The 62490-nt window shown below is 44.2% G+C and overlaps 2 protein-coding genes and 2 non-coding genes across 12 annotated transcripts; 1 reads left to right on the plus strand and 3 right to left on the minus strand.

Moving 5' to 3' along the window:
- Window positions 1-392: 392 nt before the first annotated feature.
- On the minus strand, window positions 393-498 carry LOC113593709 (U6 spliceosomal RNA). The gene has a single exon (XR_003414017.1). It is a non-coding gene; the product is annotated as a U6 spliceosomal RNA (small nuclear RNA).
- An 11555-nt stretch (window positions 499-12053) lies between these two features.
- On the minus strand, window positions 12054-27985 carry DNAJB5 (DnaJ heat shock protein family (Hsp40) member B5). 7 transcript variants are annotated; one of them, XM_053204970.1, is made up of 5 exons: window positions 27835-27985; window positions 22122-22333; window positions 17052-17296; window positions 13596-14197; window positions 12054-13457 (listed from the first exon to the last, which is right to left on the minus strand). In XM_053204970.1, exons 2-5 carry the CDS (start codon window positions 22136-22138, stop codon window positions 13224-13226), a joined length of 1098 nt encoding a protein of 365 aa, XP_053060945.1. In that variant the 5' UTR covers window positions 22139-22333; window positions 27835-27985; the 3' UTR covers window positions 12054-13223. The 7 variants fall into 7 exon arrangements, with proteins under 7 accessions (XP_053060945.1, XP_026895142.2, XP_026895145.2 ...); XM_027039341.2 differs by lacking the exons at window positions 22122-22333; window positions 27835-27985 and adding exons at window positions 19655-19796; window positions 20662-20804; XM_027039344.2 differs by lacking the exons at window positions 22122-22333; window positions 27835-27985 and adding exons at window positions 19856-20110; window positions 20662-20781.
- LOC113593720 (U6 spliceosomal RNA) lies at window positions 25755-25864 on the plus strand. The gene has a single exon (XR_003414028.1). It is a non-coding gene; the product is annotated as a U6 spliceosomal RNA (small nuclear RNA).
- Window positions 27986-32129: 4144 nt separating the features above from the next.
- Window positions 32130-53194, minus strand: PHF24 (PHD finger protein 24). 3 transcript variants are annotated; one of them, XM_015079474.3, is made up of 8 exons: window positions 53042-53194; window positions 38806-39187; window positions 37978-38163; window positions 34535-34613; window positions 34015-34220; window positions 33508-33668; window positions 32902-32997; window positions 32130-32594 (listed from the first exon to the last, which is right to left on the minus strand). In XM_015079474.3, the coding sequence occupies exons 2-8, from the start codon at window positions 39181-39183 to the stop codon at window positions 32498-32500; spliced, it is 1203 nt and encodes a 400-aa protein (XP_014934960.1). In that variant the 5' UTR covers window positions 39184-39187; window positions 53042-53194; the 3' UTR covers window positions 32130-32497. The 3 variants fall into 3 exon arrangements, with proteins under 3 accessions (XP_014934960.1, XP_026895146.1, XP_053060946.1); XM_027039345.2 differs by lacking the exon at window positions 53042-53194 and adding an exon at window positions 52355-52494; XM_053204971.1 differs by lacking the exon at window positions 53042-53194 and having other exon boundaries at window positions 37978-38098; window positions 38806-38933.
- Window positions 53195-62490: the final 9296 nt, after the last annotated feature.

Below are 62490 nucleotides of genomic sequence, written 5' to 3' on the forward strand. Positions count from 1 at the left end.
GTATTTGTGTTTGTTTTGTTTTGTTTCCTGTGCTTTTGGTGTCATATCTGTGAAGTTGTTCCCAAATCCAATGTCATGAAATTTTTCCCCACTGTTTTCTCCCCAGAGCTTTATAGTTTTAACTCTTAAATTTAGGTCTTTGATCCATTTTGAGTTAATTTTTGTATATGGTATGATATAAAGGTCCATTTCTCAGTACCATTTGTTGAAAAGATTGCCTCCACTGAATGGTTTGGAACCCTTTTCTTTTTTATTATTTTTATTTTGCACAGTTTATTTCATTTTACACTTTTCAAGTTCACTTTGGACCCAGCACATCTTGGGGTTTTATACACCAAACAAAATGCTCTGCTAGAGACAGTCAAGTTCAGGAACAGTTTCCTTTCACATTCAGAAATATGGAAGCTTCACAAACTTGCATGTCATCCTTGCTCAGGAGCCATGCTAGTCTTCTCTGTATTGTTCCAGTTTTAGTATATGTGCTGCCAAAGTGAGCATGGAACCCTTTTCAAAAATCAGTTAACCATCGCAACAACGTGGATGGATCTAGAGGGTATAATCCTAAGTGAAAAAAGCCAGAGAAAGACAAATACCATATGATTTCATTCATATGTGGAATTTCAGAAACAAAACAAATAAAAAAAGAAAAAAAGAGACAAAAAATCAGACTCTCAAATATAGAGAACAAGCTAGTGGTTGCCAAAAGGGAGATGGGTGGGAAGATGGGTGAAATAGGTGAAAAGGATTAAGAGTACACTTAATCTTGATGAAGACCGAGCAATGTATAGAATTGTTGAATCATATTCTACAATTGTTGAATCAATTGTTGAATCATATCATACATTCACCTGAAACTAATGTAACACTGTGTGTTAATTATACTTGAATAAAAAGATCAATTTACCATATGTGAAGGTTTATTTCTAGGCTCTTTGTTTTATTCCATTGCTCTATGTGTCTGTTCTTATGCTAGTACCATACTGTTTTAATTGTTGCAGTTTTGTGGTAAGTTTTGAAGCCAAGGAAGTGTGAGTCCTCCAACTTTATTCTTCTTTTACAAGATTGTTTGGCTATTCAGGGTTCCTTGAAATTCCATATGATTTTGAGGATGGCTTTTACATTTCTGCAAAAAAGGCTGTTGGACTTTTGATAGGGATTTGTTGAATATAGATCACTTTGGGTAATGTTGACTTCTTGACAATGTTAGGTCTTCCTGTCCATGAACATGCAGTGTCTTTCCATTTATTTAGCTCTTCTTTAATTTCTTACAGCAATGTTCTGTAGTTTTCAGCCTACAAGTTCTTCAGCTCCTTGGTTAGATATATTCTTATGTATTGGTATTTATATGCTATTGTAAATGGAAGTTCTTTCTTAATTTCCTTTTTGGGTTATTTGCTTGTGGTGCATAGAGAAACACAAATGATTTAGTGTGTTGATCTTGTACCTTGTAACTTTGTTGAATTCATTTATTAGCTCTACTAGCTCTCTTGTCAATTCTTTGGGATTTTCTATATATATAGGATTGTGTGCATGTCATCTGTGAATAGAGATAATTTCACCTTTTTTCTCTCCAGTATGGATGCTTTCTGCTTCTTTTTATTATCTAATAACTCTGGCTAGAACTTCCAGTACAATGTTGAAGAGCAGTGGTTAAAGTGGGCACCCTTGTCTTGTTCCCTATCTTAGGGGAATATTTTCAGTCTTTTGCTGTGGAGTATGACACTAGCTGTAGGTTTTTCATAAGTACCCATTATCATGTTGAGGAAACTTCCCTCTATTCCTTGTTTTCTGGGTTTTTATCATGACAAGGTTGGATTTTGTTAGTTTTTTCTGTATCAATTGAGATTATCATGTGTTTTTCCTTTTTATTCTACTAATATGAAGTATTGCATTGATTGTTTTTCTTATGTTGAACTACGCTTACATTCCTGGAACAAATCCCACTTAGTTTTGAGGAATAATAACGCTTTTAATGTGCAGTTGATTCAATTTGCTACTGTTCTCTTGAGGATTTTTGCATCTATATTCATAAGGGATGTTGGCCTATAATTTTCTTTTCTAATCTAATTTTATTATTTTTTAAAGTTTATTTATTAATTTTGAGAGAGAGGGAGAGGGGGAGAGAGAGAGAGAGTGCACACAAACAGAGGAGGGGCAGAGAGAGAGAGAGAATCTCAAGCAGGCTCCATGCTGTCAGCCCAGAGCCTGATTTGGGGCTTGAACTCATGAATCATGAGATCATGACCTGAGCCAAAATCAAGTCAGACATTTAACCAACAGAGCCACCCAGGCGCCCCTAATTTTATTATTTAAATTTATTTAGAATAAATATACTTAGAATCTCTAATTTTGTTATTTCTTATCTAATTTTTCTTTATCTGGCTTTAGTATCAGGGTAATTTTGACTTCATAGAATGAGTTAGAAAGTATTCCTTTTCAGTTTTGAGGAAGAGTTTGAGAAGGGTTGGTATTACTATTTCTTTAAATGTTTGGTAGAAAAAAAATGGTTAGTAGAATTTACTGGTGAAGCCATCAAGTCCAGGACTTTTCTTTGTTGGAAGGTTTTTGTTTGTTTGTTGATTTTATTTATTTATTTATTGAAGTATAATTAACATACGGTGTTATATTAGTTTCAGGTGTACAATATAATGATTCAACAATTCTATATATTTCTCAGTGCTCATCAAGTAAGTGTATTCTTAATCTCCATCACCTATTTCACCCCCCCCCACCTCCCCACTGGCAACCACCAGTTTGTTGTCCATATTTAAGAGCCTGTTTTTTTGTTTATCTCCCTTTTTTCTTTGTTTCTTCATTTGTTTTGTTTTTAAATTTCACATATAAGTGAAATCATATGGCATTTGTCTTTCTCTGACTGATTTATTTCACTTAGAATTATACCTTTTAGGTTCATCCAGGTTGTTGCATATGTTCTTTGAGTAATATTCCATTATATATATATATATATATATATATATATATATATATAATATATAATATATATATTATTATATATATACACATCTACATTTATACATACATACATACATACATACATACATACATACATACATACATACTGGGTGACTCGGTTAAGTGTCTGACTTAGGCTCAGGTCACTATCTCACAGTTCATGAGTTTGAGCCCTGCAAGGAGCTCTCTTCTGTCAGCACAGAGCCCTCTTTGGACCCTCTGTCCCCCTGTCTCTCTGCCCCTCCCCTGCTCACACTTTTTCTCTCTAAAAGATAAACGTTTAAAAAAATACCCAGTAGTGGAATTATTGGGTCATATGGTATTTCTGGTTTTAGTTTTTTGAGGAACATCCATATTGTTTTCTGCCGTGGCTGCACCAGGGTTTCTTTTTCTCCACATCTTTACCAACACTTGTTTTTTCTTGTGTTTTTAATTTCAGCCATCTGACAGGTGTTAAGTGATATTCCATTGTGGTTTTATTTGCAGTTCTCTCATGATTTAGTGATGTTGAGCATCTTTTAATGTGTCTGTTGACCATCCCTATGTCTTCTTTTTTGGAAGTTTTTGATTACTGATTCAATTTCTTGTTATATGTTTGTTGAGATTTCTGGTTTTTGTTTGTTTGTTTTTTAGACAGTTTAGGTAACGTCTGTGTATTAGGGTTCTCCAGAAAAAACAACCAATAGGATAAATATACATATAAAACAAAACAAAAAATATGTATATATACATACACACATAAATACACACACACACACACACATACACACACTCAGTATACACACACATACATATATATGATTTATTATAAGAAATTGGCTCACACAATTATGGAGGTTGGCAAATGCCAAGATGTACAGAGGGGGTTGGCAAGCTAGAGACCCAGGAGACCTGATTTTTTTTTAGTTCCAATTTAAGTCCAAAGAACCAGGAATGCCGATGATGTAGTTTCAGTCCCAAGGCTGGCAGATTTGAGACCCAGGAATAGCTGATGTTTCACTTCAAGTCTGAAGGCTGGGAAAAAAGCCAGTTCAAAGGCTGTTAGGCAGAAAGCTCTCTCTCACTCTGGGCAAGGTCAGCCTTATAATTCTATTCAGGCCTTCAACTGATTGGATGAGGCTCACCCACATTAGGGAGGGAAATCTATTTTACTTAGTCTACTGATAAAATGTTAATCTCATCCCCAAAAAATCCTCAAAAAAACCACAAAACACCTCCCAGAATAATGTTTGACCAAATATCTGGGCACCCCGTGGCTTAGTAACACTGGCACATGAAATTAACTATCATAATATGTTTCAAGGAATTTGTCCCTTTCTTCTGGGTTATCTAATTGGTTGGTATGCAGTTGTTCATCGTATTCTATTATAATAGTTTTTATTGCTGTAAGGTTGATACTACTGTCCCCACATTCACTTCTGACTTTAGTAATTTGAGTCTTCTCTGGTTTTTTTTTAGTCAATCTTACTAAAGATTTGGGGTTTTTTTCATCTTTTCAAACAACCAACTTTTGATTTCATTGATTTTTTTATACTCTATTTTATTTATTTGTGATCTATTCTTTATTATTTTCTTCCTTCTGCTTGCTTGGGGTTTCTTTCCTCTTCTTCTTTTTTTTAAGTTTATTTATTTACTTATTTTGAGAGAGAGAGAGAGAGCATATATGTGAGCTGGGGAGGGGCTGAGAGAGAGGGAGAGAGAGAACCCCAAGCAGACCCTGTGTTAATAATGCAGATCAACTTGGGGCTCCATCCCATGAGCCGTGAGATCATGACCTGAATGGAAATCAAGAGTCAGATGGTCAACTTACTGAGCCACCCAGGTGGCCCTCCACTTCTTTTTTTTTTTTAAGTTTATTTATTTATTTTGAGAGACAGAGAGACAGAGAGAGGCAGAGAGAGAGGGAGAGAGAGAGGGAGAATCCCAAGCAAGCTCTGCTTTGTCAGTGCAGAGCCTGATGTGGGGCTTGAACTCATAAACTCAGGTCATGTGAGATCATGACCTGAGCTGAAATCAAGAGTCAGACACTTCACTGACTGAGCCACCCAGGTGCCCTCCTCCTCTTCTTTATCTAGCTTAGTTCTAAGATATAAAGTTAGGTTGTTGATTTGAAAATTTTTAAAAATGTATTTACAGATATAAATTTCCCTCCGAGCACTGCTTTCATTCCATCCCATAAGTTTTGATATTTTTTTATTTGCCTCTAAGTATTTTCTAATTTACCTTGTGATTTTTTTCTTCAATACATTGGTTATTTCAATGGGTGTTGTTTAATTTCTATCTATTTATAATTTTCCCAGATTCCCTTCTCATAGTGATTTCTTTCATTCTATTGTGATCACAGAAAATACTTGGTATGATTTCATTCCTTTTAAGCTTATCAATTCTTGTTTTAAGGCTTAGCCTATGGTCTAACTTGGAGAATGTTTCATGCATACTTGAAAAGAATGTGTATTTTGCTATCATTGGATAGAATGCTCTATAGATGTCTCTTAGGTCTAGGTGATTTATACTATTTTTTAAGTCTTCTATTTCCTTGTTAATCTTTGACATGGTTGTTTTTACACATTGTTGAAAGTGGAGTATTGAAAAAAAGTGGAGTATTGAAATTTCCAATTATTTTTTTTATGAATTGTCTATTTCTCTCTTCAGTTATGTCATTTTTTGCTTTATGTTTTGGAAGTTCTTTGTTAGATGCATATATATTTATAATTGTTTTATCTTCAGGGTGCCTGGGTGACTCAGTTGGTTAAGCGTCCACTTTCTGCTCAGGTCATGATCTCCCAATTTGTGGGTTGGAGCCCTGGAGCGTGGAGCCTGCTTCGGATTCTGTGTCTCCTCCTCTCTGCCCCTCCCACGCTCATGCTCTGTCTCTCTCTGTCTCTCAATAATAAATAAACATTAAAAAATTTATAATTGTTTTATCTTCTTAATGGATTTTTTATCATTATAAAATACCCCTTTTTTGTCTCTTGTAAAAATTTTTCTTTCAAAGTCTATTTTTTCTGATATTAATATTGCCTCATAGCTTTCTTTTGGTTATGGTCTGCACAATATATCTTTTTCAATATGTTTACTTTTTTTTTTTTTTTTTTTTAGTGAGAAAGAGGGAGAGAGAGAGGGCATGAGCAGGGGGAGAAGGGCATAAGGAGAGAGGGAGAATCCCAAGCAAGCTCCACACTCAGTGCAGAGTCTGATTTGGGGCTTAATCCCACTACCCTAAGATCATGACCTCAGCCAAAATCAGGAGTTGGATGCTAAACTGAGTGAGTCCTCCAGGCATCCCTTAGCTTGTGTTTTTAAATGCAAAACTTTGCCTCTTGTAGATAGCATATACAGTTGGGTCATGTATTTTTAATCTATGTTTCCAGTGTTTGCCTTTTAATTGGAGAGTTTAATACACTCATACTTAATATAATTAGTGGTACTAGGATTTATGTCTACAATTTTGCTGTTAGCATTTCATATTTCTTATGGTTTTTTGTTTCTCAGTTACTCCATTACTGCTTCCTTTTTTTGTTAAATTGATACTTCTGGTATGCCATTTTAATGACCTTGTTGTTTCTTTTACTATGTTTTTTAATTATTTTCTTAGTGGTTGCCCTGGGTGTAAAAATTATCATAATTTATATTTATTAATTTATCCTAATAAATCTTATCTTTCATCTTATTTTCTTATCTTTATCTTAATAAATCTTAATTTATGACAATCTAGTTTGCTCCTACATAGTTTGCTTCTATAAGCTTTGCTCCTAGTTTCATTTTCTTTTCCCTCCTTTGTGCTCTCATTCATCAACACAGATTTATTATTATTGCTTTATGCAGGCATCTTTTAAATCCAAAGAAGAAAAGAGTTATAAATATGCATTTATAGTATCTTTCATATATTCCTTTGTTACTTTTACCAATGCTTTTTATTTCTTTATGTGGATTTGAGTTACTGTCTAGTTTCCTTTATTTTAGCCTGACAGACTCCCATTACTATTTTTTGTAGGTAAGATTTTCTAGCAATGGATTCTCAGTTTTTGTTTATCTGGTCTTGATTTCTCCTTCGTTTTTGTTGGATAGTTTAGGTGAGTATGGAACTTTTCTTCCAGAACTTGAGTATGTCAACAAATTCCTTCTGGCTTTCATGGCTTTTGATGAGAAATCAGCTGTTAAACCTTACTGAGGATTCCTTGTGCATGATGAGTCACTTTTCTCTTGCCTCTTTCAAGATTCTCTTTTTGTTTTGTCTTTTGACAGTTTGATTATGATGTGTGTAAGTGTGGATCTCTTTGTGTTCATCCTGTTTGGAATTTGTTGAGCTTCTTGGATATGTAGACTAGTCTTTCAGTCAAAGTGGGTGATTTCAGGCCATTGTTTCTCCAGATATTATTTCTGCCTCCGCCCATGCCCCACCTCTTTTTGTGATTCCTATTATTTGTATATTGTTATTCTTGATGGTGTCCCACAGGTCTCCTAGGCTCTTTTCATTTTTATTCTTTTTTTGTCCCTGCTCCTCACATTGCATAATCCCAATCAATTTATCTTTAAATTCATTAGTTTTTCTTCCACCTTCTCAGATCTGCTCTTGAACTTTTATTGAAATTTTCATCTCAGTTATTGTACTTTTCAACTCCAGAATTTCTATTTGGTTATATTTTTAAAAGTAATTTCTATCTCTTTCTTAACAATATCTATTTGGTGAGGCATTGTTTTCATACTTTCCATTCATTTTTTTAAGACATAGTTTTCTTTGAACTTATTTTAAACAGCTGATTTAGTGTTTGTCTAGTAAGTTTGATGTCTGGGCTTCCTCAGGGTTACTTTTTTTTTTCCTTAGAGAGAGAGAGAGACAAGTATGTGCACATGCAATGGAGGTGGGGCAGAGAAAGAATCCGAAGCAGGTTCCAGGTTCTGAGCTGTCAGCACAGAGCCCGACACATGGCTTGAACTCATGAGCTGTGAGATCATGACCTGATCTGAAGTCAGATGCTCAACCGACTGAGTGCCCCTTTTTGTTTTATGTGTGATCACTCAAGTCTCTGCTTGGTTAACTTAGTGGTCAGTCAATGATTGGACAGGGGTTTCATTAAATCACTGGAACCAATGAGTCTCCTAGTTTTTGCTAAGGGGATATATGTTTATATTTTTCTGAGATTATTTTTGAGTCACTTGCTGACATGCAGGACACCGTAGGCTACCAACTATTGTGGATCACTGAAGATAAACAAGAGCAACTGCACAGTCTTCAGCAGCTCCCACATTCTCAAATCTGGTGGGGAATCATTGCAGCATAAATGGAGGCAGCTATCTTAGGCTTTCTCCTCTCTGCACAGTTAGTCCCTTGTGGCTACTGTCCTGGTCTCTGGTGGTTGTTCCCCACTGGAGTCTCCCTTTGTTTTATGCAGTATAGTTTCTAATGCCCATTCCTCTGCCCCTCAGTTCAAATTCAGGCAAAAGATTCCCTACTGCTTCCCAGTCCTGAATCCTGCTTCATTACCAGCCCTACCTCAGGCCAAACTTTAATCCTTATTCCCACTCCTACTACTTTCTTCTCCACCCCAGATTAGGGTATCTGGAGTATCCTTTCCTAGGACCCAGTATGAGGGACAATATCTCACCCCAACTAAAATAGAATACCTATTACAGAAGTAGTTTGAAAATGTGTGAGTTTTAACCTTCTTCACTACAGTCTGGCCTCCCAGTCCTATGTGCCAGTTTCCATTCTTCCTAGAGAATGTCCTGTAAGTAATAATACTTGGAACCAGCTAAAGCACCACCTTTGAAAGAGCCCCATGGGTGTACTGGTGGGTCTTGGCTTGCAAGATCCAAGAGTCTCTGGTATTGATGCAGTCTTGTGGCAACCAATGGACAAATCTCAGCTAAGGAACAATATAAGGCTTTCACAGCCCTCTGTGTTTATGAGCCAAAGCAGCAAGGATCTAAGAAAGATTGGATTGTGACACCCAGGAAGTTTTTATGGGAGGGGCCCAGTAAAGTTCCAGTTATGGAATGATCAAAGGAAGAGTCTGAGGCATAGTTTGAAGAAAGGCCCCAATTGTTACCTATCAAGGAATTCAGAAAGCTACCCCATGAAGGCTTTGGGAGCTGATTCTGCAGAGGAGATAAAGAGTGACTTGATGAGTCATTCAGAGAAATGGTCAGAAAATGACTTATCAATGTGTTCAAAAGAGAACCTAGATTGGAAACAACTGGAAAATGCCTTAGTTTACTTGGACAGAAAGCTGGGGCAGGTCTATCACAGTGGTTTCATTGTGTGTCTAGGTATGTATTGCTCATGGCTTGCTGCCAATTATACACTGTCCCCTCCTGGGAAGTCTTTAAAGTCACTTGGGAACTGGAAATTTAGTACCCTCAATGAATCAGGAACACTGCCTGAATACCTCTTGGAAGCTTCCCTTCCTTGATCTAGGCATTAGATAAGCACTAGGGAGCCCAGGTTTTATAGTTTTGGGTGTGCTTACCTCACCAGGTCCTTGAATCCATATAACTGTTAAGTTAATAAAGACCCAATTATGGTTTCTTCTCTGATCCACTTTTCTCTCTCAGCCACCCGTGTTTTGGGGATAGCTAAGTCAAGTTTGCATATCAATTTGAAAGAAGCCATTGTGCAAGTCAGAGGACAGGCTGATCACAAAAAATTCAGTTTCTACCTTGGATAGTCCTTTTCCTGCCCCCTCAGCTGAGAGCAAGGAAACCAGAGGGCCCTGAGATGTTGGTCATGGTTCACACAGGACCCCAGTCCAAGAAGAAGAGCAGACAAACTTTTGCCCATCATCATGGGCAAATCGTGGCACAATGTAACTGTATGGGGAACAAGAGAGGCAGTCCCGAGTCACTTCCAAATGATGGCAGGACATGACCCAAGGGATCCGAGCGGAGTTGTACACCAACAGACTCCAGCCATGGAGGAGCAGTGCCCCAGAGGTAGAGAACAGAGAGAAGAGTGTCTGGAAGGGATCATCGCTAAAGAGAGCATCTTGTTGGAGTTTCTATTTTAGGGAAAGGATATTGGATACTAATTTAGGGATTCCTTCAAGGGCCAGATAGTCCAGGAAGATAGTGAAGTCCAATAAGATGCCAGCTGCTAAGTCACAATCTGAAGATGTTCTGAGAGTCAATGAGCTGGGAGATGCCCAGAAGCTAAATGTCTGAGTGGTCAAAGAGCTCCAGTGACCAAGGAATGGCCCCTACCACCAAGAGTACTGGTTGCTCAAAATTCAGGATAGCCAAACCTTAAAGAATACATTGTTGTCATACAAATGAGCAAAGTAAGGTCACAGTACTGTCATTACAAAATTACACACACACACACCCCACACTACTTTAAAAGGATTCAGAAGCTTCTCAAAGTGAGAAGACCCAGTAAAGACCCACCTCCCCAGGACCTGGCTGACTAATTTTTCTCCTACTTTCTTTACTACCTTGACTTTTATATAGGTGTCTGTGTCTGTGTGTGTGTGTGTGAGTAGAGGATTATACAGGCATTAAAGTACCACAAATACCTCATGCAGCCTCCAAGAAGGGAAAGGTGCAACCGCAAGTAGAGTTGCAGAGCCAGCTTCAGGGGTTTCTCATTGAAATGACCCTGGCCTCACATAGCCTGGCTTCTAAGGACTCATAGGCCCATCCCAGAGAGGGCTCAGTGGAGATATGACAGCTTCCCAGGTCTTCTATGAACACACTGAGGCCAGAGGAAGGAAGCAGTCTGGCTGAGAACACCTGGATCCCAAAACTTGAGGCCTGAGGAAAGGGCCAGGATAATAATTTAGCCCCAAGTGAAGAGAAAGACAACCTATGGGACCCAAAACAAGAAAGCAAGGAATAGCAGATGCAGGATTGGGGATCTCCCACCCGGGGCCAGGAAATTAGCAGACACTCTTGTGAGCAAGAACCCTTGATTTCTTCACTGGAAGGAATAGGCTCCTCACCAAAGTACTTTCGGTAAAATGATGAGGAGCTTTTTTCCCTCACTGGTATTGTCCCAGGAGAAAATCAAGGGCAGAAGTTCCCTCTTAAAGCGTAGTTGGTGTTAGCCTCTGTATGGAGCCCAGGCCCAGGTGAAGGCAGAGATGCCTTCATGGCACTGAGGACACTGAAGCTCAGGAGGGCATGGTTCTTGTGGGCTTGATCTTAGAGAAGGATCTGGGGCTCAGGCATGGAGGAAAGTCAGCACCAGTAGAAAGTCTAGGCCCAGGCATAGCCTACAGATGGGCATTTCTGTGACTATAGGGCTCCTCCTTACCCAGTCCAAGGAAAGTAACAAATGCATCATGCAGGCCCTGAGTATCAGAGTTGTCTCAGCAGGGATAGATATTTCAGAGACAAGGACAGATATCCCCAGAAAGTTGTAAGATTTAAGGATCAGCAACAGTGCTCCTGCCTTTCAGGAAGCCTGCATCCCCAGCCAGGCCCTGTCAGCGTGGGCCAAAGATGCCAAGTACCCCAAGCCACTCTTTCCACTGCCCCGGGCTCTGTCTTTGGGGATGTATCTCTTCTAGTTAGCCAGAAAGTCTTCCCTCCATTGCCTCCCAGGAGGACAATTTTTCTCAAAAGAAAATTCCAGTCTATGTAGAGAAAATTATTAGTTCTCATGCTAGCATATCCTTCAAATATCCAACAAAGGATATTTATTCATTCTAAATAGATTTGTTTCTGCTAATAGCTGAGTGGTATCTTCTGTCTCTGTTGTGTTTGGGGTATATGTTTTAGAAATCTCACGAGCCTTGGGGAGCCTGGGTGGTTCAGTTGGTTAAGTGTCCAACTCCAGCTCAGGTCATGATCTCACATTCATGAGTTCAAGCCCCACATCAGGCTCTGAGCCTGGACTCTGCTTCAGATTCTGTGTCTCCCTCTCTCTCCTCCCCTCCCCTTCTCACATTCTCTCTCTCAAAAATAAATAAAATTAAAAAAAATTAGAAATCCCATGAGCCTAGGCTTAGAGGAAGGAGTCAGCTCCACCTTATATTGAAGAACCACCTGGAGTTCTCAGAGGTGACCAGGGCCCTGGAGGGAAGTTGAGTGGCACTTCACACCTGCCCCCATCCCAGGTTCATTGCTCCTGCTCAGATGCCTTATTTTTAAAATACTTTATTTTTTTTTCCATAATACTGTCATTACAAAAAAATACAAAAAAACTACTATAAAAACATTCAGGGGCTTGTCAAAGTGAGAAAACCTAAAGACCCCACCCCAGGACCTGGCTGAAGCAGTCTTCCCCTAGCTCCTTCACTACTTGACCTTTATACAATTGTGGGAGTGGGGTGGGGTCACACAGGCATTAAAGGGCTAGAAATTCCCCACACAGCCTCCATGAAGGGTAAGAAATAAGTAGCTTCACGTATCACAAAAATGGGATTTGGAAGTTTGAGGGTGGCTAGGCCCTGAGTTCAGAGGTGTGGGGAGAAACCTGTGACCCTGAATCTCTTGGTGGGGAATAGCTGTCATCTGACCCCAAAGCCCTTTCCCTTCCTGATGAAGGCTGGGGGATGGACCCTGCCCCCTACCTCTTAGCCTTAATACAGCAGGCCCTCTTCCCCTCCCTCCACCCCTGCACACTCCTGAGAGCAGCAGGGAGATCTGGGTAGTGTGTGGGGCTCTCAGGGAGGCTGCCAAGCCCCCATTCACCTTCCTGGCCCTAATGAAAAGTGTCTCGTGCTCAGTGGCCCAGTTCATGGGTTACGGACCTTCCCTTCTTAACTCTGTAGAGGCACAGATAGCTCTAGGTGAGTGCTTCGTGTGTGTGAATATGTGTGCATTAACCTTAGACACTGTGGACCTAGGGGTGGGGCTGGGGTGGGAAAGCAGTGTCCTTTCTATCTTCTTCCTCTGCCACTGGGAGGAAGCTGGAGAGAAGGGAGAGGAGAGGTATTAGCAAAGCTGAGAGGGGTAAGAGGACATGCTATTTACAGGCATGGACAAGGAATCTCTGTATCTTCAAGTAGCACTCAGGTCACTCTCCAGCCACTGGAGTGGGAACTGGATTTGAAACTAGTGACATGAAAATTGACCCCTGGCCTGGGCTAGCTCTCCCCACCTCCCACCCACTTCCCCAAGGCAGCCCAGCTCTGAAAGGGGTCAGGGACAGGAACATTTTCCTGAAATCCAGTGGCTTTTTTTTTTTTTTTTTTTTTGCATTTTAGAAAAAGTTGCCAGTGTCCAGTGGACATCAAGCTGGGTGCACATTGGGTGGGTGAGTGTAGGGGGTATTGCTGTGGTAGACTCTGGGCTGGCTGGGGCAGAGCCTAGGAACAGGGTAGGTGCTGCTTAAGGATCTGTCGTGTCTGTGGTGTTAATCTGTCTGGGAAGCGAACTTTGAACTCAACAATGAGGTCTCCTCGCTGGGTGGGCACCTTGGGGAAAGGAAGGCCCTCCCCACGGAGTCTCTTCACGGTGCCTGGCTTGATGACGTCATTGCAGGGTAATGGGATCACCCGGCCATCAATAGTGGGAATGTTCACAGTGCAGCCACACAGCGCCTGGGGAAAATGAGGTAGAGAGTGAGGAAAATGGGGGGTTGAGTGGGAAGGGAGGAAAAGATTGAAGTGAGGAAAGAATGTCCCCATTATTCTCCCCTGCCCCCAACACATACACACACAACCTGACCCAGGCCCTACCTCCTTGAGGCTGATCAGAGCACTGTAGAGCACATTGGTGCCATCTCGACGGAAGTGTGCGTGGGGCTTGTCTTTGAGCACAAAGACGATGTCAGCAGGGATGTTGTCAGGTGTGGCATCACCTTCTTTGGGGAAGGTGATCTTGGTGCCTTCCTTCCAGCCACGCTTGATGACAATGTGCAGGATCTTGTCCTCGGTACGCACAGTTCGCCCATCAGGGTTGAGGCGCCGCCTTGTGATCTTCATGCGCTTGGTGGAGCCGTGGTAGATCTCCTCCAGGGACACCCGCAGCTCATGTACCACAGGTGGGTCCTGCACCTTGCGCCGAGGGTATAGTGGTTCGGGGGCCCGCCTTGGGCCCCTACTCAGCCCATTGAAGCCAAAGCGGCCAAAGGCGCCAAATGGATCCTCATCTTCATCCACATCCATGTCATCTGGGTCAAAGCCACTGAAGGGTCTAGTGGAACGGCTGCTGGCAAAGAAGATATCGAAGGGGTTGGAGCCACCAAAGAAGGAGGCAAAGGTGGCGTGAGGGTCCCCGTGAAAGGTGTAGTGAAAGGAGCCACTGGAGCCACCTGATGAACCACCGCCGGTCTTCAGGCCTGGAGGGAGGAGAAGTTAGGGATAGTGTGGCTGGTCCCGGCCCCACTCCAATCTCCACCCCCTGCCCTCTAGCCCCCAGTTCATGGGCCTAGAGAAAGAAGCCACCTCTCTTCCACAGAGAGGACTAGCCTAATAGAGTAAGAAAACCTCTGACAAGATTAATTTTTATTCTTAATTATATGTTTAATAATAAAGCACATCATGAGGTTCAAGAGGCTGAGTTACAATAGATAGAAAAGCTAAGTAGAAGACTTGGAGAACAGGACTTGTAGTCCTGTAGTCTCTTCCATGTACCCATGACCCAAAGATGTCTCACAAAGCCTCGAGTGGCCGGCTTGGGATCACACTACAGTCATACTTGACTCCCAAATTTTTGTTTATCTCTAAAGACACACAGAGCAAGGGAAAATCAGATAGGATTTGACTACACAGGAAGCCAGTAAGTGACCTGTCCCAAATAAGGTGGGGATACAGTCCAGGAGAAAGCCTGCTTTCATTCTGCTTCTACCCATAGTTCCCCTTTTTTTTTCTGACTCCTATCCAAATGGGAAATCAAGAGGGACCCAAAAAGCAGGAAAGCTCATTAGCTTGGAGATGAGGAGCTATTTCATTAAAGTTTTTAAGAGCTTTGTTTCCACACTCAGAGCTCACACTATTGTACAACTCCAGGGGTGCCATTCACACACCGGACAGACATAGAACACAATGGGAACAGAGCTTCTTGGACTTAACACCAAGTCCTATACCCCATACCTAATGTCAAAGCAACCAAAATGCATGAACGAGCAGGCCCACTGCAGGTAATGGCCGTAGCTGCTCTCTCTGGAGCCAGGTCCTGTCTAAGGAGCTCAGATTGTGGGAGGCAACCTTCATGGGGAGATGGTAGTGGTGGTGTTAGGGGGTGTGGGGAGGAGTTAGAGGGAAGCAGTTAACACTGAGAAATTCTCTAGAATATATAGACTCTGGGGTGGGGCCCAGGCTAGGGGAAGGGGCCTTTTTCTTTGAGGCTTTTTATCTAGAATTTCAATTGGCTGTGGACGTCGAAGCCTAAATTAAATTAGCTTCTTATTTCCTGGGACTGCAAGAACAGATTTGGGTTTCATTAGAAAGGCCACGTGGCAGGCAGTTCAGAGACTTGTGGCAGCTGCCTCTTCATCCCTCCCCTAAGACTCAGGATCTGTTCTTTTCTTTTCTTGAGGGTCTGATTACCAGGTGAGTTTAAGAAGCCTGGCAGAGCTCAGTGAGAGAGGGATATTGGACTGATAACAACAGGAGGGGGTAATTTCTCTGTAGGGACTCCTGTTGTGTCACCACCACCCCCTTTTTCATGCTGGGAGCAACTTGTCCCTAGCCAGGGTTGTGCACAAAGTCTGTGTGCACAAGTCTTCTGGCTGGCTGTTGGGGAAGGGGCAGGGCAGACAGAAATATAACCCACATTTTCAAGGCTGCTTGTCCTTCCCCAGGCCCTGGGTTTCTCCTTAAGGTTGTGCTGTATTCTTAGGAGACCTCCTGGGATGTAGATTGACATTAGGACCCAGTGTCTGGGTTTAGAGGCTGAACTTTGTCCTTCACTTGGGCTTGGTCATGCAGGAGGGATGAAGTTTCTGGGTAGCTCTCCAGCTAACAAAGGTGAGGCCAAGTGGAGAAAAGAGTGCAATTCCTAGACAGGTCACATGGGGGCATGGTATCTGCACTGCTTCCCTCTTCCCAGCCCTACTGTTCCCACCCCTCCATCCCAGAGAGACAAATTTCTTAGCTGAGAGAATACCAAAGATTCTAGCAGATGCCTGTGAATCTGGGAGTTGGCAAGTCTAGTAGGTGAGCAGGGAAGACCTGAAGGAATTAGTGCATGGAGAATAAGAAGAGGGGTTTGGGAGGACTGGGGTGTGCAGAGGATAGGGGCATGGGATACAAAGCAAGGAGGAGAGGAAAAGAACGTTCTTTTGAGCACCTATCTACTCTGTAGCAGGTACGCACATATCATCAGACTATCTAATTTTGTGGCTAGAGTGGGGAGAGGGAGGAGGAGAATGTGGAAGAAAGGTAGATGCTGTTGGGCAGGAAGGGCAGTTCCTCTTAGGAAGGAGAGTCCTCAGCTGTGACAATGTCTCTTAATATAGCCTGACAGGTGCCTGTGGCTGGCGGGTGGCAGGCGGCCCTGAGGGGCAGGCCCAGAATTAGCAGCTACATCATGCCTGTGGGATGTACTGGGAGGGGCCACCCTCTCAGAGGCTTTATTTGGGCCTTTCCTGCCACCCTGTGCCTGGCCACCAGCTACGTCAGGGAGGGGGCAAGATGCCAGCAGCAGTTCCCCTTCCATCCTTGGATCCCTGCCACTTCCTCAGGGAGGCAAAGCTCCCTCTCTGTCCTGCTGGCCTGACGTGGCAGGGAAGGAGAGAATCATCTCTCTATATCAGAGCTCCAGTGGTTAATTCCCGGGCTGCTTAAGGGCCAAACTTTTATGCTGATGAATGTAAATGCTCTCTCCTCAGAGAGCCAAGGCACACACGCCTTTTCCCTAACCTTCCCCAGCAGCCAATGAAGCAGCAGGGACTTCAGGCAGGACTAATAAGGCTGGGAGGGAAAAAAGGGAGGGGGAAAGCCTCTGGTTCGGACTTCAGACGTCCCTAGGGCCTGAATTTGAGGAGGGAGAGGGGCAGAGAGAGGCAGGGAGAACTATGTAAGCCAAGGCTGGGGAGTGGTGGTCTCTACTCTCTTCTGGGTGTCAGTGCAGAGAACACTTGCCTCCATCACCCCTCCTCAGCCTCCAGTTCCCTGCTACAAGAACTGGGTCACACAGCACCCCACACAAGGACAGGGGGCCAGCGTCAGCCTGGAGCACTGCTCTCTTACCTTCCTCCCCATACTGGTCATACAGGCCTCGTTTCTTAGGGTCACTCAGCACGTCGTAGGCCTCTGCAATCTCCTTAAACTTCTCCTCAGCATTGGGTTCTTTGTTCTTGTCTGGGTGGTACTTCAAGGCCATCTTCCGGTAGGCTTTCTTGATCTCATCCTCGTTGGCTCCCGATGGGATCCCAAGAATCTTGTAATAATCCTTTCCCATCACAGCCACTGGACCGGCACTTGTCTCCTTGTTTCTGAAAGAAACCCAGGGCCAGTCCTTGAAGCTCCTATTCCCTTTTGACCCAGCCCTGCTCCTGACGATCCTGCAATCCCTAAGTGACTCACTGTGTGACTTTCAGCAGGTCATGCCTGTTCTGTAGGCCCCTGTCTCCCCATCAGTAAAATGAAAGGTTTGGACTAGATGGTCTCTTTCAGCTCTGACATTCTAGGATTCTGTGATTCTTTCCTCAGCTCCTAGATTTTCCCAGCAGGAAGCTGGGGGCTGTGGCCTATTAGGGGCTCAGCTAAAGCCCAGGTCCTTGGGCTAGACTGAGGACCCCTGAGAGGCCCTGCCGTGTGAGGTGGCACCATGGACTGACAGGCCCACACACAGAAGCTGGCGAAGATCAGTGTACTGGGTGAGGTCACCTGAGCATCGTGGTCTTTTACGCCATGTCTCAGGCATGGTGCCCAGGCTAAGGGCAGCTGGGGCAGTGGCCCAGGACTAGGGACAGTCCTAGGTCTTTAGCCAGTTGTCCTGGCCAGCTAGGCTGAGTCAGGGTGTAGGTGCCTGGAGTCCTCTCTGCTGTTGAAGACCCCAGGCCTCCCTGTCCCTGCTTTCCAGACTATGCTAAGCCTCACGTGTGACAGATGAGAGAATGACTCACAGCCTTTGGAAACTGCCGTTTCTAGCTCTCTTATTAGCAGGGGGGGATGACACTGTCCTTCCTCCAACAAGGGCAACAGTTCCCTTTACTCATCTCCCAGTGTCTGCACACAAAATGTGTACGAAGACATGTCTGTGCCACCTAAGCACTAGTGTTAGTGAACAAAACCATCCTGGGGGTAGGGCCTTTTTAAACCTTAGTTGTTAGAACACTTAGGCACTAATCACCATTTCCTTAGTACCTTCCCTACCAGTCACTCCTCACCTGCCCTGTGGTTCAGGATCTGACCCAGGGCCAGGTCCATACTCCTCTTAGAGTCCCTTCTAAGCCAGACACCAGGGCTTTTTTTTTTTTTTTTTTTTTTTTTTTTTTTTTTTTTAGGGAGAAGCACAGGGCTCTAATTCGTTCACTCTAATCTCCCTTCACCACTGTCTCTGTGGTGGATATGAAGGGAAGGGGACTTTTCTGTAGTTGGGCTATTTGGGGAGATGGCCAGAAGCCATTCTCTAGCCCTTCAGAGGCTTGGCCAACCCCTACCAAGCCCAGAAAACCAGAGTCTTTCTAGCAATGTCCTGGGCTGGCAACCACAGCTGAAGTCTGCTTTTCTGCCTCTCACAGCTTCAGTGAGGTATACAGGGCTTCCTGGCAGGAGTGAGGGCTGTACTTAAGGCCCCAGGAAGGCAGGGACAATGGCCCTAGCTCCTGCCCCCACAGGGCCTGTTGCAGGTGGCTGAGTTGACTCATGGCTCTGGGAGTCACCTCACTGTGACGAAGAGAAGGCTCCATAAAGGCGGGTACTCCCCCTTCTCCCCCTACCAGCATGTCACGCCTGGTGGGGGAAGCTGGGGTTGGAAGAGTGAGAGAAGAGCATCTGGGGGTGGGCAGCCATTTTCGGAAGCAACGGTAAAAGCCGTCTGAGAGGGAACTGGGGGTGGTCTGCCATCTCTGCCTCAGCCCATGCCTTCTCTGCCCACCCTAGGACTGGGAAGGAACCCTAGTACACCAAGAGGATGCCCCCAGAAAACCATAGCAGCTTCTAGGCAGAGGGCAAGTGGAGCGGCTTGCCAATGCTCTCACCCTCCTCTTGCTGTCCCTGTATTACCTCTTCATGAGGCCAACTTCCTTCCTGGCACTCACCTGATAACCGTTCTGGACCTATAATTCTCTTGCCTCCACAGACACAGGGCAAGCTCTTTTGGGGACTGCCTTTTTCCTTCTCCTTTCCTCCCTCTTTCCCTCCCTCCCCGTACCCACAAGCCACGTGTTGGAATGACAAAGGAGCCCCATGGCATGGCACTGCCTTTGATGGAGAAGAATGAAGAGGATATTAATGTTGAGGCAGGAATGAAAAATGAGAAATAGCAAGAAGGAGTGTATAGGGAGGGGAGATGGTTGATACAGAAAATGAAGTATTGGTGGAAGGAGACAAGGGATGACAAATAGAAATGGCTGAGGTGGAAAATGGGTTACCAATGGGTTGAAAGAGAGAGATGAAGAGAGTTGAAATATTGGAAGAGATATTTGTGGAAAATGGATGGATGCCTGAAGGGTTTGGTATAGGAGATGAATGATAAGGGGTACCATTCATTCAAATGTAAGGGTGAGGTAGGAGGGTCTTACATGTAATGCAGATGGGGTGAGGATGATGGTGGGCAATGAAGGGGGATGAGATGTGGAGAATTTGATGTGGTAGGGATATGAGTGCCCTTCTCCAGAGGGACTTACCGGAACTTTACAAACCCATTCAGCGTCCACGCTCGAAGTTTTAAGGGCTCCAGCTGAATTTTAAACATCAAGCTGGCTAAGAAGTCTTCTCCCCAGAAGTGTGGGAAGCTCCGGAAAGCTCCTCGGGCCTGTAGTGGGGGTGCTGCTGGGGATGGGCAGGAGAGCACTGTGCGCTTAAACATGCCCAGCCCAGCCCCTCACCTCTGATCGCTCCACCGGAGCCTGCTTGGAAAGCTGCAGCTCTGGAAGACACCTCCTCGGGTTCTCAGAGGCACTAGCCCAGCAAGGCCTGTCCGGTGCAGCAGGAGCTAGACCTGATCCCCAGGTGTGGAGAATGAAGGAATAGGGTCCGGCGGCCACCTGCTCTCAGGTGCAGCAATGTCTGAATGGCTGTACGGCAGTGTGACGGTAAGGCTGGCAGTGGAAGCGTGCTCTTGTGAGTGGCAGCGTGTGTACCTGTGTCAGGTGTGGTTGTGAGGGGCTGAGAGGCAGTGAGTTCCTCTCGCCTCTCTCTCCGGGGAGGATCCGACCCCAATCCCCAAGAACCTACTCAATGAAGTCACTGACCCGGAGTCTCCTCCCTCGCAGATAGGCGGGGAGGGGCGGGGCAGAGCAGAGCTCGGCCGGGACAAAAGGCGCGGCGAGGAACCGAGAGGAGCGGAGAGGAAGGGAGGGGAGGGGGCTCGGGCGGGGGAGGGTGGTCGGTGATGTCACCGGCGCTGACAGGCTGGGCTGGCCCAGAAACGCCTCCGCCCACGGAACCCAATCCGACCCGGCCCGACCCTCCCCCCAGCTCAGGCTCTGGCTGCCCGCTGTTAGAGGGTCGCAGACATCGAGCACTTTGCAGACCCCAGTCCCCGCACCACCACGGCAGAAGAAACGATGGGCCTTCAGTGTCCCAGCTCCCCCCAATCTCCCTCAACCCCCCCCCCCCCCCGACACCAGGACCACTGGCTTCGCGACGCCCCCGCTCCCGGGACCCCTGAGTCCTGGCTCGGTGCCCTCACCAGTGAGGAGCTGCGGGCGCCACCGCGGTCCGTCAGACAGCCGCTGCCCCCTCCCCTGGCTCCGGCTCCGCCGCCTCCACTCTGGACAGGAGTCGCCTGCCCGCCGGCCGCAGACAGCGGGCCGGGGAACCCGCCCCCACGGCTCCGCCTCCGCGCCTCCCATTGCGCGGTCTGCCCATCACTCAACTCAGCTTCCCTTGTAATTGGACAGCCTTCAGCGAGTGCCTTGGTGATAGCCGCCCATTCTCCGCCCCTGTCACCCGGCCACACGCGCACACATTCCAGGCAGTGATTGGTGTCGGTCTGATTGGTGCGCTCTGGGATCAGTCAACCACACCTCTTCGCTAGCTCGTCGTGTCATTGGTGAAAGGGACAGAGGGCGGCAACTCCACGCGCCCTTTGATTTTATTGGTTGGTCTGTGGGGCTCAGACCCGAGACTGGGGGCAACTATATTAGTCCAACCTCGGGTTTGAGAAGGTGGGACGTACTGGCCACCGCTCAAATCCCGGGAGAACCTTCTGGAACCTGTGTAATGTCAAAGGCAGCCTTAAAGGAAAACTGCTTACCAGTTGGCGGTGACTCTCGACATTCTTTTCTTCATTTAGGAGGGTCGGGGAGCGAATAGTGTACTTTGGAAGGTGTAGTCCCTCCACCAGGGTCAAAAGGTCACCCCTTCTTACCTGTCTTCCATCAGAACTGTAAACTGACCTGATTTAGCTGATTTAGCTTTACCTTACCTTGACCCGGCACTGACCTGAGGTGACCTAACAAAACAGACCCCAGTAGGCATGCAGAATTTAAGCATGCTTCCCCTCTCTCCTTGGTAACCTGGTAGTTCTTCCCAATTTTAGCGCCTCCACGATTCCCGATTCCCGTTGTGAGTCCCCTTTTCATCCTCTGTATAATCCCCTAATACCACCTACTTTATGAGCAGCCCCTCCCCAGCAACCCCCACAATCCTCAGTAACATTCTCTCTATAATCTTTCATCTCACTTCCCTCTTGAGTTCCCAAATTGTAGCCCACCCTTTCTTTCCCCTCTTCTTGGCTGGGTATATCTCCTGTTTCCCCCCATGATCTTCTGTTTTATCGTAGCCTTAATCTGTTACGACTCCCATGATCTCCCCAATCCTGGCTCCCCCCTTAACCCTTCATCTCAGCTCCACATGACTTCCTTAACACACTCAGAATCTCCCACCTCAATACCAACCCCCTCCTTCCCCCCATTAAATCTCAGCCCTAGTGTCCCCGCTGTTCAGAGCAGGCAGGGCTGCGGAGGCGGTAGCCAGCGGAAGCCGACGCTTGAGCAGACACGGTGCCTAGCGCCCACGTCACTGTCTCCCAGGCCCATCTGTGCTACAGGGAGCGGGGGTGGGGAGGGGGTAATCCGGGGGTGAAGAGGGGAAAGGAGTTCTTGGGGGGTTTGAGGACAAAAGAAGGGCCAGGGCAGAAGCTCTCACCTCTCTTTCTTTGCCATTTCCCAGAAACAGTTCGGATACCCATGAGTTCACACAATCTGGATAGAGCTGGAAACGGAGGCTTGGAGAACACCAGTACCAGAGCAGAGCAGGAGAGAGATCTAAGGGGTCCTGAGGTCAGGTCTGCATAGTCTCCATTATCTGCCTTCCTTCTAGTACTCACCATGGCGGTCCCAGGTGTAAAGGGGTGTGAGCTGTGAAGTAAAGAAAGGAAGTGGGGTAAGAGGAGGATGGAGAAGAGGTGACATGAGGGGAATGAGAGAAGGGAGGGAAGATGGGGTGAGGGGGATGGGAAGAGGAGGGGAAGAGAGATAGGGTGGGAGGTAAGGAAGGGGGATGAGAAGGGAAGGAGTAGTGGGGAACAAAGACTAGAAGGGAGGGGAGATGGGATGATGAGGGAATGGAACAGTGTGACAAGGAGGTGGGCATGGTACAGTGAGGGGGCCCAGGACTGGTGCTGGCTCCTTAGATCCGGGGGCTCTTACTCCCCCACCTCCAGACTCATGGGGGCCTGGGCTGTGGGTGGCTCTACTTCTTATTCCAGTTCTATTTTGCCTCCTCCAGCCTTGCCTGTGCCAACACGGAGGCAGAGTTTAGTCACTGGGCCTTACCTGGTCCCTGCTGACGCTATGTTGTGGGCTTAGACCTTGGGGCAGGGTGGGGGGGGGGTTGTAGCACCTATGCCTTCAGGTGCTGATGACATGGACCCCATTGTTTGCTGGGTTCTCTATGGCCACCCTGTGTCCTGTTGCCCTAAGTATCAGGTGTGTGTTAGGAAGCCGGGTGTACAGTGTGCCATAAGTGTAAGAATGTAGGCTATGTTGACCTTGTGAGTTGACTTGCCACATCTGTGCCTCATTTCCTTCTTTGTATAATGGGTGTAGACAACGGGTATAGTACCTCACTGAGTTGTTGTGAAGGTTAATTAAGGTAACATATGCATCTAGTTCTGCGCTTGGTATGTAGTTAATGCTTAGCAAAGTTAACTGTTACTCTCTATATTCACAGATGTCTGGATGTGTGAGTGCATCTGTTTGATGTTTGAGTCTGATTGGGAGTTATTGTTGTATCTGTAATGTGATTTGTAAGTGAGAATATATCTGTGCAATATTTTTGTGTGGTAGTGTGCCTGATTCTGTATTATTTGCTGTGTATGTGATTTTGTGTTAGTATACATGTGTGACTAAATGACTGTGTAGGTCTGTGTCGACATGACAAACAGCTTCGTGGATGTTGACATGTTGACATCATGTCTGCCCAGTGTATGCATGAATCTGTGATCGTGTCAGTTCTGAACACTTGCATTCACCCTCCCTCCTTATGGAGACGTCATAACCCTAGGTGTCCCTCATTTTCTCACCCTGAGGGAACCGGAACCCCGGGGGCTGGGGTGGAGGTGGGTGCCACTAAGGAGGTGTTTAGACAGGAGCACATGTTCCCTCCCAGACTGTGTATGGGAGGGGAGCCTCCTATCTTGCACATATCCTGAAGACTTCAGAGGAAGTGCTCCCCCACCTAGCCCATTCTTAGTTCCCTGTCTTGTTGCCATGGCAGCCGTTGCCAGGGGCTCCCACCGTTGCTAAGATCTGGGTGTGGGAGGCTGCCAGGCCCTGTTGCCAGTAGAAACAGAGAATCCGGGGGAAAGCAAGACCACCCCCACAGCTGCCAGCTCTCTGCAGTGACAGGACTGGTCCTTGGACCTCTCCTGTCCCCAGATTGTACCTATGATTTGTATGTGGTAATTCTATTGTTAGTGAGGAGGCTTTCACAGGAAGTTGGAACTGGAATACTGGGATCTACCTTCTGAAGAGACCGTGACTCTAGCATGCCCATTACCATCTTTAAGGTTGAGAGGTCCTTAGAAATTAGTGACTCCTTCATTCTGTCCCCCAACCCTTATATGTTTCCCCTGGCAATATTTTTTGTTTGAGTTCTCCTGTGCTTATTACCTGATGCTTCCATCTTGTATATGAATGCTACATTGACCCCTTGATGCCAACTGACTCCTACCTGAGGTCAGACTCTTAGCATCTCACCTGAATACATACTGCATGCTGATACTTGGACCCAGACTTCTGTTCCACACTGTCAACTTTGACTTCAGCCTGAGACACTGACCTTGGTCTTAGTCCTGGACCAGACATTTCCTCAAACTCAGCCTTAGCTTAAGCCCTTCTAGACATGGATGAGCCCTTATTTTGATACAGGTACTAGAACTCAGCTGCAGATTCAGTTCTGATCATGTATGCTGATTGAACACTGACCAGTGATCTACTCACTGGTACTCACCTGGTTTTTCTTTTTTATGTTTAGAGGGAGAGCGTGCAAGTGGGGGAGAGGGGCAGAAGGAAGGGGGGAGGAGAGAGAGAGAGAGAGAGAGAGAATCTTAAGCAGGTTCCGTGCTCAGAGCAAAGCCCTATGCAGGGCTTGATTTCACGACCCTAGGATCATGACCTGAGATGAAATCAACCATTGGATGCTCAACTGACTGAGCCACCCAGTTGCCCCTCACCTGGTTGTTCTAAACCTACACTGACCAGTACCCTAACTATTCAGAGGGGTTATTTCTTGCCTTGGGAGTGAGAGGATAGTATTAGAAATGACCAGCAGAGGGCATGCAACATCAGGTTCTAGAGGCAAGCTTTCCAGACCTCATCCTGGAAAGGGACAGCAGGTGTATTGAGACCTTGACTCTTTTCTCTCAGGTCATGACCGAGAGTTGTAGGTACAACAGTTGGTCTATGAGGTTAACTAAAGAAATTAAGTTTCCCGACCCAGTTATTCTAATGTTCTATGGTCATATGGGTCTCTACAATCTTGAATATGCCTCCAGCTCAGCTGGACTTAGGGCTGGGCATTCACCAGAAGGTGCTTAACCATTTGTAGGCATCACAAGTCTCAAGAGGATGGGATGCCTGGTAAGTATCCCACCCCCAACTCAACAGTTTTGTCATATGCTTATACAGCTTCACTACCTTCCCTGGTATCTAGTTACCCTTTGGTGCTATTGAGGAGAAGTCTGCCTCTCCTCCACCTTTGGTCTTAGCTTTGTCCTTGAGGTCACATTGACCTCATCAGTCCCACCTGCCAGACATCAGCCATCTACATTACCTCAACCCTGTTTCTCTCCAGGGTGAGACACCTCTCAGGCCTTCATGGTTTCCTCTTCTGTCTTGCTTCATTCCAGCTCCCAAAACTATGCTCCCCTGGCTGGGTTTCAGTTCATAGTGCCTGGCTCTGATTAGCTTTTTCCAGGATTGCTGGTACAGTGTACAAATGAGCCAGCCTGCCTTCCACTTCTGACTCTGAACTTCTTTCTACATAGCCTCATGTTACATCAGTTTTTTTTTCTGTAGCTACCTCATACTGTTCACCCATATCAAGTGAAGACTACAACCTCCTCTTCCTGAGCTGCTGGATCACATCTTGCCCATTTGTACGACTGCCCAAATGTTACAATTTTGAAAGGAGTGTTACATTTATTTTTAAAAAACAAAGATACTTGAAATAAATGAAACAAACATTTTTTCAGTACCTTCTGCATTTTAGGACAATTCTCAGGCTTGGAAATCTCTGCATTTATGTTTACTTAAAGATGGTACAGGAGGGGCTGAAGTGCTTGCTGCATGAAGCAGCACATGTGCTAAAATTGGAACCATACAGAGAAGATGAGTATGGCCCCTGCACAAAGATGACATGCAAATTCATGAAGCTTCCATATTTTTGGTTTTGATGAATGTTGAAATGTAATAATGTAAAGTGAATGTATATTTGAATAAATTAGTATATTACCAAAAAAGAAACAACAACAACAACAAAAAAGAGGGACTGAAGATCCCCAGCTGGCTTGACTATGACTTCAGCACTGTGGACAGAGGCCATTAGCGGTACCCCTGGCTATGCCTGTGATTGTGGGTGGGTGGAAGATGATACACACACAGATTTTAGATGGGGCCAGAAATCCTTGCTGCTCACTTAGTGCCTTATAGTGTATAAAGCTCTTTCCTCTCACCAAATTCATTCTTGTCTTCACTCAACTATCAGCCCAGGAGACAGGACAGGAATTGTTTCCCAGACATTTGCAGATAAGGAAACTGAAGTTCAGCAAGGTCAAACTCCAAGCAACAGTTTAGGTGGGGTGGGAAAGAGAACACTATTCCATGCTTAGCAAATTTGGCAGCTACTGTTTCACCTTTGAAGAATGACTTTCTTAGAGATAAGAGGAGTGCACTTGAGCCAAAGCAGGGCAGTGTGAGTGGAAGTTTGTGTGGAGCCAAGGGTCCAGCAAGCCATGAGAACAAGTGCCAGTTGGGAGGGGGAACAGTCCTTAGAGGGCCTAAAGTTCATCAGGATTGTTGTACTGAGGGTGGGGAAACCTTGCTTTTCATTAGGGTCCACAGAGGCCCTGCTTTTATGTCTCTTTTTCTGTCCTAATGCTTGCCTTCACTGAACTTGAGACAGAAGAAGGGACCCTTAAGATCTCAAGCTGTCTCTGAGCCTGATAGACCTCCATTTGAAAACTCCAGGAAGGAGAGGTATGGGAGAAATGTGAGTGAATGGGGTGAGTTGTGCAGGTTGTAAGAAATCCTGTGACATGCTACAGGACCGGCTGCTTATGTGTCTGTTTCTAGGGTGGAAAGGGGATAAGCTAGACCACACAGCAGCTGTTTCCTTGAGGTGTACTCTGACAGGCAGCACAATGAAGTGGTTAAGAACATGGGCACTGAAGCCAGAGAACCTGGTTCCCCTGTTTCCTAACTATGTGACTGTGTAACCTTGAGAAACCCTCAGCCTCTATTCCTTACTTTTCTCATCTGTAATACAAACCTGAGGGTTGTTTTGAAGATGGTTTTATGTAAAGCATTTAGAACTTCCCAGTGCAGGGGCACCTGAGTGGCTCAATCGGTTAACTGTCCAACTCTTGGTTCCAGCTCAGATCGTGATCTCATGGTTTGTGAGTTTGAGCCCCATGGCAGGGCTTCTTTTGGGATTTTCTCTCTCCCTCTCTCTCTGACCCCTCACTCTCTCTTTCAAAATAAATAAGTAAAAACTTAAAAAGAACTGACCAGTGCATAAAAGTATTTGAAAATATTAGCAATTATTTGTATTTGGGACCCCTGTGATTAAAAGGTAGAGTATCTGCCTCTAATCCACAATCAAGAGATGCATTCCTGCCTATACATACTGGTTCTGTTCTTATCAGGTAAAGGAGACAAAAGGGGATTTCAGTCCTCTGAAAGCTTCTCCAGACCTTAGTTTACCCAACTCTGTCATAACACATTGAAACACTGTGGGGCTCCTGGATGGCTCAGTCAGTTAAGTAGCTGACTTTGGTTCAGGTCATGATCTCATGGCCCTCTGTGCTGACAGCTCAGAGCCTGGATCCTGCTTCAGATTCTGTGTCTCCCTCCCTCTCTGTCCTCCCTCGCTCACTCTCTCTCGCTCTCTCTCTCACTCACACACACACACACACACACTCAAAATAATAAACATTTTTAAAAAATTTACACACTGCAAAAATGGGGAAGAAACTCTCTACCAAGAAGGACTCAGACTAGGAGAAAATATAGCCAACTAGCTTTCTTACTTTGTAGCCCAGCAGGAATTGGGAAGAGAAATGTGTCTAAAACTGGCCCTTGGTGGTGGTGGTGGTGGTGGTGATAGGATACATAGCATACAGGCTTGGAGGCCTTACCTCTTCCTCAGTTTCTTAGAAAGTTCTGGCTTCTCTTTTCAGTGCTTTTATTTGCCCTCTGTGTCCATGGTGGAGCCCATGGTGAATCAAGTGGAATCACTTGATTCTTGGGAAGGTCATCACCAGGAAATCCCTAGAAAGAGAGCCACAGTGTATTGCATTCTTCCTGGAGGCCATGGTTGTTCCCATCTTAAGATTCAAGAATTGGCCAATGATAGGAAACCACATAGAAACTCAGCAGGTGCCCCAAATAACAGGAAACAGGAAGCCAAAATAGCATCACAATCTCTTTATTATGATTTTCACTGTGCCCAGCCTCTGGGAGCATCAGCTCCTTCAGGAGTGAAGGCTGAGCCATAGGGAGGAGCATGCAGCTGTAGTGATGGGAAAGACAGGGCTTGGGGATGTTCCCCTCAGCTTACTGTCAAGTTACCTTCCTCAGAAAAGAACATAGGAAGGGCACAAGGGACTAGAGGGCATTGGACCCCACAGTTGCTTGACTGTTCTGAGCCCCCCCTCACAATCCTGTGTTTGGCTGGCAGATAGAGCATAGGCCATCTCTTAAAGAAGGCTAAGCTTGAAGGCCTTTGTTTCACATGGATATGGGAAGGCCTTGCTGCTTATACCTTGATGTTCTCATCTATGGTCACGCCAACACATGCTATCCAAACTAGAATGTGATTGGGCTTCTTAGTCACTGGCCCAGACAGATGTGACACCCTGTCCACAATCTTGGTCATCAGGACATGTGGCTCAGAGGGAAGGTTTTCCTTAGTGTTAGTTGGGTCTAGTGGAATTCTGTCACCTGTTTATTTTCTTTCCTTTCAAGGTTGCCAAAAGCAGTGGCAGCAGGAAAGCAACAGCAGGGGAAATGCCCAGTCCTACCCCATTCCAGGACTCAGCTATAGGGAACAGGCATGATACATTAATATTTTCCATTCTCCAGCCAGGAGATCTCTATTCTCTGAGCTGTAGCCAGGAGCCCAGAGAGAGATCCTGGGCATATTCAAACTAAGTGGCATGGAGAAAGTAGCAATTTTATTCTACTGTAAATTGAGTAAAAAGGGTTATGGTTACAGGTGCTACAGGATGTTGTCCTGACATCCAGTTGGTCTGCCTTTTAGTGCCAAGTATATTCCTGCCTTTACTCTGCTAGTTTGAAGGGGTCATGCTTGTAGGATCACTAGAGTCTGCTACCAGTCCTGCCTGGAGGTTATTCTTGGCTCTGCGGTGGTCATGGCTAGCCTGGGCCCCTGCCAGATAGCTTATGCCTCTTGGCTTTAGGGCTTCCTTGCACCACTCTTACTGAAGCCATGAAACCTGCAATGATTGAGGTTGTGCTTCAGACTAAGAGGCCTAGGCACAATTCTGGACTCACTCCCCAGTGAGGTGCCCTCTTCCCAGGGAGTTTGATCCTGTGCCTCCCATGTTAGTAACAGGAATGCTGAAACTCCCAGATCTGGCCACTCAAACAAGGCCAGGGTGACATCCCATAGGGAGCACCAGGGCCAAAAAGGCCAGTGTCTGCGCTATAGGCCCAGTCACTTGGACTGAAGGTGGGAAGAGGCAATGTGCTCATGGCTCTGGCTGTTCTCAAAGGAAGAAAAGCACTTGGGAGTGGGCCAGTACCTGGGAGCAAAGGAACTGCTCCATCTCTGGGATCCAAAGGGGCCTTTACTCAAAGCACAGAGCCTACCATTGTTGCAGAAGGCTTGTCTCAGGAGAGGAAGCCACAGAGCAGACCTGGAGAGATTATGTGGCCATAGCTACTGCCTCAGCTTACCCTCTGTCCCTGCAGCTCCACTGTGTCATTCATATGCCCCTTTCTTTAAATCTGAGCATAAGGAAAAGGAGTGTTTGGTGAAAAATAGGCCTAGGGCAAGTAGTCTTCAGAGGAGCATAAACATAATCTTAACCTCCATTGGTAGTGGGTGGAGCAGGTGGTGCTTGTAAAAAGCACTGAGCTCAATTTGGGGCAGCCAGAAAGAAATGACTGGAAGGAACATTTTCTCAAACCCTTAGAGTCAGACACTAATTTTTGTACTTGGCAGAATTTCAGATAGTCACAGTGATGGAAAGGCTTGAGGAAAAGGAAAGGGAATCGGTTTCACTAGGTTTATGAAAGTTTGAACACCTTCATATATATTGCATAGGAGCTCCATGGATTGGGAAACTGGAAAGGGTCATCCCAGACAGGGGGGTTGGGATGGGCCTTCTGCAACTCTGGTCTTGGGGAACAAAGGAACCTCTTCATTAGTAAAAAGCTACATGCCTAATGGAGAGGAGGCTAGTTATTCCTCCATGTTTTGCTTCTTAGGACTCTTGTGGACTGGGAACTCTATGCTGGGGTCCTCTGGGCCCTCTATAGCATGCACCTACCAAGAAAACTTGCTGTCTTGGAACAGGGAGAGAGATAGTCCCAAATGGGCCTGATCCTACTGTGGAAGAAATTCAGGGCCTGCTTTGCTAGGCCCTGGGATGTACCTGGCCTGATCTGACCATGGTCTTTCACCACTCACCCACAGAAAGCTAGAAGCTGCAGTTCCACAGAGGTAGGCATCACCTTGGCTGTGAAGGATCAGGGAACAAGAAGATGTATTTCCAGTCTCTATAACTGATGCTGAGGCAGGAGAAAAAAGCGGTTCAGCTCTCAAAGCCCAGAGCTTGTCTCTACTCAAAATTCCCTGTCTGTAATCCAGCAGCCCAAGGCCATTGGCATACAAGGTGATTTACCAGGAGAATAAGCAAGAGTCCCTGTGCTGAATGTGTTTTAATCTTCTCAGTGTAAAACCCCAGGTCTGGCTGCTTCAGAGGCAGTCCTTGGACCCAAGAGTCCTGTGCTTTTGCTTTTTATTTTTTCTGGCTAAACTAAATAATGGCCCCTCCTAACTGATCAATCTTGGGAGTATGCCTAAGAAGTATTTACAAAAAGTTGTGGGTTTTAAAATGTTCAGAGCCATATACATGAATCCAAATTGATCTTCTGTCTCCTTCATTTCAGTACTGGATTATTCAACCCTTGAAGTTTCTCACCCTGATTCTGGGTCAGGCAGTTTCTACAGGAGAGCATACACTACTCTTACCATGACCCTGGTTGCAGCTCCCCACTTTCCTCTGAGCATCTCCACACTGAGCTGTATGCTACTTCTTCTGTAAGCACCCAATTTAGTACAAGTGCCTTGAGCAATGGAGATATGTTAGCTTCTACATGATCAAGCCAACCCCCTCTCTAGTATTCAAATTTGGCTAAACCTAAGTTGTCAGGCTGGAAACAGAACCTGGACTCCGGGGCCAGGGCTGACCCACAACATGCAGTGACTTGAGAACTTAATGAGAACTTAGTAAGGACAGCTGGGGCTCAGACATGTAGGGAGAAGCAGCAACTCAGGCCCTATCTCAGTGATGGGGAGAAGAATGAATCTTCTTCTGTGAGGCCTTGCTCAGACTTTCTCTGATCAAGAGCTGAGATGCAAATCTTCTTCTTAGCTCCAGCTTCTTACCCTCATTGTCAGGGTGGTTGAAAGGAGTCCTCACTGAGGGCTTCTGTGGAACTGCTCTTTCTTGGGCTGTGGGAGAGGCTGGCTCTTGTTCTTTATGCAATGGCACACTTTTTTTTTCCAGGTCTACAGGTGAGTTGAGGTGGAAAGATGGAAAAGCACAAGGCTTCTCTTTTCTTTTTCCATCCAGACCTTGTCCTCACTGGAGATCAAGCTTCGGGTCTCTGTGGTAGCCAACTTGGATGAGGCATCTAATACAGAGGCCTGTGGTTCTTGCCATCATATTTGTTCTATTCAGGCCCCCTGGGCTCTAGTCCATGTGTTCCCATCTGCAAAGCAGGGGCCAGGGTGGCTCATCTTGGTTTTTAACTGTTCTAAAGACTTTTGGACTTGAAAGATGTGGTGAGAGGTTCCTAGAATTCTGGGTTCCTGGGAAGGGCTGCCTTCCCCTCTTCTAATTAGGACTCCACAGACTAGTTACCTTCTCTGTCTCTAGAAATTAGAATTTAAATAAATAAAGGGCTGAAGTGCCAGTGGTGGTTTTCAATAATTTTGTCACCCCAACATACCTGAGGGACATAGCACACACCTACCAGAACAGTGGCTCACCACAGAAGGGATTTTCATTTGGGGAAGAGGGAACCTGTCAGCATCTCTAGGACAACACGTGAGTCTGATGTGCCCTATTATCAAGAATCACTTGGCCAGAGACTTGTCTATAGGAAATCAGAACTGGCCAATAGAAGGAGTAAACAGAGACCCCCCGCCCCCCAATCTATAACCAGGAGCTTCACAAAGGAATTTTGATCCTTTTTCAATGAAGAAGAACCAGGTCTCTGAAGGCATGGACAGCTAGGCATGGGTATATGTGTGTGTATGCACATATGTGTGCAGTGGCAGGTCCAGTCTGTGATGTGAGGGTAGGGGGGTGGGTCCAGGAGCGGATACTGCCACAGCTCCCAGGGCTTTTCCTGGTGGCAATGCATTTACTGCCTCTGTTGTGAGGGGAAGAGTGATTTCAGTTCCATAAAGCTTAGTGGCAAATTGAGATGCTGGCAGTGCTCCATCCCCGTAAGTCTCAGGCAGAGGATGGTGGGGGGAAGGGGGAAAGGGCAAAAGGAAAAGAGGGAGAGAACATCACTGTCCCCCAGCTTCTCTGCTCCATGCTATCCTGGGGGTTTCAGATGAATTGCTGCACTGTTGGGGCGAGCGGCCAAGATGTAGACAACATTTTCCTGCAGGAAGGTAGGCCAATCCACAAATCTGGAGTGGGAGCAAAGAACAGGTTTGTGAGATTGGCTGTAGAGCCTGAAGGCTCGTGAGACCTTGTCAGCTTGAGCTGAGCAAAACTCAGAGAAGCCCTGGCTTTTGGCTGACATAGGTATGACTGGCTGTGCTTCCAAGTTGACAGACCAGCCAACTGATCCTATATATCTGTGGTCAAATGTATATTCTTGGAGCCTGGTTTCTGGGATAGGCACTTGCTGTTTTGGGGTGGCAGTTAGTAATGCCCACTTATGTGTGTTAAAGGGTAGGGGTGCAGACAGCCCCTTAAGGAGGTTCTACTCACCTGGACTCCTGTTCTGTTGGCAGCAGAGCCTTGTCCTGACTCTTGCTGCTGCTGCTGGCTGGGCTACTATCTGCTATGGGACCCACATGGCTGATACTGTTGGACACAATGATATGTGGTTAGCAGTGGGAAAGTGAAAGGTCTGGCTCCTCCCAAACTCTGGTGAACCCATCCATGGCTCTGGACATGCATGTCCAGGCTTTTCTAATGTTTATTTAGTTTTGAGAGAGAGAGAGACAGAGAGAGACAGACAGCATGAATGGGGGAGGGGCAGAGAGAGGGAGACCACAGAATCTGAAGCAGGCTCCAGGCTCTGAGCTGTCAGCACAGAGTCGGACATGGGGCTTGAACTCACAAACAGTGAGATCATGACCTAAGCCCAAGTCGGATGCTTGAGCCCCCAGGCTTTTCTGATATGGGGCCACAGTTTGGAGGAGGGGGTGCCCTATGCCTTGGCCCAACAGGAGTCACTGTCTAATGCACAGGAGGATCCTCTCCTATCCGTTGACAGAAGAAACAGAGAGGTACCTTTTATGCCAAGGGCCATTTGGCATGGAAAAAGGATAAGGGCATGTGAGTGGGGGCAGGGATTGGCAGGGAGCAAACCTGACACTGCAGGATGGAGCCTCTGCAAGGCGTTTGCAGAACCAAGAATGCTGGGCTCCGCGGCATTCTGCCTCACTGATAGTGTTCCCACTGCCCCGTGCCAGGAAGATGGCCCGGGCTCGCTCCCGCTCCTTGACTGTCAGAAGCCTTAACAGAGAGTTCTGGGGAAGAAGAGACAAGTTAAGATCTTGGAGCTGAAAATATTTTGTAAAATGTCAAGCCATAGAGAATCCTACCTCCATTACCACCTTGGCAGCCTCCCTTTGAAGCTGCCCAGAGGCTTTCTGGTAGCATTAACATTTGCAGTTGGGTTCAATGCAAATCAATCTTCCTTGGGCAGTTTCCCCAGCTTAGGCACTGGACCACCTGTTACTGGGTAGAAGGTGAGCCCTTTCCTGGTACTGGTCCCTGCTAAGACAGTACCTAGTGCTCCCCCAACCTACCTGGCATGCTTCCCAGGTCTCTGTCACCCAGTATCCCATCGACATTCACCCCAGCTGCCCTCACCTGGGGACGCAATTGCTGCAGAAGCAGGAGGGACTCATGGGACAAGAAGTCAGGCCACTCTATGTGTCCTCGATGTTCAGGGTCCAGGGCTGCAAACTGGCGGGCTGCCTGCTCTTCTTGCTCCTCGCTTAGAGCCCTGTCACTGTCCCCCCGCTTTGCTGCTTGGTGGCGGTAGCGCAGGAAGTCCTCCAGTGTCAGGGAGCAATCTGTGGGAGGCACCCCATGCTAGCCATGCCCACCCTTTCCTCAGCCTCTGGGGCATCTGCATTCACCCCTAGGCTACCCTCCAGAGCCCCTACATCCATAGCTTTTGTGGAGTCTTTTTCTCCCATAGCCAGGATAACTGAGGCTGTGGTGGGTGGGGGGAATGGGTAGGTGTGTGGGTGCCCCTGCTGGCCAACAGGGACCTATTTACCCCTACCCTCCAAATTCCAGAATACTCCTTTTATGGTTCATCCTAGAAAGTATGGAGGAAAAATGTGCCAGCCCCTCTGCATCTGACAGCCCTGTGCAGCCTTACCAGGGATGACTTTACACTGCTGAAAGGTCTCTGTGAGGCTGTACATTTCCTCCTCAGTTAGCAGCAAGTTGAGGTTGTCCTGAAAAAAGAGAAGAGCTGAGTCAGTGGCCATATAGACCAGCAAGAAAGAAAAGCCAAGGATCAAGAAGGATGGAAATGGTATTTCAATTTGAAGGCAATTCTGGGATCATCTAATCCCAGCCTCTAATCAGAATCAAGGAGACTGAGTTTCTAGAAAGGGGAAAGGACTTGCTCAGAGTTGACCAACTCTGTGGCAGAATCTTCCCCAGAAGCCTGGTATCCTGATTCTAGACCTGAGTCCCTTTTACGAAGACAGGAGTTTAAAAATTATTCTGAGATACCCTAGGGATTCCTTGGAAGTGCCTTAGGAATCTGCTTCAAGGGAAAAGGGGACTAGTAAGTGGGCAAGGTTGTGAATCCCCAACTCCATCAACCGCAGCAGCTCCATCTTTATTCATTTTATGTACCTGGCTTCTGTGTTAGACTGTGCTCAAAGAGGATTTCAGTTAAAAAAGAAGTTTAATTCTAACTGATCCTAGTAGGCTGTATTACTTTAAATAATACATAATGGTTTTAAAAGAGATGAATGACAAAGTCCCTAAAACCAAATGAGTTTTTTTTTTGTGGTGCCATAGAAGCTTTAATTCTAAAACAGCACTGATATGCTATTTTGTTAACACTTATATACAGTTTTATAGTCTTTAAATTATCAAAGATTCTCTATAGTAGGTTATTTCTCTCCTAAAATGCCAGCAAAGAACAGGAACAGACATATCATGAGTATTCATTTGTGGATTTCATAAAGAACTCAAACAATTCTTTCAATAAATGTGGTATAACACTGTGAGATGTTCAGTGGGGCAGGAGTGTAGGGTGTGTGTGTGTGTGTGTGTGTGTGTGTGTGTGTGTGTGTAAGGAAAATAAAGAGGAATGATAAAAGATAAGGGATAGGTAGGCCAAAGCCTGACTGTGAAGTGCCTCAAATGCCCTTTATTTAAGGGCCTCAAATTCCCTTTATTTCTGAGCCTTTATTCAAATGAGCCTTTATTTTGGGGCAAAGAGGAGTCACCAAATGTTTTTTTTTTTTTAATGTTCATTTACTTTTTAGAGAGAAAGAGACAGAGAACAAGCAGGGAAGGGGCAGAGATAGGGGGACAGAGGATCCAAAGTAGGCTCTGCACTGATAGCCGAGAGCCTGATGTGGGGCTTGAACTCACAAACCATGAGATAATGACTGATCTGAAGTCGGACACCTAACTGACTGAGCCACCCAGGGGCCCCACCAAATGGTTTTTAAGGGCAGAGTGCCATGGTCAACTCTTTGCTGTATGGAGAATGAATTAGAGGGGCAAAGTCTAGATGCATGGAGAAGTTAGTTGGCTGTCACTATAGTGCAGGTAAAAAAAGATGAGTGGCTAAACTAAGACTTGAGCATGGAGAAGAGAGGAGAGATTGGAGGTATTAGGAGACAGAATCACTTACTGGATGTAAAGGATGAAAGAAAGAAATGAGTTGGTGTTGGTACCTGGGGAGTGGTGGTGGTGGTATTACTATTGACAGAGGCAATAAATGGATGGAGAACAGGTTTTGGGGAAAAGGGGAGTTCGTTTTGGGGCATGCTGAATGTGAAGTACCTGTGAGGCAACAAGATGGATGTAAATCCAAGAGATAAGAAATTCAGGTCTGGACACACAGGTTTGGGAATCATTAGTGTTTAGACAGTAGCTGTAGCCACTGAAGTGGATGAAGTAACCCAGGCAGAGAGTGTGTACAATGAGAAAAGATAAATGTAACAACAGAACCCCAAGAAAGCATTTAGGACTACAGCAAGAAATTAACTAAAGTCATTCAGAATGGTCAGAGAAGATAGGAAGAGTATCAGTAGAGGATACGAGAAGCCAAGAAAAGAGAGTTGCACAATGTAGAAGGTTATATTAACAGTGGTTATACAAATATGATAGGACTTTACTGATTTTCTATTTTCTCTAGTTTCCATATTTTACATAATAACTCTCATAAATACTCAAATCCCTCCAAAAGAGAAGAGTCAATAAGGAAGTGCTACATACCCCAGAGAGGTCAAGTAAGAAGACACCTGAGAAAAAGTCACTAGACTTGACAATTAGGTCACTGGTGACTTAAGAAAGAAACAATTCAGCAGAATGATGGATGCAGAAGCTGAATTATAGGTGGGTGAGTAGCCACAAGGAGCTAATGGAGTCTTTTCAAGAAGCCTGGCTATGAAGGGAAGGAAATGAAGGGGAAGAGCTTGGAAGAAGCCTTTGTACAAAGTCTGGAAAGTGTTAATAATGATGGTAGGACCATGACAGAAAGCCAAGAAGGGGGCCATATATTCTGGGGTGGGGGTGGGGGTTAGGACAGAGACACCTTCAACCTGGTCCCACATCAGAATACTGCAGAGCAGAGTTGCTGGGAGTGAAAAGGCTGGTGTTTGGAGGGGTGGTGACTAGAGAAGATGGTGTGTAGAGCAGGGTCTACCATGACATACTTCAGCTGGGGAAAAGATGTGTAAGTGGCTGGAAATAACTGTCCTATACTTCAATTTTGCTTTCTTCTAGGCAGTAGGAAGAAGAGGGGGGATCTGCTGAGATGCTCCTTATTCTGAAATCCGTGAATAATGAAGACACCTGCAGGATAACAGATCAATAAAGCAAGAGTTAAACTCTATTCAGATGTGCTGAGAAATGGATATGAATCTGGCTTTTGTCTTTTTAAAAGTTAGAAGGCATTTATATAGAATTTGCAAAGTTCTGAATCAATAGACCGTTGTTATTTAATTTACATAATGATCATATTAGAGATAAAGAACAAATGCTCCTAAGAATTAGGTGGTAGACCAAATGACAATCTTAGGACTAAGAAGTAAGTGTTCCTATGTTAGAGCCTACACCTATTGGAGGCAAGCTGGTTAGGATTTCAGGTTGGTTTTTCAGATGAGTACAATGAATGACAACCACAGACTTAGAGAGAAAGCACTGTTCCAAACAAAAGACTTTTTAGTAATTAAGCCTCATCCTACCCATTGATTCTTCTAGCTCAGTGGTTCTCAACTGGGGATAAGTTTTCTCCCCTAGGACACATTTGGGAGTATCTGGAAACATTTTTGGTTGTTACAACTGGGGTTGGGTGCCACTGACATCTAATGGGGGTAGAGGCCAGGGATGCTGCTAAATATCCTACAATGTATACACTCCCCACAACAAAAAATTATGTCCAAAAATGTCATAATGCTGAGGTAGAGAAAGCCTGTCCTCAAGAGAAAGCTTGAGGATCCATGTGTCTACTATTGGAAACCTCTTTAGGTCACTGCCTAGAAACCAGTGTTCCAAGACTGGGTCTCTAGTAAAAGTGCCAAGTTCCCTGCAGTGAGGCAGCCTACTGTCCCTGTAGTCCAGGCTCACACAGTAGTGGCAGCTCCAGCCGGTTTCTGTGTGGGCTGTCTCGGTCACCTCCGCTGCGCTATCTCCTTGGATGTAGCCCATGCGGCGCAGGCAGCCATCATGGAAAACCCTGGTGCAGATCCTGCATGGGAAGAGGCTCTCAGCTGTCCAGACCTCACAGACATCACACATCTCATCATTGACAACCTGAGGAAAGGAATAAATAGGGAGTGTATTCATTCGAGTGTAGGCAGCAAGATCCTATGACCACCAAACACAGAGCTACCTACACAGGGCTGAGTGTCCCTGGAGAAGCCCAGAGAAACAGCTCCAACTGAAGGCAGTGTTGAGGTGATGGAGCTTTCTCTTGGAGAGACAAGAATCAGTAAGCTTTTCCATATGCTCAGGCTTCTGTGATCATGTTTCTGAAGAGGGATGCTACTAGGATTTTTGGGGAAAAAAATCTGTTCTGAAAGACTGTCCCAAGCATTGCAGGACACTTAGCATCCCTGGTTTTCTTGGCATCAAAAACCAGTAGCAATTCCCACTCACTGTGACCTTCTTGAATGCCCACAAATTTCTAAATGCCTCCTACAGGGAATACTACTATCCCTGCTATCGTGTCATTCCTTATCACCACTGCCTCATGTCTCTCACAGAACCAATCCAGGATGTAACATTTTTATTCTTGTAGAAGAAATTCTTTAAGATTGTTCTGGACTCAACTGCACCTTTCTGGAGTTCTTTTGTTTTTGAGTCTCATTTTAACTATACTCAGGCCGTCCTATCCTGCTCTCTGATCCTCAGAAAGTCTAAGACTTGAGGATTGTGCCTTAACTGGATACTCACATGTTCTCTGGGCTCCAAGCAGATATCAGGAGGCTTGTCATCATCCAGCTTCCGGGTAGGGCGGATGAACGCAGGGGGTGTGAAACGATTAGTCCTGTCAAACTCCTCAGGCTCCACTCCACGGCCATCTCGGAGCCTCTCCCAGGCTGCACGGTTGACACTGCTCTCTTCTTGGAGCACTGGAGTGCTTGCCTCTGCTTCTTTCTCCTCCTGTACCTCCTGGACAGAGCCCTCTACGGTGCCACGGCGGGACCCTGGAAGCTCACCGGTGCGTCGGATGGAAGGCCTGTCCCGTAGCCCATCCTTGAAGGCAGACACAGCCAAGCTCACCTTCTGCACCTGCTCCACTGTCTGCCGCTTGGACATCAACACCCCCATGGCTCTGTGGACCAAAAGCAGAGGGGCCCAGACTCAACCAATGGCCATGTTGGGCCAATCAGTTTCAACCATTCACCTAAATGGCAAGATTTTCTGGAGCTTAGTGGCATGGTGAGGTGGAGAGAACACTTGTTAAGGAGTCAAAAGACTCTGCTATTTTTAACTAGCTCTGTGAGTTTGTTTTTCTCGTTTATAAAAATGGAAGCTATCTGCCCAGTGCACTTCACAGGGCTGTCATGAGGATAACATTAAAAAATGAGCTTAAAAAGTGCTTAGTAGACTGGGAAGTATTCTACAAATGTGAAATTGTATCTCTGTCTTTCTTGGTGTCCCAAAGCCAATTAGGTCTAGGGGTCCCACGCCTTTGTTGAGAAAGTTAGAAACTTCAGAGCCCAAGTCTTTCCTCTGCCCCATGAGACGACCCAAGGCTTAAAGCAAGACTGCAGCAATACATTTCAGACTTCTGACAAGAAACACTCCTCCAATAAGTGCTGTGCACAGTGCATCCAGGGATAATCCACATAAAATGCTCATTTTTTCAGTCACAGTGAATGATCTCCTATTTTTAGGGGACTCCTAATTAGATAGGAAACTCTACCACCCGATCCGTATGGTTAAGGTCACAAACAATCCTTTGCCCCCTCTAATTGGTAGCTATGCTTCTTTGTGGGTGTGTTTCTCTTTCATAGACAACCTGACCATTACAAGTGCTAAGGTGCTGCTCACATTTTTAAAACTTCACTAATGTTTTTTTTTTAATTTAATGTTTATTTATTTTTGAAAGAGAGACAGAGCACGAGTGGGGGAGGGGCAGAAAGAAAAGGAGACACAGAATCTGAAGCAGGGTCCAGGCTCCAAGCTGTTAGGACAGAGCCCAATGCGGGGCTCGAACCCACAAACCACGAGATCTAAGCCCATCAGACATTTAGAACCTATTTGAACCGATCGGTTTGAACCGATTGAGCCACCCAGGCACCCCACTAGTGTTATTTTTTTTAATGAACTGTTCAATAAAACCTTTACAGATTAAGAAGTAACATTATCCCTGCTCTTCCTTTGCAGTACCAGGGTACAGCACTGTTAAGTGAGGGCATGACATGGCACATTGCAAAGCTGGTTTGCTATTTCCTAGCCTGAAAGGTCTTAGTGGAATTCAGCTGGGGAATGCTTCTTCTAAGTAAAGTGAAAAAGAGTCCATTTTAGCCTTTTTCTCAATCCATTATAATCAAGGCTTATTGAACAGCACAATGTGCAAAGCACTAACTACTCATCATAAGACATAGGAGACAGGAGAACAGTCTCACCACTAAAGCTACTTAATATCAGAACTCAAAGAAGAGTGAGACAAAGTACTGGAAATGCCTAAAGGGAGGTTAAGACTACACTACTGGGAGTCAAAGTGGACCCTGAAGAACGGGTAGGAAGCTATTTTCAGTTTGTGTGGGTGAAGAGGTGGCAAAGGGTAGGAGGAAAGGTTAGGGCCAATTAGAAGGCTACTATAATAGTCCAGGCAAGATGTAGAGGATTTAAACTGAAATGATGACAGCAAGAATAATGCTGACGGAGTCTATTTGATACCCTGGAAACAAAATTAGAGAAATTGGTAACTGAATAGATAAAGGGTAAAGGGAGAGAGGGCAGTTTTTTGTTCATTTATTTCCCAGCTTTATTGAGATATCATTGACATACAACACGATATAAATTTAAAGTGTACAACGTGATGATATGATACTTATATATCGCAAAAATGTTTACAATAAGGCTAGTTAACACATCCTTTACCTCACATAATTACCATTTTGTCATTCTTATATTAAGAACATTATAGCTCTACTCTTGTCGCATCTTTCAAATATACAAAATAGTATTAACTATGGTCACCTTGCTGTACCTGAGATCCCAAGAACTTACTTATTTTATAACTGAACGTTTGTACCCTTTGACCAGTGTTTCCCCATTTCCCCCTATTCTCAGCCTTTGGCAACCATAATTGTACTCTGTTTCTATGAGTTCAATATTTTTAAAGTTTTATTTATTTATTTTGGGGGGGCAGAGAGGGAAGGAGAGGGGCAGAGAGAGAGAGAGGGAGAGAGAGAGAATCTCAAGCAGGCTCTGTACTGTTAGCATGGAGCCTGATGTGGGGTTTGAACTCATGAACCTCAATATCATGACCTAAGCTGAAATCAAGAGTCGGATGCTTAGATGGCAAACAGACACATGAAAAGATGCTCAACATTGCTCATCATCAGGGAAATGCAAATCAAAACCACATTGGGATACCACCTCACACTGGTCAAAGTGGCTAAAATTAACAACTTGGGAAACAACAGATGTTGGCGAGGATGTAGAGAAAGGGGAACCCTCTTGACTGCTGGTGGGAATGCAAACTGGTGCAGCCACTCTGGAAAACAGTATAGAGGTTCCTCAAAAAATTAAAAATAGAATTACGCTAAGATCCAGCAATTGCACTACTAGGAATTTATCCAAAGGATATAGGAATGTTGATTCAAAGGGACACATGCACCTGAATGTTTATAGAGGCACTATCAACAATAGCCAAATTATGGAAAGAGCTCAAATATCCATCAACTGAATGGATAAAGAAGATGTGGTATACATATACAATGGAATACTACTTGGTGATGAAAAAGAATGAAATCTTTGCAACAACATGGATGGAACTAGAGGGTATTATCCTAAAGGAAATAAGTCTGTCAGAGAAAGACAGATATCATATGATTTCACTCATATGTGAAATTTGAGAAACACAATAGATGAACATAGGGGAATGGAAGGAAAAATAAGATACAAACAGAGAGGGAGGCAAACCATAAGAGATTCTTAAATATAGAGAACTGAGGGTTGATGGGGGTGGGCGGTTGGGGGGACAGGGGAAATGGGTGATGGGCTTGAGGAGGGCACTTGTTGGGATGAGCACTGGGTGTTGTATGTAAGTGATTAGTTATGGAAAACTACTGAAGTAGACCATACTGTATGTTAGCTAAGTTGGCAAAAAAAAAAAAAAAAGAGTTGGATGCTTAACCAACTGTACTCAGGTGCCTTGAGTTCAAGGAATTCAGTGTTTTTAGATTCCCTATATGTGAAATCATACAGTATTTTATTCAGCTTTTCTCTGACTGATTTACTGAGAGGGCAGGAGGGTTTGTTTGTTTTTCTGTTTTTGTTTTTTACTGACAGGGCAGTTTGAAATCAACTAACTAGTGGAATTTAAGAAACAAAATAACTTGTTCTAGTTCTGGATCTGCTGTGATCTAGGACACCTTCCTTTACTGCCTTGGGCTTTAGCTCTCTGTTAATGATCATGTTTGGATTATGTAGTCTTAAACATTTATAATGTTCATGTTCTTTTATCATATTCTTTTACAAGTAACCCAAACAGGTATCTAGTCTGGGTGGGCCTAGGAGTAGAGAGGAGAATGTGTGTATGTTAGTGCTTTTGCTGAGGCTATGGATCCAGAGTATTCTTGAAGAGGCTGGGTCTCTGGTCTCCAGACACTGTTCACATGCCTCAAGAGCACCAGCTGTGCTATGGATAGGTAGGAAGCAAGTCTCCCACTTAGAGCAAGAGGTACAGACACACCACACCAAGAGGGAGAATGTAAAACTGACACACAACCCTTTACTGCAGACCTTCTTCACGATCAATTATTTCCAAGGCTACCGGGTTTTCCTCAGAAAACTTTCATGGTATGTTTTTCAAAAGTTTTGACTGTGACCCATAGTAAGAAATATAGTTTATGATGTGACTCTGTAGACATATGGTTATAAACATGTATTCATAAACCTAGAACTGAACCTGTAGTTTTGTGAAACAATCCTACTTATACTACATGTGATGCCCCCTGATATTTTCTATCCTTTCTATCCTATTTCATTAAAACAATCCTGATAGTGACTCTCCCAAATGATTTCATGACTTCGCAATGAGTCTGGACCTGCGATTTGAAAAATACAGCCTTTGAATAATTTTACATTTTTGATTAGAGAACCACATTTTTGTCTTTTGATTTAAAGATGGTTACTTCTAAAAGACAAGGACAACATTGTGGAGTAGTAAGCTTTCCCCGTGACTGCTGTGGTACAAGAACAGAATTCTCAAGCTTGTTATAAGAGTCTGTGGTTCTAGGGGGTGCCTGGCTGGCTCAGTTGGTGGAGCATGCAACTCTTGATCTCGGGGTTGTTTGAGCCCCACATTGGGTGTGGAGCCTATTTAAAAAAAAGTCTGTGGTTCTAAAACTGATGGTTGCCAGAGGGAAGGTGGATGAGGAAATGGGCAAAATAGGTGATGGGGATTAAAGAGTGCACATGTCATGATGGGCACTGGGTGATGCATGGAATTGTTAAATCACTATATTGTTCACCTGAAACTAATATAATACTATGTTAAGTATACTAGAATTAAAATAAAATGATATAAAAGAGTCTGTGGTTCTAACAGAGATGGACAGCTACTAACATATCTTTGACTGAAGAAGACCCTACTGAGAGGCTGATCCTCTTTGACTTGTGCATAAAGGTAAAAGAATATTTACCGGCTAATTTTTTACAATTATAAAAAGGTGGAAATAATGTCAATAGGAGGATTATTAAAAAACCTGTGATATATTCATGCCATAAATAAAGAGAAAAAACTGATTTAATCCAATAGGAACACAAAGATCAGAGCAATGATTCTCACTGGCTGGATCCTGGGGGCAGGTGGGGGATATATATTTGAACTCCAAGAGGAAAGAAGATAGAAGTGAATAAATTATAATACATATTTATATCTGTAAAGCAAATATTAAAGTCATCACTTTTTTTTTTTTGTAAAATAGACTACAAAACAGCAGAGCTTGACAGTGTCCTCTTGGTTCTTCGGGAGATACAAAAAGTACTATTGGGGGCAGCCTCCTTCCAGAAGTTGTATTATAAATTTTAGGGATTAGTTACAAGACATTTAAGTTTCTTAGCAAGAAAGTATAGGTTGAAACAAAGTTGAGAAATGCTTATTTGGAGACCTAAAATAACTATACGAAAGTCATTTTTTTAAGAATGATTCATTGGAGGAAAATCAATGGTATGTATTTGGTTCCCACTGGCTTTTTCAGATAATGCAGTAAGAGTTCTCAACAAAGGCCAGCCAATGAAGAGGGTTGCTCTGTAAGTGAACTGACTCATTAATAGTGTATCAGCAAATTAACCACAGGCATCTCCCAATACGTTGTAGTCCTGCTACAACCCATTATTCTCTGTAAGGATAACAAGAATCACTATTAAGCTATCTCAACTGTTAATGATGTCACTGCAGTGGTTTGGGGAGTTTATCTTTAAAGGAACTTCAATGAAGACTGAAGATGACATCCACCAGCAAAACAAACATAAAAACAAATTAAAAACCACTTTCCATCCCTGACCACAGGATCCTGGAGTACTTCTATTGCTTTTACCTGAGATGGTTCAGTTTTCTAGGCCACTTTATGTCCATAAGGGCGGAAAATGTAGAGCAGAACCATTAAAAAGAAACCGCCAAAATCCAAACAAGGCCCAAAGTCATTTTGAATAAACATGACTTTGATTTTAAGAGTAAACTGTGAGGACACAATAGAAGTAGGCTTCAAAGAGTGAGGTTTAAACCCTTAATGCTTAACAGAGAGGACCAAACCTGTATACAAAAGACACCTTGATTAAAAGCAAGTGTGTTGAAATATCCATGATGTGCACCTGGGTGTTTGAGAAATTAACAAAATCAGCTCTAATTTCTAGAGAAACAAGTGGTAGTGATTAGTGATGGGTAAAAACAAATGCCTGCTGAGAAAAACCTGGCCCTTCCTGTGCTGGAAGAAGTCCTAGGAAGAAGAGTGAGTTAAAAGGAAATCAAGTTGTAAAGATTCCGCAAATGGTAACTAATGATTACTTCTTTGGCTGATGGGTGGAATTGGGTTTTCCACCTCCTTAACAAAGATGAAAGAAAAATAAAAAGACATTGTCTCAAGAATGATGTTACTGCCAGAGAATTTGTGGTATCTGAGGAAGGCTTGGAAAATAACCTCAGGGGCAGGAGCAGGGGGGTGGTGAATAACAGGGACAAGAAGGTAGAATAGAGCTGTTTGGCTATATGATCTGGAGGAAATGAAAACACATGACAAAACCAAAATCCTTCTTTGGGTAAGAGAAGTTGGTCTAGATGTATTTGTCAGGCAGTAAGACATATGTGAGGAGCTTGGTGTGTGTACAAGACACACCCATTCTCTGCAGAGCACATGCTTAGAACACAGTGATAATATTTATAAGGGCAAAGTAGTGGGAGTAAGAGGAGGAAGGGTTGCTTCATAGAAGGAGCTGGTGGAGAAGTAAGGAAGGGGAAGGCAGCTAGGGAACCTCTTCCCAAGCTCTCTATAAAGATTTGTACCTATGAGAAGACTGGGAAATAGCCCTCCTAACAGGCAGGAGTCTCCTCATTTGGCATGCTAAATGTAAGGTACATTTACTGTACTTGCTTTCATCGGATTCTTTTTTTATTTTTATGAAAAAATTTTTAATGTTTATTATTTTTGAGAGAGGGAAAGAGAGAGAGCACGCACGCAGGGGAGAGCAGAGAGAGGGAGACACAGAATTGGAAGCAGGCTCCAGGATGTGAGCTGTCAGCACAAAACCCCGATGCAGGGCTCGAACTCACAGACCATGAAATCATGACCTGAGCTGAAGTCGGCCGCTTAACCCACTGAGCCACCCAGGGGCCCCTGATTCTTTTTTTAAAATTAGTTTTGTATCCTGTGACTTTACTGAATTCATTTATCAGTTATTGTAGTTTTTTGGTGGATTCTTCAGGGTTTTCTATATATAATATCATGTCATGTGCAAATACTGAAAGTTTTACTTCTTTACCAATCTGGATGCTTTTTATTTCTTTCATCTGATTCTTGATATAGGGCTGGCAACTGTTTGAAAAAGGCTCAAAAGCATCTAAAAGTGATTGCTTACAGGTTACGAGGGCTTTCCTAGGTTGCAACAAGGCAAAGAAAACCTCTGAGTGGAGGGACAAAGGAAAATAACCAGAAAGTGGGTTGAACAGGTGGAAAAAGGAATTTCAGGTTTCCAGTGACATCAAAAGAGAAAAAAATTTATATGGTTCCCATGGTCTTCCACAGAGCATGGGTTCTATAAATCTTTGTTAAATAAATGTTGCAGAGATGACTGAACAACATAAGAAGTTTATTTGAGATCATGGTGTCAGTACCCTTTCTCTTCCTCAACCTTGTCCAGAGAGACAACTAAATCTTCAGAACTCAGTTCTAAAAACTACAGAGTCATCCGCTCATCTCATCATATCTACTCTGCTTCTCCAGAGGTGGACCCTGAATGGTGGTGGTTCAGGGCTAGCAGGGATGAGAACAAGTAACCATATAGTAGTTATGGGTAATTTCTCTGACCACAGGGGAGAGCTATAGAATTCTGGAATTTAGCCAGTTTGTATAACCACAGTAAGAAAAGAGAGAATATTATCAAGATCAATGGTCTCCTGCATTTATGGTGTGTCCTGTGGCACTGTGGCCTGGCCCACAGGGCTGTTGCCCTAAGGGCACAAGTAGGAAGCTTGAAAATCTATATCTTCCCCACTGGGTTTGGGCTGGAGAAATTTAGCATGTGCAGCATCTGCACATGAGAGTGAAAAATTTCAAGGTGGTTGACAGTTGGTTCCAGGAAGCATGTGCCTAAAAGATTGAGAGCCTCAGGGAAAGTCACATACTTAACGTAGAAGGTAATTAGCCACAAGGGTATGGAAAATCAGCAGAACCAGGGTCTAAAAAATGCAAAATGCATAGCACAGACTCTACTCACTGCGGACATCAACATCAATCTCAAGACTTTAAACAAAAGCCATCAAAGAGTTTTGCTTTAGGAATGCAGTGTCTCATGACAGTGCTCTGGGAGCCTGTTCATAATCAACCATTCCTGTTGACTAGCGGTAATTTACAGATTACTTTTAGTTTTCATATCTGCAGACTCTGAAAGGGTCTACCTGGTACCTCCCTCTCTTCTTTCATTCTATTTATCCAGCACAGCAGCACTGGCTTCAGTCAGTCCAGAGAGACATAGTCAGCCTCAACTGCACAGGGCTCCTTTGGGGTTTCCGAGCAGCAGAAGGGCTAAAGAGTGAATAAAAACTGTCTTCCTGAACTCTGCTCAAGAGAGTGATACATGAAGGAGGTCCTGTTTTTAATATTTACTAAAAGCCATCAAAGCTCTAATATACATGAGAACACAATTATGGCATGATCCTTAGCCTCTGGGGGCTTGGGATGAGTCTTCATGAAAAGCTACAGTGCTGGCTTCCCACAGAAGCAGAGCAATAGTTAAGAAATAGCACATCATTAGTGACTGGCTGGTGTGACTGCACTTAGCAAGCAGAGCTTTTCAGCAAGATGGAGAGGCACTCCTGTTCTCTGCTGTAGGCCCCTGAAGCACAGATTCAACCCCATTTAATAAACTTATTACACCTTAATTATATTTACTTGTTTATCGATTCTACAAATATTTGCTGAGTGCAGCCTAGTATGTGTCAGGCACAAATCAGGCACTTAATAACTGTTGGTAGAATGAACAAACGGAATCTCACTCAGCCTGTGAGAATGCAGTGTATATGTGTGTGTAGGGGGCATGAGTGTAGGATTTAAAAAAAAGGTGTTGCTTGAGCTAAATTTTGAAATATGAGTGGGAGTTACCCGAGTGGCTAAGGAAAAAAAAAAAAGAATTCCAGGAAGAGGTAAAAGCACATGCCAAGGCATGGATTGCTATATGGGGACTCCATCATAGCTCAGGAGGTATGAAGCCAGCTGGTTGCTGGATAGAAATAGGCAAGCAAAACTGCCTTCACATATGAATCAGCCCCACAAAACTTGTTTGAGACAGTATGCTTAAAATATTTGTTTAGAAGGGAATATGTATTTGGATTTCAGGAGGCAAAAAACCCAGATAATTTAATTTTCTGAGGTCAGGTGGTAGGATAGCCCTGATAAGTTACAGAACTGACCAGTGAGCATGTTGCTTGGCTTTTGGACCCATCAGGAAACTCTTCTCCATAGCCTAAGAGCTGGTAGGTGGTGACTGTCGTGAATCACTGGCGCTTTCCCTCTGGGAGACCCATAAATTTGATTAGGAGACTCCAAAAAGGAAAAAAAAACCAAACAGGAAAAAGAGAAAGTGAGCCAGGCACCCCACACACTGTTGCTTTAGTAAGAAGACCCCAGGAAGATGAAACATTCCTCAAAAACAAATAGAATCATGTATGTAAAAGGGCTCTAACTATAACAAGTTATCCAAATATAAGGTATTGTCATTATCATAAGAAGCTAAGAGTGTGGGAAGTTCACTCAAAGCGTATGGGCAAAAGTAATTTGGGGAGGGTAATGTCAGGGGGGTTAACAGTGTAGCTGCCAGAGGAGGCACATAACCTATAGGTACTCTGTAAAGCTATAATTTCCCCTTACTTTTCTTACTCTATAGTAAATGATTAGAGACATGCAGACTGATTCTATGTAACCCCTCAAGGGCAAGCAACTGTCATACATATCTAGCATAGTGCCTGGCAAGTAGGTTGCACTTAGTAAATATATATGAATCTCTGAGGGAATTGGAGAGGGATGTTATAATGGAAAAAGTAATCATGTCTCCATCTATAAACTGATGGTCTTGGTTTCTTGGTCCAAAGCTGGTAAGCAATTCCTGTCAGAACTTGGTCATTAAGACTCAGGGTGGAATGGATAATGATGTTCCCATCAGGAATGAATAAATCAATCTGGGAAATGAAGACAGCAGAAACCAAGAGCATTGTTGGAGAAAAGCAGGTGGGACTAGAAGATAAAGATTCTGTAACTAAAGACAAATGAAATTATTTGCATAAATATGATCCACTTAGGAACAGGTGTACTGGAAAAAATAGAGGGAGTATGGGAAATGGGCTGAGGAAAGTCCCATTCATGTTTGAGGAAAAGGAAGCACTGTCAAAAATATGGCAAATGTAGGAAGAAGAAAACTAAGAACATGATCAGAGAAGATGTGGAATATTAAAGGCTAAGAATATGATCAGAGAAGATGTGGAAGATTAAAGTCCATAAGTAAAACCCAGGTATATCAGTACATGCACGTGAAGTTCTCTCCCATTTTATTTCCCTTTGGAGAGAGCTTTTTTTTTTTTTTTTTTTTTTAATGAGTAGATTAAGGCCACCAGGTGACATCCTTCACATCCATTCTGGAATGATTTTACTCATGTTGTGTTTAGCGGAGAGTTAGTACTCTTAGGATTTTTGTAATCTTTATGTTTACCCAATGCTGGACATCAGGGAGATGATATTCAAAGTGCAATATTTGGGGAGCACCTAAAGCCACATAGCAATTTTTCCAGGGACATGAGAGGGTGTGATACCAAGAAGAATGTAAGGAAAAAAAACCCAATGACATATTCTAAATTAGAGCAAAGGTCATATTTCCAGATTTGCAGGCTTGCTCCTTCCTCTTCTTCTTCTTTTTTTAAGTGTATTTATTTTGAAAGAGAATGCGGGGAGGGCAGAGAGAGGAAAGAGAATCCCAAGCACCATCAGTGCAGAGCCCAATGAGGGCCTTGAACTCACGAACAATGAGATCATGACCTGGGCCGAAATCAAGAGTCAGATGCTTAACTGAATGAGCCACCCAGGCGCCCCTCCTTCTGATTTTCTTTAAAAAAAAAAATGGGGCATCTGGGTGGGTCAGTCAGTTGAGTGTCTGACTTTACCTCAGGTCCTGATCTCACAGTTTATGAGTTCAAGCCCCACATCGGGCTCACTGCTGTCAGCTCTGAACTGGCTTTGGATCCTCTGTCCCCCTCTCCCTCCCCCTCCCCAGCTTGCACTCTCCCCAAAATAAATAAATATTAAAAAAATACACTCACACACACACACACACACATAACCCTATTTATTTTGGTGTGTTAAACTGATGAGAGGGGTGTAAACTGAAAGGGGGATTTTAAACACTTTGTAATGGAGAAGTGATGAACCAATGTAAACCTTTGTCAGAATTTACTCCATTGAGGGAGCTGTGCCTGAGGTGCCACACCCATGCATCAGGCAACCACTGAGTTTAAAAAGAAAAGCTAACAATTGGCAAATCAGCTTGTTTTGTTTTCTCACAAGCCTGATCTTTCCTAAGTAACCCCAGGAGCCGAAGACAGCCACTTCTATTAAGTGAGGATGTCACTAGGTTTGGCTATGTGGAAGAAGGATAATAGGGGAACAGGAAAACTCTTTCAGAATGGTTCTCTGATGAATACATTGCTTACTTCCCTCACTACCCCATTTTTGGACAAGAAACCAGACTCTATCCTTGGTCCCAAATTTGCACCCTTAGGATTCAGGTGGAATGAAAGCACTAACACAGCCAAAGGAGTGAGATGAGGATGCATCACTGTGTTAGGTGCAGACCCTTTGTCCTCCCCAGAAAATGGACTCCCAATAAACCTTGCTTGGCTCTGCACCTTTTCTGCCCTCCTCATCATCATGCAGAAGCACTTTGGGGAAAAAAGTGTCCTGCATGTTATCTGTGGACCAAAGTCTGTTGGTGCATGTAGTCAGAGGGCCACAAAGCCACTATGAATCATGTTTCCTAAAAGTGACCCTGTCTCTTCCACCTCTCCCCCAAGGATTCTGCAAGCTGGGAGGGTAGTCTTAGAACACCATCCTCTGAAGCATTCCTCTTGTTCCCCAGCCAAATCCTATCAAAGACCACACCCAGAGGCTTCTTCCCAGCCTCAATTAAGTCCGGAGACAACCAGAGGCCTCCTTACAGTGGGGTTGCCAGTGAAGGAAGCCACACCCTGAAATCTGGGGAAATCAGTTCCTGCAGCAGTCTCATCCCCAATTAAACACTCCTCATTCACTTATTTAGGCATCACATTTACTGACCATGTACTATTGCATATATATTGCATATACTATTGCATATATATATTTTTTTACTATTGCATATACCATATACTATGCCTGGTATCTTAATGCAACTTAACAAATATACATTCTTGCTTCTGCCTCTCCTTGACACTTTTTCCCAAATAAATTTCGAAAACCGATCTCAGGATTCCAAGCTTTGTGACCTTGGGCAAATTGCTAAACCTCTCTGAGTCTAAAGTGCCTAACGTTGAAAAGGGGATAATTGCATAATGCTGTTGTAAGGATTATATGAGATGTTAAACACCTCTGGCATTGTACTTGGTATATGGGTGCTCAATAATCCTACATATCTTTTCTTCCTTCCTTCAAAGGACTTTCTCTTCCAGGACCTGCCAGCATCAATTATTCCACCTATCTTACTGCTTGCTTATGGATAGTCAAGCCCAGGGCCCCAAGTCTCCTTTCTTAGCTTCAGAGGGCTCACTTGTCCTCCCTTCCCTTATGTCCTTTGCTCTAATAGAAGTTCCTGCCTCCACAAATATCCAGCTTCGAGACAACCTGGGCTACCACGGAAAATACATTTTCTAATGGGGTCGGGGAAGGAATGGACAAAGGCAGCAGCCCCACAGGGCCCCAGCCTCTCGATCACCTTGGAGGGGCACAATTTAGGGCACACTGAGCCCTAAAAAGGTCAAGGCTAAAGTCCTTTGGGCATATGGGAAGTTACTCCTGGCCTAGATCCCGCAGCAGGGTCCTCTCCTTCCAGTCAGAGGTTCATTCCAGGCAGTTCCAGGGCACAGTCTAAGGTATTCCTTTATACAGCGGTCCTCTGTGGGGTCCATCCCCACCGCGCAGGCTCCTGAGGCTCCCCTGTGTTCTCAAACGGTCTTCCACTGAGACACCACCAGAGACCACCCTTGCCCTCCGGTAGTTATACAGAAGGTCTCTGTGGGTAGACAGTGCCTCCACGCTGTGCCTCCCCATGGCAGCAAATGCAGAGACAGCCCTGGGAGTCTCCGTTCACACAGGGGTCCTCCATGGGGGCGGCTCCCTGCACGCCTCCGGAACTTTCCCAAGGGGCAGAGGCAGGGACACTCGGGGGGTTATCTACTTACACAGGGACTCCCTTAGGGGCGGCTCCCACACAACACCTCAGAGTCCCCGGAGGGTTGTCCGCGGCCCGCAGACCCGTCCCGTAGGGTGCTTGCCGTGTCCCCGCCGCCCCCGCCCCCGCCCCCGCTTACCGGGACCGTCAGGGTGCGGGACGCGGGTCCGGGGCCGGCGGACTCTACACCGCGGACCCCGCGCCGCCCATGGCCACTCGGGAGCCGGCGTGCTGGGGCCGAGCGCCGGGAGCAGGCGGCGCAGGCGGAGCAGCAGGCTGAGGCGGCGGCGGCGGCGGCGGCGGCGGCGCGCGCTCCCCAAGCACACCCACCCTCCCTGTCTCCCGCCCCGTGCGGCTGCGGCGCGTGCGCCCGCGCCAGAAGACCTCCGCGAGCCGGTGGGCGCGCGTCGCGCTCCGCCCTCCCGCGCCTCGAGGCACGGCCTTCGCAGCTTAGCTTGGCGACCTCGCGCAGGAATGAGGCGCTGAGGGACCGCAGGAAGGCGGCGCCCGGCTCCGACGACCTGTGGGTTCGGGTGCCAGTGGGCGCCCCCGACCAGCTCCCCGCTCTGCGGCGCCGGGTCTTCGGCAGCCGGGCAGCCGACGGCAAGGTCAGTGCCGGCCCGAGGAGGCGTCTCGGAAGGGGGCTCCGCGGCGGCTCGTGGCTCCTGCCCGCCCGCCGAGGCGAAGCGTCCTGCAGCCCGCACCTGCCTGGGGAGGTGAGAATGACTCATCCAAGCGGCCTCGGCCGGGGGCCCTCTCCTCTCTCGCCAAGCCCAGCTGCCCAGTCAGGCCTCCGGGGGGACGACCCGCGCGTTAGGGCACTCACCTTCGCAGTACCCCACTGCGGAGTGTCTAAATGAGCCTTCACAAAGCGCCCTGCTGCCCCCACTCTTCCTGCGTGCTGCTTTCAGAGGTTATTGGTCTTCCATCTCCAGCAGCAGGCAGTACTGTAATGTAACCCACTTTTTGCTGCAGAAGCCTCATCCCTCAGACTATCAGAATAGCCAGCTTGTCAGGAGGCCAGAAGTCCTGAGAGCTATAACACGCATTACACCAAACAAACTGTATACTCTGAAGAGGGCAAGAAAAAGATCAAGTCATAAAGCACTTAGCAACAAATTATAAAGAAATAATTGAAGTTATGCAAATGATATGCCAAAAACCCTCTGTAATTTCATTTACATTTTTAAAAATATACTTTATTGTCAAATTGGCTTCCATACAACACCCAGTGCTCATCTCAACATCATTTACATTTTTAACATACCTTCATTTTCTTGTGCATTCAAATACTATCTCAAATACAATTCACATTTTCTGAGCATCTAGTATTTGTCCTACACTGTACTAGGTGCTATAGGGGATTTAAAAAAAAGGGGGGGGGGACTCGTTTTGTCCTTAAGATCATGGCACTTACCAAAAGGGAATATAAGGTCGATACAGTACAATATATTGCTGTCACTTTTAAACAAAGTGCCAGATGCTATTCTAAAAACTTTATATTAAGTCATTAATTTTTATTCCATTCCTTTGAGGGGCTGTACGTTGTTTCTGCATTTTGCTGATGATGAGAATAAGGCACAGAGAAATTAAACAATTTGCCTAAGGTCACATAGCTAATATATAGTGGAGATGAGACTGAAGTCTCTAAATTCTGACTTCAGACCCCAAGTTTCTAACTATTTTACTGTACTGCCAATGAGAAGGGAAAGGATACTAATCATTAATGTATGGAATTCTAAAATTAGTACTTATTTCTGGGGAACCAGTATTCTTTTTTGCTTGTGAAAGTAACACAAAAGAACAAACAGCTTTCCATATAGTCTGGAAGCCCCAAACCTTCTTTAGAATTACATCATACTAACAGTTTCACATATATGGTTGTCTGAACTGTTTTCAGTAACTTTTATTTCCAGGCTGTTTGACAGGCTTATATGGAAGAAGAGGCTGTAATAATATCACCATAGAAATGTCTGGTGGTTAATCCCTTCATTCAAAAAAATGTATTATTTTGTGCTCCTACAGTATGTCGGGCATTGAGCTGAGAACCGGAAGGGGTGCAAATAAGATTAAGACACAGTACGTTCCTTCAAGAAGTTGTAATCTCACAGAGGAAGCAAGCATTGACAGAAAACCATAATATAAAACAGAATGAGTTGTGCTCAGTAGAGGAATGAAATGCAATGGGAGTTTCAAGGAAGAGGGAGACTGATTACTTCATGAAGGGAGGAGCTTGGGTTAGGGAAAACACATGATTGTCATTTATTTTTAAAAGTTTTTATCTATTTTGAAAGAGAGAAAGAGCATGCGAGTGGGGGAGGGGCAGAGAGTGAGGGAGAGAGAGAATCCTAAGCAGGCTCCGTGTTGTTAGTGCAGAGCCCAACGCGGGACTCAGTCTCACAAACTGAGATCATGACCTGAGCCGGTATCAAGAGTCGGTCACTTAACCACCCAACTGAGCCACCCAGGTACCCCACATGATTGTCATTTAATTTATTGTTGATATTTAAGTATTACAAACAGGATAAAAATTTATCAAATTCCTTTATTTCTTCTTTTAAATGTTTATTTATGTTTGAGAGAGCACAAGCTGGGGAGGGGCAGAGAGAGAGAGAGGGAGGGAGACACAGAATCTGAAACAGGCTCCAGGCTCTGAGCTGTCAGCGCAGAACTGACAGCTTGAACTGTGAGATCATGACCTCAGCCAGTCAGAAGCTCAAGCCACTGAGCTACACAGGCGCTCCTAAATTCCTTTATTTTTTAAAAATTACATGCAGGGTTCTCATTTTCAGAAAAGAGCTTTTTACTATAAGGATTGTTTTGAGTATGGAGAGGTTAGTGCAAACTTTTTAGTTTTTAAGTTTATTTTGAGAGAGAATGAGAGCACAATCAGGGGAGGATCAGAGAGAGAGAGAGTTCTAAGCAGGCTCTGTACTTCCAGTGCACAGCCCAATGAGGGCCTTGAACTCACTAACCATGAGATCATGATCTGAACCGAAACCAAGAGTCCACCACTTAACCTACTGAGCCACCCAGGCACCCCAGTCAGTGCAAACTTTTTGAAGATGGTTTGCCTTATCTCCTCTAGTGAGGGGGACAGAATAGAATTATGATGCACAAGATAAATTTCAAGGTCAATGGAATAGCAAAAGAAGCAGCAAGTGGTTTGCATTTCCCTGACAATTAGTGATTTTAAAACATCTTTTCATATGAATACTTCATATGTCAGCCATCTGTATGTCTTCCTTGGAAAAATGTCCGTTCAGGTCCTCTGCCCATTTTTAAGTGGGCTCCACACCCAACATAGGGCTTGAACTCACGACCTGAGATCAAGAGTTGCATGCTCTACTGACTGAGCCAGCCAGGCACAGCACTCTAGCCATTTTTAGTTGGATTACTTGTTTGTTTGTCTTTGGTGTTGATTGTATAAGTTCTTTATATATTTTGGATATTAACCCCTTTAGATATATCATTTGCAAATATCTTCTCCTATTCAGTAGGTTGTCTTTTTATTTTGTTGATGGATCCCTTTCTGTGAAGAAACTTTTATTTTGGTATAGTCCCAATAGTTTATTTTTGCCTTTGTTTCCCTTGCCTGAGAAGACTTATCCATAAGTATGTTGCTAAGACCGATGTCCCAGAGATTACTCCCTATGTTTTATTTTAGGACTTTTATGGTTTCAGGTCTTACATTTAGGTCTTTAGTACATTTTGCATTTGGTTTTGTGTATGGTGCAAGAAAGTGCTCCAGTTTCATTCTTTGAAATAGCACCTCAGACTGGTTAAAATGACTAGTATTCATTAAAAAATTTTTTTTAATATGAAATTTATTGTCAAATTGGTTTAAAATGACTAGTATTCAAAAGACAAGAAACAACAAGTGTTGGCAAGGATGTAGAGAAAAGGGAACCCTGAATAAATTGTTAGTGGGAATGTGTGTTGGTGTAACCACTGTAGAAAACAGCATGGAGCCGCCTCAAAAAATTAAAAATAGAAATACCACATGATTCAGTAATTCCACTATTGGGTATTTACCCAAAAAAAGCAAAAACATTAATTTGAAAAGATATATGCACACCTATGTTTATTGCAGCATTATTTATAATAACCAAGATATGAAAGCAATCCAAGTGCCCATTGGTAGATGAATGGATAAAGAAGATGTAGTGTGTGTATACACACACACACACGCACACATATATGCACACACTACAGTATTACTCAGCCATAGAAAAGAATGTAATCTTGTCATTTGTGACAGACAGCATGGATATACCTAGAGGGTATTATGCTAAGTGAAATAAGTCAGAGAAAGACAAATGCCATATGATTTCACTTATATGTGGAATCTAAAAAACAAAATAAGTGAATAAACAACAAACAAACAAATAACAGACTTGTAAATGAAGTGAACAAACTGGTGGTTACCAGAGGGGTAGGTGGGTGGGCAGATGGTAAAATAGGTGAAGAGGATTAAGAGGTACACACTTCCAGTAATAAAATAAATCATGGAGATTAAAATTATAGCATGGGGAATATAGTCAGTAATATTGTGATTACATTATATGGTGACAGATGGTGACTACACTTACTGTGGTGAGCATTGAATAATGTATACAATTGTCAAATCACTATATTGTACACCTGAAGGTAATACAGCATTGTATGTCAACAGTACTTCAGTAATAAGTATATATTTTTAAAAAAGAAAAAGCAGGGTGGAAGTGAACAATGTAAGTCTGGGGGCAGCCAGGACTGACTAGACAGAGTCAAAGTTTGCTGGAGAGTGGCCTGTAACACAGAACTGCTCTTGCAAGATAGAGATTGTGTTTTCAGCTGTTTTTTACTTCATCTTTTAATTATGACGAACATATGCCACAAATATTCTGGGATGGTCTGTGTTTAGAAATTAGATGCCATTGGGGCGCCTGGTTGGCTCAGTCGGTTAAGTGTCCGACTTCAGCTCAGGTCACGATCTCGCGGTCCACGAGTTCGGGCCCCGCGTTGGGCTCTGGGCTGATGGCTCGGAGCCTGGAGCCTGCTTCCAATTCTGTGCCTCCCTCTCTCTCTGCCCCTCCCCCGTTCGTGCTCTGTCTCTCTCTGTCTCAAAAATAAATAAACGTTAAAAAAAAAAAAGAAATTAGATGCCATTATGCCCATAAGTTCCTGTCAGTAAGATTGACAAATAATGGTCAGCATATCCATGTTAGTGTCTGGAGAGTAGAAAGCATTGTCTATTCAACAAATGTTTAATAAGGAGTTTGGAAAGGCAGAGAAAGGCTATTTGATAAAGAACTCTAAATACTTAGATGTATTAATAGGGTAGGTGATAGGGAGCCCATTCAAGTTTTTGAGCAGGTAGGTAGTTGTATGTTGAAGTCTACCGTAAACACTTAGAAGTGTTATCTTTTAGATAAAGGACTGAATGAAAGTGCATATGATTTTCTGTCTGTTCAAACAAAATTTTAAAATATAAATATGAGAATGAGTGTATTTTCTCTTAGGCCTTAGACAACTCCCTGTTGGGATATTGAGGAGACTATGGGGGGTGGGAGGTAATCAGAATGCCACTGAATCCTATTTTGTCCTTTTCATATTCTGGTGGGTGACCTCCAGTGGAAGATAATCAGTGCACCCTTTTTGCTTACAATACACATCTGTTGGGGGCAACTACCTAGCACACAGTTCCCCTTTGCTGTGAGTGCCTGTAGTACACAAAGATAAGATCCCAGTCACCTTTTCAGACTTAGGCACCTCATCACCTTGCTGCTGCCAATTGATCCAGAAGTAGACACCCAACTTAAATTTGGTGCTGTTATAGTCTATCCTAGGAATTTGAAACTCAGAACCAAGCAACACATGGTAATTCTATGTTTAACTTTTTGAGGAACTGTCAAACTGTTTTCCACAATGGCTGAACCATTTTACATTCCCACTGGAGTTGTATGAGAATTCCTTTTTTTTCTATACCCTTAACAACACCTATTATTTTTCTACCTTTTTTTTCTTGTTATAGACATTGTAGTGGATATAAGTGGTGCCTCATGGTGGTTTTGATCTCCCTCATGACAAGTAGTGCTGAGCATCTTTTCATGTGCCTGTTGGCTATTCTTATGTTGTCTTTAGAGAAATGCCTGTTTAAGTCATTTGCCCAGTTTTTGTTTGGTTTTTGTTGTTGATGAGTTCTAAGAACTCTTTATGTATTCTGGATACTAGATTGTTATTATACATTTGATTTGTAAATATTTATCTCAATCTGTAGATTGTTTTTTTAAAAAATTTTTAATGTTTATTTTTGAGAGAGAGAGAGGGGAGGGGCAGAGAGAGAGGGAGTCGCAGAATCCAAAGCAGGTTCCAGGCTCTGAGCTGTCAGCACAGAACCCTACATGGGGCCCCAACTCACGAACTGTGAGATCATGCCCTGAGCTGAAGTTGGTCGCTTAACTGACTTAGCCACCCAGGCGTGCCTCATTCTGTAGATTGTGAATATACTGTAAATCACTGAATTGTTCTCTTAAAATGTTTAAATTTGTGTTATGTGAATTTCCTCTCAATTAAACAAAACAAAAACAAAAAACAAAGCAAAAGAACCATGCAGCACAGAGCTTGGGAATTGCTAGAGTTAGTGGGCATCCTGAAGAGAAGACTCACCCACTGTTGCTGCTGGGGCCCCAGAGCTATGTTGGTCAGTCCCTGCTCTTCCTGCATGTTGGTTCTTCTCTTTCCATTTCTTTTCCTCATGCTTCCAGTCAGTTGAGGGACAGTTTGGCTATTTCCAGTTTTTGGTGACTACGAATAAAGTCACTATAAACATTTACATACAGGTTTTTCTGTAGTAAGTTTTCATTTCACCTGGGTAAATACCTCGGTGTATGATTGCTGGGTGTTATGGTAAGTGTATGTTTGACTTGATAAGGAACTTACAAAGTGTTTTCCAAAACGGATATATCTTTTTGCATTCCCATCAGCAATGTATGAGTGTTACAGTTGTTCTACATCCTCTCCAGTACTTGGTATTGTCAGTTTTTTGTTTTGTTTTTGGCCATTATAATAAGTTTGTATCTGTATCTCATTGACTAGTGATGCTGAGTTTTTTTTCCTATGCTTATTTGCCATCCATTTAACATTTTTGATGAGGTGTCTGCTTAAGTCTTTTGCCTGTTTTAAAAATTGGGTTGTCTTCTTATGTTTGAGTTTCAAGAGTTCTTTATATATTTTGGATACAAGTTCTTTTTTAGTTAATGATTTACAAAAATTGTCTCCCAATTGATAGCTCATCCTTTCATTATCTCAACAGTGTCTTTTGCAGAGCAGAATTTTTAATTTGATAAAATCCAATTTATCAATTTTATCTTTTATAGGTATACTCTTGGTGCCATATCTCAGAACTTTTTGCCTAACCCAAGATCACAAAAGAGTTTGTCCTGTGTTTTACAGGAAAGAAAGAAAAGAAGTTTATAGTTTTATGATTACATTTAGGTCTGTCATCCATTTTGAATTAATTTTTGTATAACGTATGTGGAATGGTTTGACATTCATTCATTTATATATGGATGTCTAACTGTTCTGGCACCCTGTATAGAAAAGGCTTTCTTCTTTGAATTACCTTTTCACTTTGTCAGAACTCAATTGGCCATTTTTATGTGGGTCAATTTCTGGACTCTCTATTCTGCTTTATTTTTTATTTAAAAAAATTTTTAGGGGTGCCTGAGTGGCTCAGTCAGTTAAGCGTCCAACTTCAGCTCAGGTCATGATCTCGCGGTCTGTGAATTCAAGCCCTGCATCAGGATCTGTGCTGACAGCTCAGAGCCTGGAGCCTGCTTCAGATTCTGTGTCTCCCTCTCTCTCTTCTCCTCCCCTGCTCATGCTCTGTATCTCTCTCAAAAATAAATAAACATTAAAAAAATTTATAAAAAAGGTTAAAAAAAATTTTTAAAGTGTTTATTTATTTTTGAGAGAGATACAGAGCATGAATAGGGGAGAGGCAGAGACAGAGAGGGAGACACAGAATCTGAAATAGGCTCCAGGCTCTGAGTTGCCAGCACAGAGCCCAACATGGGGCTTGAACTTGGGAATCGGGAACAGTGAGATCATGACCTGAGCTGAAGTCAGATGCTTAACTGACTGAGCCACCCAGGTGCCCCTCTCTTCTCCCTTATCGATCTATGTCTTCATCCTTTTGTCTTTAGCATGTTGTCATCTTTATTAGTATAACTTTATAGTAAGTCTTAAAAGTCAGGTAGTGTGAGTCCCCAACTTTATTCTTTTTCAAAATGGGTTTGGATATTCTAGTTCCTTTGCCTTTCTGTATACATTTTAGAGTCAGCTTATTGATTTGTACAAAAAAAATACTGTTGGAATTTTAAATGTAATTGTGTTAAATCTTTAGATCAGTTTGGGGAAAATTGTGAACATTAACTCTTACAAACCTATTAACATGGTATATCTCTTAATTTATTTAGGTTTCCTCTGATTTCTTTTATTCGTGTTTTGTGTTTTCAATATATAGATCCTGCACATATTTGTTATACTTACATATTTCATATTTCTTGTGCAGTTTTCAGAATTTTAATTTTTGATTACTCATTGCTAGCATAGGGACATACAATTGGTTTTTATTGTTTCTGTATCCTCTGACCTTGATAAACTCATATGTTCTAGGGACTTTTTTTTAATGTTTTTATTTATTTTAGAGAGAGAGAGACAGAGTACCAGAAGGGGAATGGCAGAGAGAGAGACACACACACACAGAATCTGTAGCAGGCTCCAGGCTCTGAGCTGTCAGCACAGAACCCGATGCAGGGCTCAAACCCATGAACTGTGAGTTCATGACCTGAGCCGAAGTCAGATGCTTAACTGACTGAGCCACCCAGGCGCCCTTCTAGGAATTTTTTTGTAGATTCCTTGAGGTTTTTCATGTAAACAATCTTATTGTCTGTGAACAGAAACAGTTTTATTTATTACTTTTCAATCTGTATGCTTTTAATTTTTTTTCTTTTATTATTGTACTGGCTAGGATTTCAGGATGATGTTGAATAAGGGTGGTAAGCTCAGACATCCAATCTTACAGGAAAAGCATTCATGTTTTCAACATTAAGTTATGTTAGCTGTAGGTTTTTTAAAATAAAAGTTCTCTCTCAGTTTCAGGGAGGCCACAGTGGCTGAGGATGGCCTCCAACAATAGCCAGCAAGAATCTAGGGCCTTCAATTTTCTAGCCACAGGAAATAATTCTGCCAACCATCTGAGTGAGTTTGGAAGCTTATTCTTTCTTAATGATATTAATTTCCTATTGCTGCTGTAACAAATTCCCACAAACTTAGTGGCTTAAAACAACACAAATTTATTATTTCATAATTTTGAGGATCAGAAGCCCTAAATAAGTCTTAGGGAAGTAAACATCAAGGTGGCAGCAAGGCTATATTCCTTCTGGAGGTTCTGGGGAAGAGTCCATTCGTTGCTTTTTCCAGATTCTATAGGCCATTGTATTCTCTGGTTTGTGGCCCCTTCCTCTGTCTTCCAAGCCAGAAATGGCTGGTCATATTTTTCTCACATCATATCACCTTGACTTCTTCCATTGTCACATTTCTTTCTCTAACTTGCCTGCCTGCCTGTTTATCTTATAAGGATCCTTGTAGTTACATTGGGCTCACATAGATAATCCAGACTAATCTCCCCATTTTAAGAATCTTAATTTTTAAGAATCTTAATCTAAGGGGCACCTGGATGGCTCAATCGGTTAAGCCTCTGACTTCAGCTCAGGTCATGATCTCACAGTTCTTGGGTTTGAGCCCCGTGTCGGGCTCTGTGCTGATAGCTCAGAGCCTGGAGCCTGCTTCCAATTCTGTGTCTCCCTCTCTGCCCCTCCCCCACTCATGCTCTGTTTCTCTCTGTCTCTCAAAAATAAATAAACGTTAAAACAATTAAAAAAAAAAAGAATCTTAATCTAAGCCTCTATGGCTCAGTCAGTTGGGCGTCCGACTCTTGATTTCGGTCTTGGTTGTGATCCCAGGGTCATGGGATCAATCCCTGCATTGGGTTCTGTGCTGGATGTGGAGCTTGCTTAGGATTCTTTCTCCCTCTGCCCCTCTGGCCTACTCCTGCTATTTCTGTCACTCTAAAAATAATAATAATAATAACTTTAATTTAGTCATGTCTATAAAGCCCATTTGCTATATAAGGTAGCATATTCAGAGTTTCTGGGGACTAGGGTGTTGGCATCTTTGGAGAACCATTATTCTGCCTACCGCACCAGTCAAACCCTCATGAGAACACAG

Source organism: Acinonyx jubatus, chromosome D4 (assembly GCF_027475565.1).
Source record: "Acinonyx jubatus isolate Ajub_Pintada_27869175 chromosome D4, VMU_Ajub_asm_v1.0, whole genome shotgun sequence".
NCBI lineage: Eukaryota > Metazoa > Chordata > Mammalia > Carnivora > Felidae > Acinonyx > Acinonyx jubatus.

Coding starts and splice junctions, on each gene's coding strand:
- DNAJB5 (XM_053204969.1), bottom strand. CDS start 19,836: ATGTTTAAGCGCACAGTGCTCTCCTGCCCATCCCCAGCAGCACCCCCA. Junction 17,297..19,654: donor AATGGGTTTGTAAAGTTCCG/GTAAGTCCCTCT, acceptor GGTTTCTTTCAG/AAACAAGGAGACAAGTGCCG. Junction 13,458..13,595: donor CTCTGATCAGCCTCAAGGAG/GTAGGGCCTGGG, acceptor CATTTTCCCCAG/GCGCTGTGTGGCTGCACTGT.
- PHF24 (XM_015079474.3), bottom strand. CDS start 39,183: ATGGGGGTGTTGATGTCCAAGCGGCAGACAGTGGAGCAGGTGCAGAAG. Junction 38,164..38,805: donor GCTTGGAGCCCAGAGAACAT/GTGAGTATCCAG, acceptor TCCTTTCCTCAG/GTTGTCAATGATGAGATGTG. Junction 34,614..37,977: donor GCTGGAGCTGCCACTACTGT/GTGAGCCTGGAC, acceptor CTCTTTTTTCAG/GACAACCTCAACTTGCTGCT.